This window comes from Lolium rigidum, chromosome 4, assembly GCF_022539505.1.
Source record: "Lolium rigidum isolate FL_2022 chromosome 4, APGP_CSIRO_Lrig_0.1, whole genome shotgun sequence".
Classification (NCBI taxonomy): Eukaryota; Viridiplantae; Streptophyta; class Magnoliopsida; order Poales; family Poaceae; genus Lolium; species Lolium rigidum.
Window position 1 is genome coordinate 68,048,178 of NC_061511.1, and position 72,089 is coordinate 68,120,266.

Sequence of the window (72,089 nt, forward strand, 5' to 3'; positions counted from 1 at the left end):
TCCTAGTATCTTACGCTTCCGCTATGTTGAACTATGAACTTGTGTTTGTTCGTTGATCAATAGATCAACTATTCGTGTAATATGGATCATGTGATTCCAATTTGTAAGACTTATGGTTTGTAATGAATGATGACTGTGATACTTAACTATTATGCCTCGCAACAACAATATTCCTGGGATTGCGATGTATGACATAATAGGCATTCAGACTTAAAAATCCGGGTGTTGACAGCTAAGCACTTCGCGGGCGCGTTTCGCATGGGGGCTGGAAGGAGCCGGCTTCTTCCTCTTAGCAGGGCGTGGGGCCTCGGGAGCTTCCGCCTCCGATGTAGCTTCCGGATCCACGTTGCCAGAAGAAGGAACCCGGAGGAGAGTTCCGAGTTCATTTTCTTCAAGCGCCTCGAGCTAATGCGAAGTTAAACACTTAGACAAAAAAGTTTGCAGAGAAGCAATAGACTAAAAGTCAAGGCGACGTACCGCGGTTCCGGATCCATTCGTATGGATGTCTTTGTTGCATACGTGAACATGGAGTTCACGTGGGATTTTGATGAGGACCCGGATCCTCTTGTCGATGGCGTTGGCGGAGAGATTGTCTTTGGTGGCGCGCATTGGGTCATCGCGCCCTGTGTATTCAAACATCAGGCGGTCCCTGTGTTGGAGCGGCTGGATCCGCTTGGTGAACCAGGAGAGGGTTAAATCCTTCCCCGTCAGCCCCTCCTCCGTGAGCTTGCAGATCCGCCTGACAGCGCGGGTCAGCTGAGGCGAGTCGGAGAAGTGGGGGCACTGTGTCCATGCCGGAGTCTCACTGGCGGGGCTGTTCTTGAATGATGGAAGTGTCCTGTTGCCCGCCGGGTCGGAGACGTCCTTCAGGTAGAAGAAGCCTCCGGACCAGTACCGCGCGGATTCGTGGCGGTCGGTGTGGGGGTAGACGCGGCCGGGGCGGAGCATGAAGGTGATGGATCCGCAAGTCGCCAACTCGGAAGTCTGGCGGATCTTCTCCTTCTTGACAGAGAAATAGTATTGGAAGAGGGGAAGCTCGGGAGTTACCCGGAGGTGGCCCTCGCAGAGAGTGACATGGTTGCTAATCGCCAGGACACTGTTCGGCGATATGTTGTGGGGCTGGAGCCCGTACGCCTTCAGGATTTCCGAGAAGAAATCCGATGACGGAAAAGAGAAGCCTCGCTCCACCAGCGCCTTCGTTACCACCATCTCGCCATCCTGTGGGGCTGGAGCCAGGGAACCCGGAACTGTTCGCCGGCTTCCGGGGAGCGAGAAACCTTCGTCTCCGGGTTCTTCAGCTCCATGTCAGTAGTGGTGCAGGGCCACCATTTCCCTTTGGCTTCAGCGTCTCGCTGACGAGCTTTGGATTTCCTGGCGGCGATTTCTTCCGCCTTTTGTTCCGCCTTTTCCTCCCCGGAGGCTTTCTTCGGGTTAGCAGAAGTTCCTTCGGTGTCCTTGCCGGAGTCCTTGAGGGGATCCAGGTGGACCGGAGCAAAGGGTGGAGGGGCGGAGGAGATGGGAGTTGCCATGATGGGCTCGGAGGCTGGAGGCGGAGTCACAGAAGACATCTGAAGACAAAAGCAGTGGCGGAAAATGTAATTTAGCCGGATCTTCATCGTCAACCTAGCGATCATCCCTACCAACTACGGCAAAGGACGAAGCTCGGAGAACTTACTGTAATGGACTTCGCGGTGGTCGGAGTCGCCGGCGACGAGGTTTTTCGTACGGTGGCTCGCCGGAGTTAAGAACACGAAGAACACTGCGGTGGTGAACTCGCTCCGGTGATGCTCCGGTGACTATTCCGGCGGGTTCCGGCACGGCGGAGGAAGGGCTCGCAAGCGGCGCTACGTGGAGAGGTGAGAAAGGGGGGTGAATGAGAAGTTAGGGTCGACGGCGGATATTTATAGGCTGAGGGACGAGATTCGTGCTCCGCATCCTGTGGTCGGAACGCAAGCGTCGCGCCGTTGGATGCGTGACACGTGTCCCAAACCCTAACAGTAAAAATGGCTAGAGATAAGTTACCGCACAAATCGCGCGAAAATGGCGCCAGAATTGGCGGAACCGTTTGAGTCTGTTAAGATTCCGGGTAAAAGCGTGAAGATAAGTAATTCTCATTCGCAAGCAGGGGAGTAACCCGGAGACATGTTTGAAACTGTCGATGGATGAAGTCCCGCAGGATGGGGGGTTTTCTGACTAAGGTTAGGAAAGAAGAAAATGTGAAGTTGGAGTTCTTCAAATTTCTCCGCGTTACCAACGATGCCGGAAACCTAAGGTGCAAGCATGGCGGAAATTGCAGGCGAAACTCGGAGAACTCTGGGGGCTACTGTTGTGGGTATACTTCATGGGTGTACCATCGACAGTGCCTAGATCCGGCAAGCCCGGGTGGCCCACGAGATGGTGATGAGGCATGTGGCCCATCGGGCGGCCCGGTTGCTCGTTGATCATGAAGGAAGAAGTCCGGTCCGGGATCGGTAGGCCGGATCCGTACCGACATTAGGAGTAACCCGGATCCGCGGAGGCCCATGAGGAACCCGGATCCAGTACGACGTATATGGAAGGCGGATCCGTGACGTGCACGGCAAGATATTGTACCGTAGCTAGGCTATCTGTAATCCGGCTAGGACTCTCCATGTAAACCCTAGATCCGTGCGCCTTTATAAGCCGGATCCCGGGAGCCCTAGAGGCACAACCACAACTCATTGTAACAACGCGAAAGCGCCCGGATAATTCCGGACAAGCAGCAGTAGGCCCTGTCATCGTGCAGGTGTTCCGAAGCTGGGTAAATCGCGTACCACCGTCCCGTGTGCACTCCGCCCTATGGCCCCTACTTCTTCTCCCCCTCGTGAGGATCCCTCCTCCGAGGTACCGTCGAAAGCTTATAGCAAGTTGAACTTAATGACTTGATCTCATGCTACGCTTATTTGGGTGTATGTCCATTATATCATTCAACCAATGACATAATCTTGTTATTAACAACATCCAATGTTCTTGATCACGAAACCATGACCATCTATTCATCAACAAGCTAGTTATACAAGAGGTTTACAAGGGACTCCTTGTTGTTTACATAACACACATGTATCAATGTTTCGGTTAATACAATTATAGCATGGGATGTAAACATTTATCATGAACACAAAGATATAACAATAACTAATTTATTATTGCCTCTTGGGCATATCTCCAACAATGCTAGCCATCACCATGGACGCCACTTGCCGCAGGTCAGCTCTGCCTCTCCAACGAAGGCCGCCGCCCTGGAGTCCAAAGTCCTCGGTGCGACCCAGAGCAATGAGATCCTCGACGTTGCCTTCACCGGCGTCCACACGCAGGAGGGCGACAACCACCTCATGAAAAAACATGAGAACGAGGTGGTGGCGCCGCCGAAACCCTAGTCTGACAGACACGAAGGCCAAAAAGGTTGATTCCTGCATTTGTGTGGCAAGGTGAATGATGCTAACACTATGTCTAGGCTAAGTGAGACATGATTAAAAAGCACAGGGTAAAATGAAAGGAATCTTAAAGTCAAATCAGCATCGTCTCGTTCAAGGACTCAGCAGAGTCCAGAGTCATGACTCACAGTAAATTTTCCAAGCAAAATCTCTAGCAGATACGGCAAACCCCAAACCCCAAATCCGCGTATCCATGGCACCCCAACACGGATTTAGGGTTCGAAAAACACGCATGCAGTTTAGATACGCCATATAAAACCGCAAATTTAAAAAAATGCACGCACGAACGGAAGAATAGTTCGATAGGAGAGTTCATGCTTGAATTGGTCCTAAATTCAAGTACTTACATCAAAAGCAACTACAATTTCTGACGCCACGGTACTACATTGCAGCAAAATCGGCTTCGAGATACTCACCGGAGCCCTGTGCTGTGACGGCGGCGCGTCGGCTTCTCACTCCTCGTCGCTGACGAGGTTGACGAAGACGCGCTCCTGCTCGACGGCGATGTGCCTCCATTCGGCGGCCTTGTCCGCGTCCTGCTGGCTGGAGCGCGTGACGAGGCTGATGACGGTGTTGAGCTCGCGCTCCGCGACGAAGTCGCCCGACGACGAGGCCGACGATGGTGGATCTCCCGCCGTGGCCAATCTGGCCGCCCCCGTGCCCGCTTCGGCCCTTCCCCGCCACCATCTTCGCCGGACGGAGCTCGGGGTGCTCGATCTACGCTGGATCTACGGTGGATTGCTCGCCGCCGGCGGGAGGCGGAGAGGTGGAGGAGCGGATGGGGTTTGGCCCCCATCCGCCTCGCCGACCGTCATATATGTGGGCAAAACGCGGGTTTGGGCTGCATCCTGGATCCGTTTTCTAGGCCAGACTGCTGATGCGGGGTCTGGCACAAAAAATAGACGAAGCCCCATATCGGCCCGAAGTGGCGTTTGCAGGCCGATATGGGGGATCTTCTAGAGATGCTCTTAGAGCATCTCCCATCCGACCCCCATCCGCATAATAACCGTCAATTTCTGGTTCAGAGGGCAAAAAAGGCACCATTCAGATCCCGCATCGGACCCCCACTCCAAAAAAATCTGGGCTGCCCGATTCGCGCCGCGCGACCCCCAAGTTCCCGGGTCGGAGGGGCTGTGCGAGGCCGGCCTCCATCCATTTTCGCCCCTTGGCTCGAAGGAAGTTTCAGCTCTTCCCTTCTCCTCTTCCTCCGCCAACCGCCGCCACCGCGCGCCGCCGCAGATCCCGGCCTCCCCCGCTGTTCCCCTCTGATTCCGACCGGTAGAAGCACGCGTGAGGGCCCACCAGCACGCACGAATCGGGCACCAATCGGCCGGAATCGACGCCGCCGCGCACGCCTCACCGCCGACCGGTAAGCCTTTTCCTAAGCTTGTCCCAGCCGCGGATCTGCCGCCGTAACTCTGATGGTTTGCCGTGGTTGTTGCGCCTTTGCAGATGGATCCGTGCGCGTTGTTTTTGTTGGAGGATTCGTCCTCCTCCGATGACTCGGACTTGGAGGAGTTGCTCGACGACGAGTTGGAGCAGACGGCGGTGATTCTCGCGGCGGCGGCGGACACGGACGTGCGGCCGAAGAAGCGGAAGGGCTCGACCATGGGCCGGCTGTGCATCCCGCGGAACCGCGCCCTCGGCCACACCTTACTCATGCGTGATTATTTCACCGAGGTATCGATATATCCGCCCCATCTTTTTCGCCACCGGTACCGAATGCGGCGATCTTTGTTCAACAAAATCGTCGTAATGTGTGAGGACAACATGCGCTACTTCAAGCGCAAAAGGAATGCCGCCGGGCTCTTGAGATTTAGCGCGCACTAGAAATATCCACCGGCATGCGCACCTTTGCATACGACATTTCGGCGGACTATGCCGACGAGTATCTTCGCATAGGCGAGGATACGATGTTGGAGTTCGTCCGACGTTTTTGCAAGGTTATGATGCGTGTGTATGGGATTATATATCTTCGAGCTTCCAATGACGAAGATACCGCAAGATTAATGGCGGAGAACGAACAACGGGGGTGGCCGGGCATGCTAGAAGCATAGATTGTATGTATTGGACATGAAAAAATTGTCCAAAAGCTTGGCAAGGTTTGTACTGTGGTCGGAGCGGCGACCCAACAATCGTTCTTGAGGCCGTTGCATCGCACGATCTTTGAATTTGGCACAGTTTTTTTTGTTTTTATCAATGTCTTGCATGGATCTCATCTTCTTGTCTGGCTTGCTAAAGGTGATGTCCCGGCTTGCAACTACACCGTCAACGATATTTGTCTTATCAATTTGTGTAATAATTTAAATTGCGCTATTTTGCAAAACCCTTTGCATCCATTTTCCGACCTCCAAAACGTGTTTAGGGTGGTCTGAATAGGCGGATATAGGGTTTACGATTTGGAAAACGCTTGCTATCAGCCGACCGATCCGGCACGAAAGATCGGTCGCGCTTTCGCACCGGAAGCTCCTTCGCCCGCCCGGAAATCTTCTGGCCCACTAGCTGGCCTGGCCCATTAGTCCGTTTTTTTGCTCTTGCCTGTAACTTGCTCCAGGCCTTCTTTGCTATATAATAGCTTAGATACAGGCCTGCAAGGCTCCGCTCCTGCTTATGTTTTGCTAGCTTTTTTCTTTTCTTGGAAACACATGATTTTATTGTGGTAATCACTTGTTACATTTGTTAAAATAGATTATCTTTTTTGTTGTAAATGAACCTAGAGCAAAAAATGTTGTTACAAACACAATTTTTTTGTTTGTTTTTGTTTATGATTTTTATTAACATATTTGATGATTTTTGTTGTAAATCGTATTGCTTATTACTTATTTGTAACATTGCTTTTTTTAATAATTTTGTTGTACTACTCCGTGATTTTTGTAAATATTTATGGAACTTTTTGTTGTGAAGGAACCTAAAGCAAAAATTGTTTAAAAATAATTTTGTTGTAATACTCGGTGGTTTTTATAAATATTTATGGAAAATTTTGTTGTGAAGGAACCTAGCTGTAGCAAAATGTTTTATTTGTGCAAAATATTTGTTGTTTAAACATTTTTTGTAACATTACTTTTCTAAAAAAATAGTGGAGATTTTGTTGTAATAATTTGCAATTTTTGTGGGAATGGATAGCGATTTTTATTGTAAACCAACGTCTAATAAAATATTTGTTGTTTAAACATTTTTTGTAACATTACTTTTTTAAAAAAAATAGTGGAGATTTTGTTGTAATAGTAAATATTTTTTATAGACCGGGTGAGAGATTTTGTTGTAATACTTAGTATAACTTGGATCTGTCCTGGGGTGGCATTTGTGTTGTAAATATAGTGAGGGTCGGGTCCAAAAGGATATACCTTTCACTTTAACTGGGAGAAGAATATGATCGCGTGTTAAGTTTCAGAAAAACAGGGGCAAAATGCAAATATCGCACCGCCGTAAATTTCGGACGTCGGATCGCGATCGAACGACGCGGAGAACGACCGATTTTTTAGGTTTCCATCGAGGAACCGACGCCTAGCCCTTATGATTTGGGGATCCGCTAGAGATGCTCTTATGCCCGTACTGAGCACAAACAAGGAAAGGATCGATTTGAAGGAGATTAATTCTCTGCCTCATCATCTTTTTCTACGATCCGATCGGATGGAGCTCGTGCCACCCTCGAGGCCGTGGGCCGCTCTCTCGCCGGACATGGTCCGTGAAATCTCCAGCCGCTTGCACGACGCCGCCGATTTCGTCCGCCTCCATGCCGTCTGCACACCGTGGCGCGAATCGGCGCCGCCTCCGGCCGCGATCCACCCCAGGTCTCCGCCATGGCCGCCTGCGGTACGCAAGGAACTCCTCTTGCACCTGCCACTCAACATGAGACGCATCTCGTCGCGGACAACATCGCCGTACGATGGCTGCAACGGTGTCCTCCTGCCACGCACATCATCTAGCGGCGACAAGAACTGGGTGGCTAGGGCGGATGGCAAGGCTGCCTGGTTCTTAACGGTGCGTCCCGAGCCAACGATGACCGACCTTATCACGGGAGCCACCACCGTGCTGCCTCGTTTCCGGGAGAACAACGATGGCGGCGAGATCATCAGCCGGCGTATGGAGAAGTCTCGTGGCATCGTCTACAGTGATGGCACCATCTTTGTTTACAGCATTGCGTCAAACGATTTCACGGCAGCGGTCTTGCGTCCCGGTGTTGGGGTGTGGACTATTGCAGAAAAGAGGACCTGTTTTGGCGCAAGCTGCATTCTGAGCGCCGCATATCATGCCGGCAAGATCCTGGTGTGCGTGAACTTGAAGTTTTGGTTTGTGCTTACGCCGGACTTCATATGCAATGGTGCCGCGGGTGGAGGCAGGCTCGAAATGAGGAGTAATTCAAGAGATGCAAAGTGCAGCTACATCTTCGAGTCAGGCAATGAGCTAATGTGGGCGACCGTCATATCCAAACAGAACCTGAACGATCTGACGAGCACACTGTCGGTTACATTGCACGCCCTTGTAGGGGCCAACAGCAGCGGCAAAGTCCGTTGGGTGGCGAGGGATGGCCAGAGCTTGAAGGACCGCGTCCTGTTCCTTGGGTCCCCGGCAAGCTTCACCACCGAAGCCACCACACGGTTGGGTGGATGTGCGTACTTATTCTTCGACAGTCGTGTGTGCAAATACAACCTCATCAACGGCGTGGCCGAGGCCGAACTCACGGCGGGGGTGCGTGTCGGATGGGCTTCAGACAAAGCACACGTGTGGCTCCAGCCCCATCCAATTCCAACAATTGCTCCAATCTCTGAAATTAGAGAAAAACTCAAGAGGCTCTAGGAAACAAATAGTTCAGCATCAATGCGTGCGAAAATTGTACTCCTGCAATTAATCTACAAACCTTGATAAAAAAAAGGTAATTTAGTTACTCGGAATAAGTTTTAAGGAAATGTGTGATGTTAGCTTTGAAGGAATCTGTTCCCATGCAAGGACATTGTATTTTTAAACCAACCATCTTAATCTTTGATTCTTCTGTGAGACCAACATCGCACGCAGATAACGACGGCAAGGTCCTGGTGTGCATGGAATGTGCAATTCTGGTTTTGGGCGGTGAGAGTACATGTGTGGGGAGGGCTTTAGCGGGAGGTGAGCGGATTTCTCCCGCCCTTTTTGCACTGTGGCACCCGAGCTCCCACCATATGTATGGCCGCATGAGCTCGTGCTCGGCGGCTTTCCTCCTTGCATCGCAGCAAGACTGGTACCACGGAAATGGTTGCTTCGTCCATGCTAGCCGGGCTAGTTTGCGTTTCAGACCGGATTCACGCCGAAAGTAATGTGGGTAACCAATCAACCACAATTTTCAATTAGGGTTATGGCTTAGTCTCATGCATGCTACCAAACACCATGCCCTGCGAGCATTTCCAACAGGTTACATATAATTTGAATAAGCAAAATAGTTATGGTTCATGGAGGGAGAAGAAATGGGTATGCCAAATGTTATTTGCTCCAACAGCTTAGCCCTTTTTTGGCTGCCAAAACGCAGCCGGGTCCTCAAAAAGTTATAAACTACAACTGGGTCCATCTTGTTTACCCCAAGGACCTTGGATATAAATTAAGAAAGCAATCAAGTCATCATTTTTGCGAGGATGAACTTCAACGAGTGAGGAAATATATCCTAGAGACATGTTATAACTAATATGTTTCTTGAAAGTGAGATTCAAAAGAAAACTCATAAGCATGTGTAAAGATTTAAACACCAAGATGTTTCTAGTCCCGCCTCTAGGCACGCGGCGATCGGACACAGCTATAGCCTCGAACAAATTTTTAACTAAATTTTCATCAAAGTAAGTTGCGATGCTCGCCGGAAAGGCTGGGCACGTGCCCGGGCTTAGGAACGATTGTGCCCGGCGGTGCCTCTAGGAATACTCATGTGTTGTGTCATGATCATAGCAATTGTTAAAGTAACAAGGATACCACCAACAATGAGAGTACATTGTTAGAATAACAAAGGGTATTGGGCAGGTCCGATATACTACAAGATAGTTGGGGGAGGGGCGCTTAGGGTTATGTTTTGGGCGCCCGAATCCCCTCTTTTGGTGGCCGACGACTGGGGGTCCATCCTCCTATATAAAGAGAGGAAAGGGCTGGCCCCTCCCCATGTTTAGTGCTTAGAGGCTACCCTCTCCCTCTCTTTCTCTCTCGATTTTTTCCACATATGCGTAGTAAAGCTGCACCACTCTCGCATTAGCACAACACCGTGGACGATAGAACACTGACATACTGAATTACCGTATAGATGGATACTAGCAGAGTGATCATACCACTGATCCTTGGAGCAAGAAGGAGATGATCCTCACGATTGAGAGGGATTGATGAGTCCATATTTGAAGCATATTTACCTCTTGTTTTTGCATAAGTAGACATATGATTCTGGTATTTTACGGCGCTCACCTTTTACGCTTGTTTCAGCAGGATCCTAAAGTATCAAGTCTTCTACGAATATATCAGTTGGGATTGTCATGTTATGTAATAACATGATGTTTCTAACCGATAAAAGTCATTTAAATAATTTTCCACTCACCTGGGTGAAGATCGGACGCAAGAGGAAACTCCTGAGAGTTTAACGGCGATCGGTACAGGGCGAAGCCCACACGTACTGGCTGCCCGTACGGCCCGCCAGGAGGACCACCTCGTCAATGATATTCACCTTGCAGAGACGGATCTTAGATCCAACATACGCATACACCACCATCCACGATCATACCATCATCATCAACTGTTGCATCTCCATCAACGCACGCTGGTGACTCCTCTAGTCACGCCAATGCGCGTGCACTCTACCGCCAGCACTCGCGCCAACGCCTCCGCCCCCGGCCCAACAGGGAACTCTCTACTGTCTATGGTCGTAGGCGGCTCCAGTCCTGGTCTTCATCGACAACAACGGCCAACAGTAGGCGGCCGTGGATGAGCGCTAGTAGTAGGTGGCTATGGAGGTGCGCCAGTAGTAGACTAGGGTTTATTTCTATTTTTCGGTACTATGTAAAACAATTTCTATTTCAAAAATGACCAAGAAATTATTTGCATCGGACCACTAGGCTATCCCGAACGCAAATGGTCATTTGTGACATGGTAACCAATTTTGTGTCCATGGTCCGATGCAAACGGACCGAAACGGATGCAACTCACATCCAAAATGCATTGGGCCGCTGGACATGATTTTAGTTGAGGATGCATCGGTTAGGATTTTCTCATTTGGAGATGCCCTAAGGTGTTGGAGCTGTTTTTTCGGGATTCTCAAAAAATTGAGAGCAAATATGGACAAGCGGAAATTCAATTCGGCTCCCGGGTGCATATGCTCCCTCTATCAAAAAATTATATTTCGAAATGTCGAAAAATTTTGACAAAAAATTCTACATGTACATCTCCATAATATATGTATGTTCGTCAAGTTTCGCAAGGAACCAATATGTTTTGTGGTCTGTGTAAAAAAGAGAAAATTTATCTCCTGAAAAGTCTTATTTTCAGCATTGAATTTTGTCTTTTTTACACATGTCACACGACAAGTCGGATTTTTATGAAACAACTTTGTGAGCGCGTAGCACGTGAAGATGTACGTTCGAATTTTCCATTTCAATTTTTTGAAATTTCAAAATATATGTAACATGCATTTCAAAATAAAGGGAGCATATGCTCCCATGTGCCAAAACACCATTCCCACAAGCGAGGATCATCTCAAAAATGGAGTAGACGCTTTTCAGGTCTAGCAGCGAGCTACTTGCGGGTCGGTCTTGGGTTGGGTCGCTGCCTCGGTGGTGCCCGAGCCCAAACAGCGGCGGTCCCTGGAAATCGGATCGGAAAAAAGACCTCCCTCCCCCGCGCCGCCGTCCCTGTAGGTCCCACATGCCAGCCACAGCCCCGAATGAAACTCCGCCTCATTCCCTCCCACGATTCGAAAAAAAACCCTCGCCATCCCGTTCCCCGCTTCTCTCCCCGGAGCCGCGAGCAGCAGGCGGCGGCGGAGGGCGCAAACCGAGCGGCGGGAGGCTGAGGGCGCAAACCGAGCGGCGGGAGGCTGAGGGCGCGGAACAAAGTCCCGATTCCATCAGGTAAACCCTCGCCATTCCTTCGCGCCGCCCCTGTTCGATCCAACCTTTACCCCCAGATCGTTTGATTCAAACCGATGAGCACCGCACACGCGATTGCCAAAACGGAATTACTGGCAGGTCTGGCCGTGGCGCTGCCTGCGGCCAGCCCCAGGAGTTGATTTGGCTCTCCACTTGCTGACGGGTACTGTAATTTTGTTGTTCCAGTTGCTCAAGGATATTGTTGACCCACAAGTCGAACAACCCAGGCGTATTTTGTACCAGGTAAATCCGTGCACAGCTGCACACTCTATTGTTTCCTACTACCAGACCCTCTATGAAGCATCGATGATCCTCTACGCCGTGACACCTGACCGTATCGACCACCCTGCAGCCTAACAGCCTGGAGGATCTGGTATTCAGCTGGGGAGCACCAAGCTTGGTCTGAAAGCACACTTCACTGGTTCTAACCATGGAAGCCAGTTCCGTCGGCGCTGACGTATCTGCCGACCACGTCATCGCCGAGTTGCTCGAGATGGGGTTCGAGTTCGACAAGATCAGCGAGGCGATTGGGGTCGTGGGACCGTGCCGTGCTGATGTGGTGGAGTTCATGCTGAATGGGTCTGGGGGTGAGCAGAGAAAGCCGAGTGGGGGGTCGCAAAGACGCCGTCCTGACAGGAGCGCTAGGCTGGCTAATCCCAGGGGGAAATTTAAGCAGTCCAGTATTACCGATCACATCGCCGCAACCACTGGCAGTAAAACGGTGTCTTGTGGTGGGGAACCCAGTACCTCGTATTCTTGTTTACCAGCCTCCATCGGCCCTGAAGCGACTGCTGCTGTCTGTTCTAAATCAAAGCCTGAACCTCAGTTTTTGCTTGTGAATTCAAGAGGCGAGTTTGACCGGACTGGCAAAATTAGGGCTGTTTTGCAAAAGCATTTTGGCTTCTCCTGCGTCAAGGGTTTCCAAAAGGAAGCCCTGGATGCTTGGTTTGCTCACAAGGATTGTCTTGTTCTAGCGGCAACTGGATCAGGTAGTTTATTATTCCTGATTATATATGCTCTTAATTCTTTGTCTTTTTAGCCATTTCGCACTATATTATGCAACATTTTAGCCATCCCTTAATAAACTGAATGCTGTTCAAATGACCATGTTGCCAGGAAAGTCCCTTTGCTTCCAGATCCCAGCTCTTTTGACTACCAAGATTGTGGTGGTCATCTCACCCTTGATTAGTCTAATGCACGATCAGTGCCTTAAACTTGCAAAACATGGGATTTCAGCATGCTTCCTTGGATCAGGGCAACCAGATAATCGTGTTGAAGGCAAAGCGATGGCTGGCAACTATAAGATTGTTTATGTTTGCCCTGAGACAATTTTAAGGTAATCATTCTTCTTTTCAAATGCTAAAAAACGATTTATGGATTGCCGTGCTTATTTGGCAACTTCTGTGCATGCAGACTGATGGAACCGTTGAAGAAACTTGCAGAAAAGCCAGGGATTGCACTTTTTGCCATAGATGAAGTTCATTGCGTTTCTAAATGGGGTCATGATTTCCGACCTGACTATAGGTCTGCTCTTGTATTCGATATCCTATGTTAAAGGTGCAAGTCAGTACTTAGCACTGTTTTTCATCATTCCTAGTTTAGTCTGCGACTTACATGCCAGTGATATAATTTTCACTCTGGTACTTACAAACATTATTTTCTGATACAGGAGATTGTCTGTGCTTCGAGAAAACTTCTGTTCCAGCAAATTGAAGTTCTTGGAACATGATATTCCTTTGATGGCATTGACTGCTACTGCAACTTTCCATGTACGAGAAGACATCCTCAAGTCCTTGAAAATGTCAGAACATACAGCGGTTGTCTTGACGTCCTTTTTCCGGCCAAACCTTCGATTCACTGTGAGTAAATCTTTCTTTTTTCAAGTTCTGTCCAGAGGATCGTATACTTGGGATCCCTCTACCTTACTAACCACTAAAACACATGCAAGTAAGTCAAATGTTTGTGACGTAGAATTGTGTTGGTATATCTAATAAACAAACGCTGTGGTGTGCAAAGCCATAGATAGACATTTGAATGTACATCTATTAAATGTTTACTAGGATCTGAATACCTTCCTTTCCTTTAGTTGAAACATTCTCTCTTTTGGACTTCAGTATATGCATATGAAACACCATGTTTTAGAGCTATGCAGATGCATTACAGTCTTATGCCACTTCAGGGTAACCCCTCTCCCCTTCTGTTTCTGGTTGCAGGTAAAACACAGTAAAACCTCTGCCTCATCATATGGACAGGACTTTCAAGAACTTATAGGGACTTACAATGCTTCAAGGAATTTCAGGGGGAAAGGCCAGAAAATTCTTCATGAAGTTGAGCCTGAGTCTGAAAGCAGTTCATATGACTCTCTGGATGATAGTGCATCAGACGACGAAGAGGAAGTTCCTGACATTAAAATAAATAAACCTGCCAAGTCTCTGGTAAAAGAAAACACCGAACATGAGCTGGATCAGTATCCAGGAGTAGATGATTTTGATGGTAATGGACAAATCTTCTGTTACTAGTTTTACAACTATTTGCTTTTGGGAGGACGCCGTATGGCTCCAGTTATTATTTTAAAGATTTTTTTTTCAGAACGTGGTCTCTTTCATGAAAAATCCAGTTTTACCCTCGATATGAAATATTGACAGGATGCATGATAACAGTGTTTTGAAGATAGTTATTCGTTTTTGTCTAGCCTAATGTATGCTTCTGACTGACATCCGAGTTTCTCTTACAGTTTCATGTGGGGAGTTCCTCGAAAGCTCGCGACCTGAGATCTTTGCACCTCCTGTGCCATCCCATGAAACTAGTTCAACAGAAAGTTTTGATCAAGGTCCTACAATTGTGTATGTACCCACGAGGAAAGGAACTGTGGAACTAGCTAACTATCTGTGTAAATCAGGCCTCAAAGCTGCAGCGTATAATGCAAAGGTTGGCACCACTTATGGAACATGCTACCTTTTTATAAGAGAATAGATTTAATGTTTACAGACTGCAAACATACTGCTTCTCTTAGTGTATGCAATCATGTGCCTTGTCTGAAGCTATCTGATACTTCTTTCCAGATGCCTAGAGCACATTTGAGGCAGGTGCATGAGCAGTTCCATTGCAATGCCTTAGAGGTAACCATAAGTATGTTCATTTGATATTGTTTTGTTTCGTTTCACATATGATTGGGATATGCTATGGAAGGTTGCTCTTTCCCATTTATGGATGCAATTTCCATGAGCTCAACTACTGATGTGCATATTTATTCTGAGGTAGCATCGTGGATAAGGGACTTAGTATTTCAACTTCTGTACATGTTAAAGTGATAACGGTCCATAATTCTGATTTAGTTCCCATTGTTAAGATCCCGGGACTTGATAAGATGCAAATGTTTGATATTTGATGGTACTTGCTTTCTTTTTGATAATTCTTGTTCAGCACAAATGGGCACTTGATAAATTCCAACAATACTATCTATTGGACACATGCCACGTTATCAACATTCTTTACAGTGTTATGCCAATCCCTTGAGGAAATGGCTTCAACTAAAGTGATAAATCACCTGAATCCTGATATTAGATGGCTCATGCTTCAGTATACTTAATTATTAACTGAAACTTCACCATGTTATCAATTTTTTTTGTATTTATTTAACTATTCATATCAGGGATGAATCTGGTCTCCAAATTTTCCAAGTTTTCCTAATGTTTTGGAATACATCATCAAATTTTGTATGGAATTTTTGAAACACTATCATGCTCTTAACCAAAAGGGGATGCTAGTTCCCTGGACACCAAACGGTTCCCACTAGTCTCTGCCAAACTTTGTTAAACCATTCAGTCCTTTCTCCACTACTTCTGATGATTTAATCCTTTCTATACAGGTTGTTGTGGCTACAATAGCATTTGGCATGGGAATTGACAAGTCGAATGTCAGGAGAATTATTCACTATGGTTTACCACAGGTTAGTTTGTCCTTCAGTACTGGTATATTCCCTTCTGAACACTACTTTCCCGCATGAGTCTTTGTCTCTGTAAAAGAACAGATGATTTGTTGTTCTGGTATACATATAAAAATGACTTAGAAGGCCCATAAGCTTATACATATATGTTGCATGCCAAGCTAGAAAATTACAGCCATAGCAATTAAGGAGTTATTGAATAAGTACAGTGCAGTCTGAAAATTGCGGGGGCTGAGTGTGTTTAACAGTTTTTTTCGAGAAAACGCAATGACATTGCGTTTCATTTCATTGCAAAGAAGAGTTGGTTACAGATGTTAGCCACCTCGGTGGCTTACAGATACGAGAATTCAGTGTACATCCCAGTCTGTGGGTAGGATATCGCGGAGGCCAGCCGCACCGGCTCTCGCCCAAAGCGTTGCTTCTACTCTAAACTGCTCACAGACGCGCTGGACCGTAGGCCTCTCTCCCTCAAAGACGCAAGCGTTTCGGTGCTTCCAAATGAGCCAAGGGATGAGCAGCGTGACAGTGGCAAGACCCTTGCGCATTTGCTTCGGAGTTGCTTGCCTCGCCAAGATCCACCATTCGCTGAGCGAGGGCTCATTGTCAGGTGGCCTGCAGGTGAGCCTAAGCAATGCCAAGGTGTCATGCCAGACATGCCTTGAGAAGGGGCATGCTAGCAGTAGGTGTTGCAACGATTCCGGTTCCTGATCGCATAGGAGACATCTGGGATGGTGTTGTAGGCCGTGTCTCTGCAGCCGCTCCGCTGTCCAACATCGGTCCTTGTGAGCAAGCCAGTGGAAGAACTTTACCCGCGGCGGCGCCCAGGTTCTCCAAATCAGCCTCCATGCACCGCAGCTCTTGGATCCTTGGAACATGCTCAAGTAGCAGGTCTTGGCGGAATATGTTCCGCTAGCACTCCAACGCCATACCATTTGATCTGGCTGGTCGGTGAGTGTGAATTGCTCCACCTTCCTCCAAAGCAGCAGGTACTGGCCGATCTCACGGATGCCGATGACACCATGGATGTCACGAGCCCAGCGGTGCGCGAGTAGTCCGTCGGCGATCGACGTGCCCTTCCGGCGTCTCTTGGGGATGCAGGCATACAGTTCCGGTGCGATTTGACTGACGGAGCGGCCGTCGATCCAGCGGTCCTCCCAGAACCTGCCGGTCTGTCCGTCGCCGGCGATCATGTGGGTGGAGGCGAAGAACAAGCAGCGCTCCTGCTGGGTGAATTGCAAGTCCAGGCCGCTCCAGGCTCTGTCTTGGTCGGTTCTACTTAGCCACAGCCAACGTAGACGCAGCGCTAGCCCAGCCCTCTCCAGATCATGGACGCCGAGGCCTCCAAGTGAGATTGGCCGGCTTACAGTGCGCCAATTGACGTGGCAGTGTCCACCGCTAGCCTCAGCTCTTCCCTCCCAAAGAAATCCACGCTGTATCTTCTCCAGCATCTTGAGGATGCACTTTGGCGGCTGTAGAACCAGGATCTGGTGCAGGGGGATTGCAGCCAGAACGGCTTTGACGAGCGTGAGCCGCCCCGATCTGTCCATGAGCCTGGACTTCCAAGTTGGAAGTTTAGCCGCGGTCTTGGCCACCAGGGGCAGGAACTGGGCCCTGGTAGGACGCCGCAAAGTCAGTGGGATGCCCAGGTAGGTCAAGGGCAAATCCGCTAACTGGCAGGCCAGAGTCGTGGTGATCACCGTGGCCGCATCCTCCTCGCAGTTCAGCAATGTCGCTGCGCTCTTGTCGTAGTTGACTTGTAGGCCGGAGGCTCTGCCAAACAGCCGCAAGATTGACTTGACGGCATTGGCGTCGGCGACGGTGGGGTGGCAGAACATGACCACGTCGTCGGCATAGAGGGATGCCACTGGGATGGTCTTGGTCGGGTGGAGAGCTTGTAGAATTCCGACAGTGGCCGCGTGCGTGACCAGCCTCCCAAGGGCGTCCACAGCCAACACGAAGAGCTGCGGCGACAAGGGGTCCCCTTGCCGCAGCCCTCGGCGGTGCCAGATCGGTGGCCCAGGGCAGCCATTTAGCAGGACACGCGTGCTTGCGGAGGAGAGCAGGATCGCAATCCAGTCCATGAATTTGTCGCCGAAACCATACCGCCGGAGCACCTCGAAGAGGAACGCCCAGGATAGCGTGTCAAAGGCTTTGGCGAGATCGAGCTTCAGCATGACTCTCGGCTCACGTAGCTGATGTAACAGGCGCATGGACTGTCGGACAAGCACGAAATTGTCGTGTAGGCTGCGGCCACCGATGAAAGCGTTCTGGTTCTTGCTCACTAGGCTGTTGAGCTTCGGGGCCAGCCTTAGCGATAGCACCTTCGCGACGACTTTGCCAATCAAGTGCACGAGACTGATGGGACGGTAGTCGCCAAGCGTCTGGGCATCTGGGCGTTTAGGTAGCAGGGTGAGCAGCGCTTGGTTGATCCTATGGAATCCTCGTCCGCGATTAGTTCTCACTGGGTGTTTAACAGTTTACGTTTTATGGCTTGGTTTTGCTGATTAGTTCTCACTGCTGTAAAAGACAGTGTCAGGTTGAATTACTGACCCAATAATACAATATCATGCAGAAACACAACGGTTTAACTAGCGTTTTTCTGGATAGTTCAAGTACATCCAAGTTGGGTTAACCTTTGCTGTGTTTATTCTTTGTGCCTGAGTTCTCTTGGCCCTTATTTATCCAGAGTTTGGAAGCGTATTATCAAGAAGCTGGTCGTGCTGGTAGAGATGGAAAGTTGTCAGATTGCAGTGAGTTATTATACTTCAGATTTTTGTTCTAATGTTGTTTGGCTTGTTTCACTGAAGAAAATGATGAATTGTACTCTAACTAGAGAGTATTTATACGTATCGCACACGCTTACCTGCACCCAGTTCAAAAAATGAGGATGGTGAGTGAACCGGACATGCAATCCACTAATTTGGTTGTTTGACTGGCGGTTCAGCTTGTCCAACTGTTTCAAATCCTGACTTTATATGGGCTATAATCTTTTTTTACAAAATAAGGATGATGAAGTAATAATATATTTTATTTGGAATTTGTCTAATTAATCCAAATGGTTTTGAAATTAATTTTGTGCTTAGTAATGACACATTAGATACTTGTATCCTTATATGGAGGATGGACTATGGACTATGATGCCTACAAAGAAACTGAACTTATCTTTAGAAATGATATTTCTAAGTAACTATTTATACCCGGGAAACCTAACCAAAACATTTAGTAAAACATAGAGCTTGGTTAGGAAAAAGCTTTCATAATACTTGCTGGATGACATTGCTACAAGTCAACACTTTGGTACTGTTTGTTCCTGTTACAGTTCTATGCTTGAATAGTACCTACTACCTAGGCCTTAGTGAACATGATTGACAACACATCTGTATTCTGTAGAGACAATTGGGGCTTAGGTTTACGAAATAAGTAGTACAAGGCTATATTCTGGAGCATGTTTTTTCTGTTGGTTGAATAGTAGGAACTTTATTACTGCAGTAAATTTAGTAAAAATTTATTATTGTCAATAGATTTTAGTGGACCTTCATAACAAAAATGTTTTTTGTTGTATCTTTGTCTGAAACAAAGTACATATTGGACCGCAAAGCCGTTGGCTCAGAAACTACTCTTATCCTTAGTTATGAAGAAAACTACTATTCCTCTCTGCACAATTTCACTTGTTTCTTTACATTGTTTATTGGCAGCTCTATATTGTAATTTTGTGAGAACACCAACACTGCTTCCTAACAAAAGAAGTGATGAACAGACAAGGGCAGCATACAGGATGCTACGGGATTGCTTTCAGTATGTCTCAGAACCATAAATTCAAACCTTGATGGCCCAAAATATATATTGAATAATTATCATGCAATTAAGATTGTTTAATGGCTATGTATATTTTCTATATTGCAGCTATGCTTTGAACACTTCAACATGCAGAGCCAAAATTCTAGTAAAGTACTTTGGGGAGGAACTTGGTCTTGAAGGATGTCAAATGTACTTTTCTACCCTTTGAATGCATATTCTTATATGAAATAAGGGCATGCTTTTTCCAGTTTCGTGTGTATTTACTAGTACTGTTGTACCATGGTACAATTTTCAAAGAATACATATATTGAAGCCATAGGTGTTAGTGTTACAACAAGGGTACTCCGTATCTTTGGAGCTTGCTTTTTTGTATTGTGGAATGAATCAAATTTCCCATTTTAGCTTCATTTAGTCCAGTATTTCTGCGAGTGTCTCTCTGACTCGCTTTTCACCTCAGGTGTGACGTCTGTATCAATGGCCCTCCTCAAATTCATGATTTCAAGGAAGAAGCAGCTGTGTTCATGAATGTGCTCCAATCTCAAACTGTGAGTATCTAACTTTAAGTTCTGTTGACCATATGACTATATCCTATTCTAGTGCTGAACCACTGATAACTGTGATGTCTGTACTAGTTTTAGCTGCTCTCTAATATTTCAGTAGCATATAATAATTATTTTGTTTTGTTTTACCATCTTTAGAAGTTTGTGATCATTTTCCTTGATAGTTCAAACGAGAGATTCTGTTTCAGAAGAAAGGTGTGGTATCACCTCACTGACTAATTCAGTAGCTGAGGAAGTGTCCTAAGTTGATTGCTCTAGTGATACATTTTGTAAATAGGTTATTTCTACATTTACAATAAAAGAAAGCACAAACAAGAACAAATAGTGCATAATTTACCACAGATCTTATAATCACATTGTTCCAAAGTCTGGGTCTTGAATAGAGCAAAGTGCTTTTGACTTACAAATTTACAATGTTAATTTGATGCTAGAGTTATTTTTGTTACTAGTGGTTTGCAAATTAGATGGATGCTGTCAGTTTTCGGTTCCGTTGGATATAAAATTTCCATGAAGGACTTATTTACATATAGTCTATGGCTATCCTGGCTCCTTATCTTTGGATATATAGACACATGTTACAACTTTAAGATGCAAGAATCTCCACAGTTCTGAGTCCTCTTTTCCCCTTACATACTTTATCTACAGTGCCTTTTCCATGGGATGTTCCTGAATAGGCAAATGTTATAGGATAAGGAATTGAGATAGTTTTGGTCTCTTCATTGCAATTTTGGTTTGTATTTGTTTATAGCACTTTGGAACATTTGATATCGTTGGTACTTTGACTAAATCTTGAACACACATCCAGGGACAGGCAACTGAAGGTATGAATTACAACAGTACAGACTGTTACAGATCTGGAAGACGAAATTTTGGGGAGGTACCTGATTTCAGAACGGCAGTCAGTTATATAAGACAGAAGGTTTGTGTTCTATTGCGTATATGTATATATCATTTTTAAATTTCTGGAACTGGGAGCAGCAAATTGAGACTTCTAGTCTTAAGCATCGCTGCAATCGAGACCGGCTTTTGTGAACCTGGGTGTATGTGAACCCACTTTTTCAAAAGTGAGTTTATGATGTCAAAACATGTTTCAAAAATCGAAACACAAAATGATTGCAAAGATGATCTCAAACATGTGCCCTGGACATGAGTTTCGTTCTGAAAAAACATTTTATTTTGCCTCGGCAAAAAAGTGAAATTTTACAGGGCTATATAGCAGTATATATGTGACGTATTTTGTCTTTTTTAGATTCTAAAATAAAAAAGTGGTTTCTCTGCGAAAACTTTCTACGCACACATGGAACATGCATACGTACCCCGATATTTTTATTTCAGAATTTTTTCACATTTTGAAAATGCATTTCCAACCTGGGTTCACGTGCACCCAGGTTCAACTGGGGCTTTTCCCGCTGCAATCCCGCAACATAAGTACTTCAATGACCTTTTCACTTATCACGTTCGTTCCTATTAGTTATAAGTTTCAGTCCTCAAGTCTGTTCGTACGATTTATTTTCAGCTTCCTAGGTTTGCCATGACAGACAAGATATGGTGGCAAGGTCTTGCTCGTATTTTAGAGGACATGGGATACATACAGGAAGCGGCTGAAATTGTAAGTAATTTTTTTCAGTAGTCTGACACAGTAGTAACTTATTATAGAGTATAGCATAGTTGCAGTGCTTACATGATGATGTTGCCTCACTTACTCATTTCTTAAAAGTCAAATTGATGTTACTGCATCTGCCACAGTTTTAGATTTGGCGTATTTGCATGTTGGGCAAACTTATTTTGAAGTAGAAATGAATAACTCATTTAAGTTACTGTCATAGGGCGAAGCTATTATGATTTGGCGTAGAATAGTGAATAGCGAATAGTTCATTGAAGTATTTCCGCCTTTCTGGTGCTATTTGACAGTCATTCCAGAAGCTTGTCCACACACTTTGTTCTATAATTTTCCCCTCAGCCCTTCACTACAAAATTCAGGACCGAATTTGCTGAGCCATAATATATGCATAATTTATTATGGTGTAACACCCAAATTACTTATCGAAAGAGGATATCATCCTGAGCTGTCGTGGCAGTAATACATTGATTTATTTATTTCAGTTTCCTTTGTCACAACTGATTAATGGACCCTCTTGCAGCCTCGTGTCATAATCCAGCATCCAGAGCCCACAAGAGCCGGCTTAAATTTTCTGAGTTCACAGCCAAATGAGGAAGGCTTACACGCATACCCTGATGCCGCTACATTACTGGCGATGACTAACCCAAAGTCCTTATCTTCTTCCGCTCAGTGGGGCAAGGGTTGGGCAGATCCTGAGATACGCCGCCAGCGTCTTGCGGGCAAGACGGGGAGGAGGAAAAGGAAGAGGGGTTCTCAGAAGCAGCCCATGGGTTTCACCACTGCAAAAGAGAGGCTATCAGCGATACTCTCGAAGTCGAAGCGCAGAAGGTAATATGAGGAGTGATGAGCTCATGAGATGACAGAACTCTTATGTGAGATCAAAGGTAAGTAAACACCTGTAGAGTATAGCATAGTTCAATTCTGATCCCATTTTCTCCTGGTAGCCGACAGATAGGCTCAGGTGGATGAAGTTGCTTAATTATTACTAACAGTGTAAAACATTTGGAGATCAGTTGTGTTTGTTGTTTTCTTGGAGAAGATATTGCCTGTTTACCAGTTTGAGTTGCACAAATTTACCGCTTATTAGTCTCAAAGCATTAATTTCTGTATGATTTTTTGTGAATGTTTTGACAAGAGTTTCCTCGACTGTAGTATAATCATGTGACGTGGGTCTAAAGAAGTACAGGTCCAGAAATTATTGCCTACATGCTACAGCCGATTCATCTGAACAGTGAAGACGTCTCGTCACCTGTTCTCACGTCAAATCCATTGGGTTTCGTCAAACTCCGTTCGTCCATTTCGCAGCTATGCTTCCGGTTTGATCGACACGTAGCGGCAAACCGGAACTTCTTCTCCGCCATGGATGGCCTGGATAACTCCAACTGTCAGAAAGAACGTGAGTAGAGGTGACTGCTCGTACAATGCTGTCGTTGTTCCGTTCCCTGAAAAATGTTCCTAGCTGCCTGCAGAGAGTTAACAGTCTACATGTGGCATTAAAGCACTGCCAGATGGGTAATCTGGTTTGCGTCTTGCAAAACCTGCCCGTTCTTTTTTGAATACGCCCCAAAGGATTCGTCCATGGTTATGGTCGATACCAAATCTAGTGTGGAGATGAGATCCCATGCATTTTCTCGTCAATCATTAGGCCAAACATTAGGCCGCAACAGGACAACGATCCTTGAGCCTTGGAGGGCTCGACTCTACATTCAATGGATCAAATGATGGTACTATTCGCATTTCGTACACGCGTGCATGCGTTCACTAGGAATATAAACGTGATTCATAGATTTACCATCATCCAGTGTCATTTTTCTACACGTGATTAGTGTGCTTGCATTTGCTTTTTCCCTTGTAACCACGAGTAAACATTGGACACAAAATTTGGTCCACCGCTGGATGTGGTACAAGCCTCCCACTGTCCCACGATATGATTTGAATTATGAACTTTGTGGCGAGCAACTCAACTAGTCAATTATGTTGTAATTTTGTCAAACTCGACTATTTCACACGGATCAACTTCCTTAGACAAACATGTTAGATCAACCTTCCTAACTCTATCTGAAAAAACATAGAGATCGTGCGCTTTGCCGTGCAGCCTTTTGGTGTTGCTCTTCTTTTTTTCCCCCTTTATATATGCAGAGAATTGTCTTCATTTGGTGATTTGTGAGTTTTTTTTGTTGTAATGGTCGATGGCATTTTTACTTTTATTTTTGCTATAGTGCTATTTTTTTGTTAGATATTGTTATTTAGACGTCAGATAAGTCGGTAGTTTCTAACAATACTTACAAAGAGCAAGGAAGCAAAATACAAATGAGGACCCCACGGCTCCCATGTCACTTACATGTTAGAGAGAGGAGAAATAAAGTTCTCTTTTGCTTTATCAACCTTTCCCTTTGATTTTTCTCAATTCCACTCCCCCCCCCCTTCCTATGTAGGGCAATGTCTTCATTTACTGATTCATGGTTCCTTTTGTTGTACTCTCTACATCCCACGAAAGTTATCTTAGATTTATTAAAATTTAGATGTATCTAGATACTATCAAGTATAGATACATTCAAATTTTAATAAATTCCAGACAAGTTTCATAATACGGAGGGAGTACTTCCGTTCATTCGTTTGTGTTCTTGTTTTTGTTTGACACCATCACTAGGATAGAACTCAATGCGGTTCTTCCCCCCTGTTATGCAGGGCGATGTCTTTCGTACTCCCTCCATTTATAATTAGATTGGGTTCTATGATTACTAAAAATTAGTAAATTGTTAGGACATAATATAACATCAACAATGTAAAATTTATAGTACTAGAATCGCCATAAACTATATTTTCATATTATGTGTTTCAAAAAAATGGTTGTTGATATTTGCTCATATATTTTGGTCAAGCTTGATAAAATTTAACTTTAATTAAACCCGAAACACAGATTGAAAGAGAGTAGTTTCTGACAGAAGAGTAGATAGGAACATTCCTTCGGGGGTTATCACATTGATAGCCCGTTGGAACACGTTGCAACGGACACGGCACGGGCAAGCAAGAACCGAGCCGCCGCACAAGTTACGTCTCTCCAAAGGCCACGCACCGTCAGCATCTCTAATAATCGCATCGCAAAGAGAGAGAAGAAAAAAAAAGCAAGATAAGCAAGGAGAAAAGCTGGACGCGTCGATGATGTTTTCGCGAGGGCAGGCCTGGAAAAGGCGCGTGGCCCACCGCGTCAGTGCCAAAGCCGAGAAAAGCAAAGAGCAAGGCAGGCGGAAGCAGTGGCGGTGACGTCACGGGGGCATTTTGGTAGTTTGGGCCGGCAAATGATTTGGTCAATCGGATCTGGACAGCCGGGCCCGCAGCCCTATCCTCACGGAGCAATGCTACATCTACGGGCTCGTTTCTACAAAATCAAACTTACGGGCTGACGTGGAGAATTATGGAGCGATTACGGTTCCTCAAATCATGGGAGGAGAAAGATTTGCACCACCCACGTTCATCCACCTCATCCCGTAAAACCAGCCCGTAACAAAAATCCCGTAGGTGTAGGATTATTGATCCTCACGCATCATATGCAGCACGCTCTCCTCTTTGCTTTCTTATTTTCTCTGTCTCACCATTTTCTTTTCTGAATGGATGCAAAACTTTTTTTTTTTTGAACAAGGAGAGGCCACGAAGGGCCTGGATACCATTACTTTTCAAAGCGGCGGGTACAAGTTACAGTGGGGACATCAGATAGAGCAGAAATATCAGAAAAAACCCCAACTATTACAAAGTAGACCTCCAGAAGAATTAGAAGAAAGCAATCAGGTCCTCCGCCGTAGCTGTGGTAGAGAGAGCTTCGGTTGCAGCCATCAAGCTCGACGCCGGGGACGTCACCACTTGACTCCGAGTTGACGATAAACACCACAACAAGCTCAGAACAGGGCCTCCTCCTGGAGGTTGAAGAAGCGTCGGAAATCTCATCCGACGACATGGGCCAGCAGTTGGCCATCAGGGTCGGTCGGCAATCAAAGGCCACCGAGAGTGCTCCGCAGATCTTGGTATCACTACTCCATGACAAGTCGATTTCACGGGCGATGATGACTGCTTTCCTTCTCCTCCCAAAGCAACCGCAGCAAGTACAGGAGAACATCAACACCTCACTCGCCATCGAAATTAACTCGCCGACACCAAGAGCTTCCAGCCACCACATCAAGAAAAACCATCTACCATCGAACTCTGGACTCCCGCCACGAGCTAGAGGAGGCGGACGAGGAGAGGATTTGCAGTAGCCGAGGCTCTGAACACAGACCTTATTCAAAGAGATTGCGGTAGATCTTGCCATCACCATCTTCGTCTTCCACCATGGAAGCACCACAGCGAAAAGAAAATCCACCGCACGAAGCAGAGTCTGGCCTGAAAACTCCCGCTTCAAACCTCCGATGCGCACCTTATTTGGAGGGATGCGCGAGCTCCTCATCCTCCCATGCCACACCACCTGCCACCAGCGGCCTGCAGCGAGAAGGAGAAAGCCCACGGCGCAATGGATCTGGCCGCTAAGATCCGTTGACCTACCCTCAAACTCCATATAGGTAGAAACTAGACTAAAACAACACCTAAATCTAGATCCGGCACCATCCCTTCGCCTACTCTGCACGGCAACGCCGGCAGGAGCAGCTCCGGTCCGGCCCGGCGGAGAAGAGGAGGCTACCAGAGGAAGGAGTTTCGAGAGAGACGGGGAGGGGAAAGTGTTGTTGCCTCGATTTGATGCAAAACTAATACTTCCTTTAAACTGCTTTTTGTTCCGCTTTATAAATAAAGTCACATACAACCAAACCAATACAAGATGATGGGAAAATCATTTTACAAAGCAGATAAAATGAATAAACAACAAAGAACGAGAAGAACCAAGCAACCATCGACAGCAGAACGAGATCTAGGGGAAAAGAGCTTCACGACGACGACGACCGAGGGTAACGACGCACCCCAAGCCATTGACAAGAATAATAGTTAATGGTTTTTACACGGAGTCCTAACATGGCGAAGGTACCCACATCGACGCCCCCAAGAGGGTCACGACACATGTATGCACCACCACCGTTGGCGTTGAAACGCAAAGCTTACGTCTGAAAAAACCTTCACACACACCCGCTAACGAACCACCCTTGGTCCCCGAGCCCAAGCCCGGCCTTCGGAACTAACACTTCCTCCTGCTCTAAATCATTATGGCAGATTTAGGTGAAACATACGCTAATATATATCTATAGGTTCATTACACCCGCGACAAATATTTATGGCTAGAGGGAGTATAAAAAAACTCCAATATAAGTACTCCCTCCGACTTCCTTCATAAATTTAGACAAATATAAGACATCTATTTATAGATTTATAGATAGGGGAAGTATTTCAGAAGAAGCTTCAACTCAACTTTTTTTAGAGAATCGTGAGAATCCCATGTGAACAGAAAACTAATGTCAAAAAATATATCTTGTTTCAGTATTTCAGAAGCTTTGGCTAAAAAATTATAGAATCCTGAGTCCGTTTTAAAAGCGAGATTTCCCCCCTCTACGGTCCAATGAAAACTAAGCTGCCCTGCGTGAGATTCATGCGAGGAGCACAAAGTGAAATAATAAAAAGGAATAAGCGATAAGCATCATGAGATGTGATGAGATGATGCATGCATTGCACGGCCATCCGCCGCAGGAGATGATACGAGGTGATGCAGCGTACCCTAGCCGAGCCGAGCCAGGCCTGCTGTTGGCTGCTGTGCTGGCTCCCTGTAGCGCCTTTTGCCGGCCAAGGAAAACTGCGAAGAGGGGAGGGACCTCCCCATGAAAAGAGTAGATTGCAGCACTGCAGCAGCAGGAGGATGACAACTAAGTTCAAACGTTCATCATCATCTGTGTTGAGGATCTATGGTGGCTTAGGGATTAGGGTTAGGGAATGCGTGCAAATGATACAAACTTTTTTTGGGAGCATAATGGAGTTTTATGGAGTGATTTAGCCACAGGCTAGCAGTTGAACTAGATGATCATGATGGAAACTATGGTGAGCATATTCGCAAAAGCATATTGTGATGGAATTTGCATCTTCATCCAATTTTAGCAACGCGAGGCTAGACAGCCACATAGCAAAAACACACACACTTTTCTTGAATCACTAGCGAAGTTTTAGAACCTGCTATATTTTTACCATTTTGGTGTCCCAATACAACATGCACAACGGCTTATGTTGTGATCCGATTGATATAAAGACAGATAGCTTCTGCGGAGTAATGCATGTTCTGTGTATATCAAGAAGCTTAAAATTAATAAAAAATGCAATTGATTCAAACTTTTTATTGGAAGCATAATGGAGTCTTATGGGGTATCTATCAACAATGCTACACGTACGGAATGATCTTACGGAATTTCTTACGGATGCGGTCATGGCATCCCTCAATTGGCCCAAACAGAAGCAGTTGGTCCGCACGTTCAGCACACGACCAAGCAAAATCAGCCACGTATGTCCGTAAGCAAGTTTCCGTAACAACTTGTCCGTAGACATAACATTATTGGGGTATCTATACACGAACTATATGGTGCCATTTCGTTGATGCTTATTATATTAACCCTTTCAGTTAATAATCATTTGAATCACCAGGTGAGATGAGGTTTGACGAAGAGTTCAACTAGATGATAATGAATACTATCGCAAGCATATTTGCGAAAGCACATTCTCATGGAACATGCATGGAAAGTCCTATTGGCGCCGAGTGATCAGCCTAGAATTTAAACTTTATTCTACATGATTTTGTCAAGATGGGCTCCATAATGTGGTTGTATCTCCGTTTTATTTTAGCCACACGTGGCTAGTGACATACGCTGTTTCATATTACTCTGCATATAAAACCAAACTTTGCCAAGCTTAACCAATTATATGTAAAAGATATTACAATCTAGAAAATGAAAATAAAATCATTAGTACCATAATGCAATGTTCTGTCATATCATTAATCTAATTATATATATATATATATATATATATATATATATTGATATTTCAATCATGAATAGTAATTAAGTCGAAAATTGCAAAACTTGACTTTGAATAAACCTTAGATGCGCAGTTATCTCGAATCATTAGCTAAGTTTCGGAACCTGTTATGTGGTTCACCATTTTGGTGTCCCAACATAACATACACAATGGCTTGCTATGTGCTACACCAGGCCCCACAGCATGATCCTGAGATCAAACAAGATGTGGGTTGGGTGTTTCAGCAAAGTGTTAATTAGGACATGTGACTGATATGTACTTTTTTGTGGAACTTAGCCAAAGCTACATCTTCCAAGTTTCGCAAGTTGTGAAGAAAGTACATTCATTTAGAGAATAGATGGAGACGTGCCCATGTGAATTTTGGTAGAGAAGTACTGCATAAATTCAGGGAATATACATGTGATTTTTCTACTGCAGTAGTTGGAAACAACAAGGTGAAATGTACCAATGCCTACAGTATCATCAGACCTAAAAACGGATCTGCAAAACCATTGGGCTCACTGTAAAAATCCCAATCTGTCGTGACCTAAAAACGATAGCTACTTCACCACTACCAGCAGTAGTTAGTCCTAATCACAGTGAACTAGCTGAGCCAATCAGGTCTCTGTATCACCTGGGCCGGGTTTGATTCGATTTGATTTGGATCGGGTTTAATGCCACCATCACTCACGCGGCTCGAAGCCACTTAATTAAGCGGTGACAGCGGCTGGGGACTCGTGCTGCGTGCGTGCCGCGGTACTTAGTTTTCACGGCTTCCCAAGTGTTTCTGGGTAAACAAGTGCTTTGTTTTGGCAGGGACGGCAGTAAGATAATGTTACCGCTGTCATTGGGGCCAGGGACCCAGGGTAGGTTAGGAGATAAGAACAACGGGGCATGCTTGCTTATCGGTGGATGACAGGTGTTAGGGCCTAGCAAACCCTAGTGTGAGCACATAGGTAATTGGAGTCTAACTCGCACTAATCACACTTAATTGAAAATGACATGTGGTTTGCTACAAATAGAGTGGTCATTGAGAGTTTTCTACATTTAGCAGTTATAAATTTAGCTGTTGATTTTCCACTAATTATGGATTCAGCACGTAATTACCATCACCAATGCTACTGAAGATTACTGACAAAGCCTCTCCTATTTTTACCGCCAAGAGATGCTTGCGGCGAGATTGGGTTTCAAGTTTTCATCAACAGTAAAAAGCGCCCTGGGAATAAACTTCTCGAGATTGGGATTTGAGAGCATGAGGGACGGGAGCAGCCAGGTCAAAAAAGGAGAAAGTAAAATTTGCTCGTGATATCTTTCCGGTTAGTTTTTTTTTTGCTTCTTATCTTTGGGCTGTTCTGTAAAACGGGCAGTAGAAAGTCGTGAGCCCATGCGGCCGTCACATGCGCCCACTCTGCGTGGGCACCACACCGAATGGCAGAGGGATCTTCTACGCGCAGTGGCGCCCCAAGCTCCGGCTGAGAAAGCGTAGGCAAATGATTGCTATGATGTTGATGTGTTGCTTGTATAATAACTCATTGAGATTGTTTGAATTATTGTCAATTATGGAAAAATGAATTAGTGGTAAAGGATGATAATGAAAACAATAGTGTGAACAATGGTCCACTCCACGAACTTCTAGATCTAAGAACAGTGTTTACAAGAACAACAATTGTTGGCCTAAAGAAATGAACATTTTTTGAAAGTTTTACTGCTTAAAAAAATATTGTACCCAAAAAAAATTGTGAACATTAAATCATGAAATAATGCCATGCTTGAAATAGATACTAATAAGAGCTACTCCCTCCGTTCTTTTTTTAATTGACTCGGATTTAGTACAAACTTGGACAAGATAATTAAAAAGGAACGGAGGGAGTAGTACACATTCTGGACAAGGTAAATTAAACTAAGATCGTAGAAAATATCATCTCGCAACAATTTGGACAAGATACGTACCATATTATTTTGTTTGCCATTGCCCTATCTTTCCCCTTGCGCACAAGCTTGCTATCCTCACAAGAACCTCAAACTTTATCTTTACATATTTCATCTAGGTCACAACAAGAACATATTACACTTGTCATTGTCAATGTTATAAAACAAGGATGGGAATGCCATAGGTTCCAGCGGCGGGGCGTGAGCGTTAAAGTAGACAGGGCCAAATTAACCAGCCAAAGAAATAGCACGGGCCAATATAACAACATGTAACACATATCTTAATATTTGATGGACTTGAGATACTATTTAGAAGAGAAATTGTGATGGGAAGACTGGGCTGGAGCCCGGGATGGTCTCCAAGACGCGCCGCCCCTGATAGGTTCATCAAAAAATGTTAGAATGAGGATGTGCACACACAACCATCATATGCAACATAATTTGACAATGTATATGCCCTTTTAAGAAACCAGTTGCACTTGATTTATCTTATGGCATCTTTGTAATGTATACATTATAGAGTGAATTTTATTCTTACCCTAGTTAGGTATTTCGTGACACCAAATATCCCATCTATAAAAATCACATATATTACTCTTTTAAGAGCTTGGGATCCTCTTTTCTGGTGCATGTCTGTTGCCCAAGGTGTGAAGTGATTATTGAGACTCGCAAATGTTAGGAGGAAGAGCAACGGAAAATATGGTGAACATTATGCTATATACAATCTATGATCTTTAAATATTTTGTCGCGCCACATCGGCATGATATGCCTATCTTATCTGACAAAACACGCGTAACCCTAAAATAGAGGAAAAACAGTGCTTAAGATTGTCTAAATGGGTTATTTCGGTATAATTTCTACTAAATGAGGGTAATAAGTGTCACAAATGCATAATTATAATGTTAAGTGAAATTCGCGAAACTCAAAACTGATCACGGGTACATATGCAGTTGTAATGTACAAAACATATTTCAAAAAGTTAAAGCAATTTAGGGAAAAAAATTAGCATGTAAAGGGACATGTTCTATGTGTGCGCGTAAAGTTTCACATAAAACCGAAATTTGATAAAAAAAATATTTTGAGAAATAGACCATTTTAGCATCAGAAAAATTATATTTTTTACACATAGCACAAAACATGTCGATTTTTGCTAAAACAACTTTGTGAGCATGTAACAAGATATGCACCAGACATTGTTTTTATATTTTCTTAACATTTTTAAATATGTTTAAAATATATTTGAAATACAGGGTGCATATGCACTCGGGTGCAGAGACACCCTGTCCGTGAAATTCACTCTAAATTGTATCATGCATGTACAATGTATAAATAGTAAAGAATGTAATGAGAGAAATCAGCAAAACGAGTTCCACTTAGAATCTTTTTGCTCGAGTTTGACGAGTTCGAGCTAGGTTGTTCATGTTGCTCTAGCCACATCCAAATCCACTGCAAAGTATCTCCACAGACAATCCCACGTCCATGTCCCAAATCCCCAAATGCCCTAGCTGAATGAGGAGCCACCCTCCTACCACCGGTCGCATCACTGTTCATCCCCTCTCCTCGCTCGGCTCCTAGCCCAGCATACAAAAACAAGAGGATAACATGGAAAACTATGTTTTTCTCTCCCTCTAAAGAAAAACTAGCAATGGATGGCGCGGCGGCACGCCGCGCCTATGCTGTGAAATGCCATAGGTACATCATCTAGTTTATTGTAAGCACTGCAAGAACAAAAACAAAGCTAAAGTGTTATGTAGGAAGGAAAGCACGCTAACATACACAGGTATGCTATGTTACCATGAAAAAGTATATGAACAGTACACTTGGATTCAGTAAAACCATACACTGAAAAGAAAATAGTTGCTAAAGGAAGTCACAATGAGAAAAATGGTAGTACATGAAGTTAGGAAATATTATGGTGACTATAGTATGATCGGTTGATGAATTTTGTGCACTATCCAGTAAATAAATATTAAACCATGCCTTGTACGGCGTACCATGAATCATAATGGACTGGCACAAAAAAGCAACATATTCTGCCGTAGGTCAGGAGAATTTTCATGATATGATAAAACTCATGCTTGCATGTACTCATGTCAGCTCCCGGCTAAACTCCATGTCAGCTCCCAGTTGAACTGTATGCAAGGGAAATCACAGGAAAGATGTCAGAAAATTGCAACAGTAAGACAGTGGCTTTTGGTGTGTACTGCAAGGCAAGTTATTTTCTTACTAATAGCCTCTTTCACTCTTTGCCTCATTGGTTCTAAATTAGGTTAGCCTATTCTGAGTTTTTTTGCATCTTCACCTTCCTTTGATTCTCTGAAACCACGACTCCAGGACACATAAATAAAAACGACTTTCATTATTAGCCTCTGAAAGACCAATGGCCACACATAATACTGGGATTTGCCAAGAGCCTTTGGACACCGTAGAGTTGTACTACATTCATGAAGCGTGAGGCCTGTACAATTCAGCTGTTGTATTGAGAACCAACCTGAGGTTGGGTGGTTAGGAGGGTGGTTGTACCCCCAGCCCACCAGAGTTCAAACCCCAGGTTTGACATCTGTGTGTCTCATAAAGGCGGAATATTCTTTCAGTGGGAGGCGACGTTCCCGTCGACAGCGAGGCGCCTGTGGTGACTTCGTCAATTTCAAGATCCAATCCGCCGGCTCGGTCTTCCGAAGGTGCTCATAGGGGTAGGGTGTGCGTGTGTGCGTTCATAGGGGTGAGTGTATGCGCGTGTATGTGAGCGCCTGCGTTTGTACTGTGTTTCTCAAAAAAAAAAAAAAATTCAGCTGTTGTATTATTAGACATGCATGGTACATACCTCAAACAATGAATGAACTTGGCCAATCAAATATTTGTTCACAAGTAATGAATACGTCAAGGAACTTGCAAAATTCATGACTTCACGTATTCTGAAAAAACCAAAGTAGAAGTGACCCTTATAATATTGGAGACATGAATTAATGTAATTAAATCAAAAAGAGTTTACATGTAGTAATACAATAAAAAAAGTAAGTCCAAGAAAGACAAATATTAGAGCTAAGTTTATTATATAATAACTCTGCAAGCAAGGTTTCCATCATCTGTTGACATTACAGTTTGACTAATCAAATAATAAAGGATAAGCAGTGAGAGGATGGCACTTCATGGTTCAGATATTATTAAAATTGTTGAATGCAATTCCGGCTTATTACAATGAAAAAGTGAAGCCCATCACCAGGGCTACTCAGGTGTCTCTGAAGATTAAAACTCATGTTCTCACCTTCTCATGCACTCTGATCCAAGTATTCAAGATAAGGGAATCGGGCTTAGCTTGAAAATCAAAGTAGAAGGGACCATTATAATATTGGAGACAGGAATTAATGTAATTAAATCAAAAAGAGTTTACATGTAATAGTACAATAAAAAAGTAAGTCCAAGAAAGACAAATATTAGAGGTAAGTTTATTATATAATAACTTTGCAAGCAAGGTTTCCATCATCTGTTGACATTACAGTTTGACAAATCAAATAATGAAGGATAAGCAGTGAGAGGATGGCACTTCATGGTTCAGATATTATAAAAATTGTTGAATGCAATTCCGGCTTATTACAATGAAAAAGTGAAGCCCTCTGATGTGGTCAACACACATTTCTGAAATTTTCTGGGAACCTTGCTTGCAAACCATGTGAAAATGAAGCCAAAAGGTTGTGGGAACTGCATGGTTCAGGAAAAACACAAAGTTAGTTAGAAAAAATGGCTATTGATCAGAAAGATGATCTCGAACTATCGTTCATTATCTGGCAACTACGCGAGTGCAATATTGGTTATTGCCTAGCGTATTTGAATTAGAAAATGTACTAACCTGGAACACACTGACCTCAAAGCCAGTCAGCTGAGGGGCGGAGCCAGAAACGGCCCAAGACTGGTGCTAAAACTGGCTTAGTGATGGTAGTTACCTACGATTTTCATATTTATACCCTTAAAATTTGATCCAATCTCATTGTAGAGGAGCTGCTTGACCGGTGCTAGAGCACCGGTAGCACCATGCCTGGATCCGCCCCTGAGTCAGCTCATCAATAAAAAAAACTAAATGTAAACAACCAATATCAATGTTAGAGATCAATTATCGTAAAAGGAGTTCACTGACATAACGAAATAGGAAGTTCAGTAGCAAAAGAACCTTTGTTGCAACCCGTTTAAATTCAACCTAAGAACTACAAAAGCTGTAAAAAGAAGAAATGTGGACACAGTTCTAGAGCAACGACAGTTGCTGGAACATCTATAAACCTGTGTCATGGTTGATATATGGTTGAAAGTATTGGTGTATTTGTATGTATAAGCATGCACATACTATTTAGCATAGCTCCAAATTTTCATTTCCAAGAAAATTTATAACACACACCATTTCACCCAGTCTGGGCTAGGTTTTTAAGCAAGTTTTAGACTAACAATCAGTACAAATTGGCAATCAAGAAAAATAAAAGCTTCAACATGCAGCCAAGCATGCACCTGCATATTGAAGGCCCAAATCCCTGGAGACGAATCATTCAAATCCCTGGAGACTACCTAGCCCGGAGACAGGTCTGGGTGCTAAAGAATTAGCAGGTTCTATGGAGCTGAACTGTTACTACATATTTAGAATTGCTCCTTCAATTTACCCTGGGCCTAGAATCCCTGGAGATGAATCAAACCAGAAACTGACACCTGAACTCCATCCTAGAAATCATTCAAATCGGTAAGAGAAGAAATTTCCGTTAAATAAAGAAAGGACTCACCTAGGCACCTGAACTCCAATCCCAGAAATCTGCGAGCTCCTAGACCAAGGCCCGCGCCGGCTCTACGCCCTGGATGCCGTCCTGGACCATTTCCCTACCCCTGCCGCCCCAACCAAGTCGTACCGCTCCACCGCCTGTTGCGTCGACGCCGTCATCACCGATGGGAAGAATTGCTAGGTGGCGACAGCCGCTCGCGCTGCAGGGAAGCGGCCGGAGAATATGCTTCCCTCCGCCTCCGCCGCACGACGGTGAGCGTGATGCCGCCGGCGCCGTAGGGAAGGTGCCCCGAGGTCCCATCCTCTGCGCGGCCATCCGCCTCGGGACGGAGAGGATTGCGGCGAGTTTCTCCACCTCGCCCCCGAGCCCAAAGCACCGGTGCCTTCGCCGCCAGCACCACCGCCCTCGTCGGCAGCACCGCCACCCCTGCCTCGTAGCATCACCAGCGACCAAGGAAGCACCATGGCGGCTTGCAGCGACGGCAAACCTCGCAGCAGTACCACCCCTGTTAGCAGCAATGTCGCCGACGTTCGCAGCACTACCAGCGTTGGTCGTAGCACCGCCGCCGTTGGTCGTAGCTCTCGCCATTTATGCCGGAAGAAATGGTCAGTGGAGGCCGCATGTCGCAACGGCGTCGGCCGTACGTAGCAACGGCGACGGCCGCATGTAGCAACGGCGGCGGCCTGCTGTTGCAACGGCGGCAGCCAGCAGTAGCAACGGTGGCGGCCTGCTATAGCAACGGCTTTGGGCTGTCGGCCGCATGTAGAAATGGTGGCGGCCGGCAGTAGCAACGATGGTGGCCTGCTGTAGCAACGGCGTTGGACCGTCGGCCGCATGTAGCAACAGCGTCGGCCACATGTAGCAACGGCGGCGACCTGCTGTAGCAACGTCGCCGGCCACAAGTAGCAACGGCGGCGGCATGCTGAGCAACGGCGTCGGGCCGTCAGCCGCAAGTAGCAATGGCGGCGGCCGGCAGTAGCAATAGCGTCGGGCCGTCGGCCGAATGTAGCAACGGCGGTGGCGTGCAGTACCAATGACGATGGACCTTGCAGCTCCAGTACCAACGACGATGGACCTTGCAGCTCCAGCGTCGCCCTGTGCAGCAATCCCGTGCCGGCCTTGGAGCACCCGCGGGCGGCGAGCGCGGCCGTGACGACCTCGCGCGCTAGGGAGGGGGCGAGCTCGTCGTGGTGACCGTATCCTCTTGCTTGAGGGAGGGGCTTCTTCATCGGAGAGAGGCCGACCAGATAGCACTCCCCCCAAATCCGCCCGCGGCGCCGGCGTCGAGAGGATCCATGGAGCAGGGGCAGCGCGAGCTGGGCGATTGTTGGGCGCGAGACTAACGCCAGCGGAGCTTGGGTGCGAAAAAACGACGGGCTCGCTTGGGTCGAGAAAAACGACGAAGTAGCAGGAGCAGGTTCCATGGTGGTCTCTCGATGGAGAAGAAAGAGGAAAAGCAGATACAGAAAATGTGCGGCAGAGAGGGAATGCAGGAAGAGATAAGGTGGAGCACTCGCTTTTGTTGCCACATCCAAGAACACGTGTTGTGCAACCAAACCTGAAAATTCGTAGACTGCACCAGAAGTGCACACACGGAAGAAATACTGCAGGACCAAACTATCAAGTAGTACATGTGTCAGCACCACATTAATCCCAAAAAAAATTCAAAAATCTGAGAAAAAAGGAAGCTGTTAAGGTTTAGTATAGTAGTTATACTCCCTCTCTCGAATTATGAACGAAAATTTGAAAAATAATTCCTCCCTCCCTCGAATTCCCTCTTTTATGTGTAAAGGAAATAAAATAAAATAAAAGATAAAATCTTTCTCTGTATGCTACTTTTTCTTTATTTTATTCGATTTTATTTAGAGAGAGAGAGGACTGAGTAGAGAGAAGAAGACCAGAGCCAGAGCAGAGGTAGAATAAGAGAGAGTCCTCCCAGATGCTGTCCTCTCCCCACCGCCGCCTCCCCACGCGCTCCACCGGCCCGTACCAGCCGCCCGGCAGCTAGGCCGCGCGCGACGCCCCGATGGGCCGCGCCGGCGGCCCCGCCGCGCCCCCGTGGCACTCGCTCCCGGACGAGGTCTGGGAGCACGCCTTCTCCTTCCTCCCCGCCGACGCCGACCGCGGCGCCGCCGCCTGCGCCTGCCACGGCTGGCTCCGCGCCGAGCGCCGCTCCCGCCGCCGCCTCGTCGTGCCCAACTGCTACGCCACCGACCCGCGCGACGCCGTCGACAGGTTCCCCTCCGTCCGCGCCGCCGAGGTCAAGGGCAAGCCGCACTTCGCCGACTTCGGCCTCCTGCCGCCCTCATGGGGCGCCTATGCCGCGCCCTGGGTCGCCGCCGCCGCCGACGGCTGGCCGCTGCTCGAGGAGCTTAGCTTCAAGCGCATGTTCGTCACCGACGAGTGCCTTGAGATGATCGCGTCATCCTTCAGGAACTTCAAGGTCCTGCGGCTAAACTCGTGCGAGGGATTCACCACCGCCGGCCTCGCCGCCATTACCGAAGGCTGCAGGTGAGCCGCCGCGTTTCCGGTTCGAGATTTGAGCTTGTTTGGTCTTCGTCTTTAGCTTAACCATGGGAGATTTCTTGGTGTCCTTGTGTTTCTTTACTCTGTGTTTTGGTGATCTGAAGTAGGTGTTGCTTAAGCTTAAATGATTGTCAGAGTTTTCCCCAAAATGAGCTACTCCGTAGTATTTTCAACGACTTTGAGCTAAGTAACTTCGCTCATTTGCGTGCTTCATTTGGTAGTTATTTGAAATACTAGATGTCATTTTCAGTTCAGATTTGATCTATTCTGGAGTTGGTGAAAGCATTGAACATCTGCTGCGACCTGGAGTTGCTTCTTCTTTTTCCTATGCTGAAGTGTGTGCTCTCGTGATTAGCTAGGGAGGGATGTCACGTCCTGTCCAAAGTTTTGAGCTGTGATTTGCAAATTAGCTTCATCTTGTTCTTGCGAAGCTTTGCCTCATTTTCTTTGTGGTTGATTGGATTGCGGGGGCATAATCTCTCCTGGACGGATCTGTAGGATCTTTTTTCTTTGCGGGGAGACTGGATCTGTGCGATTGACAGAAGATATATATCTATTTGCTTAGCAATGATGGATGCATCCCCTTTTCTCTTTTTGCCAAAAGGGTGGAATTATTTCAAGTTTAATTAGACCAATGAGATGTACCTTCGCTTAAAAGAATTGTATTTGCCCACATCATGACTTCATGAGGCAACGGATCTCACTTGAATTATTCTCATTTCGTTTTCACTTAGTCAAGCGTGTTTTTGGACTTCCCCTCCTGATTTGAGCTTCTAGGTTCTCAAGAAGCAGGATCCTCTGACTTAGCCCTCATAGATTCCCATTCTTTCCCCCTTTTGGGGGCTCTCAACATTTCTGTAACTATTGTATCTTTCTTCTAGTGGGAACATGTGACATTTGCTCCACTGCTCGTAGTGTTTTTGCATATAAAGGACCAGTGAGACGGTACATTTGCTCTGGTAGTGTGATTAGTTGAACTTGCTGGAATCTCTGAGAAAAGAATTTGGAATATATCAGATTCCTACCTCTTTATCGAAAAAAAATCAGATTGCTACCTCTTCAAAGGCAACTTTAAGGATTTGATACTTAGGTATTTCGATAGTGATCCATTTATTTAGTACTTTAATGTGACTAACCAGTATCATATCGATCATTTTGAGCGATAGGAGATTGTTAAGCTGCGAAGAAAGGCTAGTGAGATTTGATCAATCTTTGATGCTGTGATATTCTGTGCAAACATAGAAGAGTGACATAACTGAATGTGCATTGGTTTCATTGTTTAATGTCATCTATGCAGATGTGGCGATAGACCATTAGATTGATCCTCGGTGATACAAATTGTTGTAGCTGTTACTCTTTATGGTTGTGAATAGGAGTACGGATACACCCTTACTATAGGGAAACAAGCGGTACATTTACTTGTGTCATTATGTTGATTCTTGCACCTAGCTATGAGTAGTCCTCGAATTTTTTTCTCATGTTCGCCATTAAATATTTTAATTAAATAGATGGAAGCGTATCATATTTTATCATGTGGGTTGAGATGACTTGGTAAAATGTTGTTTTGGTTCTGTATTGTAAGAATTTTGGAAAATATTGGATGTGTATTGGAAGAATTTTAGATGTGTTTTTTCTCATGTTTGCCATTAAATATTTTAATTAAATAGATGGAAGCGTATCATATTTTATCATGTGGGTTGAGATGACTTGGTAAAATGTTGTTTTGGTTCTGTATTGGAAGAATTTTTTTTTTTTTTTTTTTGAAAATGTGTTGTGTATTAATCAAATAACAAAGTTTTGGTTACAATCGTTCAAGGCCGCTTTCGACACGCAGGTCGGCACCGCACCTTGTAAAACCCCATCACACAACACACTACGGCTAAATTGACATAAACCATGCGCTACAGTATTGCAAGATCTGCTAACTTTGGATAGGATAACTTGTCGATCCGTAGGTTTCATCCTTTTGAAGTCCTTTGCAATGAAACATAGCTCAGACCTGATCCTGCTGTCATCCTCGAATGCCTCAATAACAGCAGCACAATCAGTTTCTATAATGAGGTTCAGAGCGCTATTAGCAGCACCCAGTTTTAAACCTTCTAGGCATGCAATCGCTTCTCCCATTTCAGCACTTTGGCAATTTTGTATGACTCCCCAAGCGGACAGAATAGTATCTCCGAGATGATTTCGAATGATCGACCCCCAGCTACCCTTCTTGTCGTCCACCAAGAAACTGGCATCAACATTACACTTTATCCACCCATTAGGAGGCTTCTCCCAGGTTTTAGCTTCCTGCTTCTCCATGTTTGGAGAAATCACTTTCAGGCTTGGTGGCTTATCTATTTTGCTTTTACCCTTTCTATCCACCACTATATCCCTCTTCTTCAAATTCTGCAAAGTAGCTAAATAGTTCTGTAAGAAACTAATCGAATTTTTAATAGAGACCTTACCATCACTGAAGATTATATTATTTCTATGATGCCAAGCCCTCCACCAAATAAACATGAGTTTGTCCCTCATGTCTTTATTCAGTTTGTCAAGAAGTATCAGAACCCAATCATCTCCTGTACACCGAAGGTCATTCTCACAAGGTAACTTCCAGCTCTTGGCCAGACCTTGTCTAATTGCCATTGCGTGGGTGCACTTCATAGTTGCATGGTACCCTGTTTCCTCTTCCATACCGCATATGGTACAAATAGGGAGCACATTTGGGATTCTTTTACTTCTATTAACTTGCACTGCTAAACTGTTTGTTGCAAGCTTCCAGGTGAAGATCTTCACCTTTGGGGGAACATTTGCCTTCCAAATAGTATTCCAAAGTCCCCTATCTCCACTATTGTTTCCACTAGAATTTGGAGGATTATTTAACTTGAGATCAAGTGCCAGATTGTACGCACTCTTCACAGTAAACATTCCATGTTTTTCAGCAGTCCATGCAATGAAATCCTCCTCATCATTCCTTGGCAAACGGATTTTCAAAATTTCTTCAGCATCATGGTCCATAAAGATATCCCTGATCAAATTCTCTTTCCATGTTCTGTTCTCATGGTTGATTAGTTTGTCCACTTTTCTGAGTCTAGAGTTTGATAAATTTGCAGTAATTTTCATATCTCCCCTTGGAATCCAATTATCTCTCCAAATTCTTACTTTCTTGTATTGGAAGAATTTTGGATGTGTAGACTCAACATTTTCTTTATTTTCAATGCTGAAGTCCTAATTATCTAGCTTGGGTAGAAGTTATTAACCTTATTGAACCTAAGTTGGGCAGTTTATATTATTTTGCTTGAAAAATTTATGTCATGGTTTCAAGGTAGTTGGGTGTGCTGAGTAGGACCCAGCTCTAGATCTAATTTATATCAGAATCTTGCTAGCTCTAAACTGATCATATCCCGAGGCTGCAAATAATTGAGATCTTAGCAAGTGTCCTTGTCGGCCAAGAAAAGAACGATGGCTATCATTGTTTTGCATCTAAAGTATGTTCTTGGAGTGCCGCCTGATATTATGGTGACCATATGTGTTATACCTCTATATGCTACTGAAATTGATGCGTCTTGCTGAAGATTGCATTTTGTGACCAGTGCAAAGTATTGAGCTTGTTTTTGTCGTTATCTTTTGCACTGTTCATCTTGCTGCTGCTCTGATTTGCTTGAAGTTGTTCTAGTGTGCTTATGAGTTATGAAAGAACACTACAATAGTGGACATAGGTGCTGTAATTGCAGAGCAAACCCTTTATGCTGTAGACTGATTTTTGGTAATGCTGCTTTACACTGGTCGTTCCTGCAAAGCACTTCAATTTGTAAACGGTATAACAGGTTCCAGACGGTACACTAGATAATTGGAAATGTTAACTTCAAATTTATCAAACATAAATTACTTGGCACATGAAACTAATGTAACTGGATTGAAAACATGAATAAATATTAGTTAAACCCTGAATGAAGAAATAAATTAGTTAATGATATGTCTATTTGCTGTCTCCATTTGCATGATCATGATTTTGGTAATGCCATGCCAATTGCCAAGTGAACCTGCAGTTGTTTATTTTCTCATAAATCTCCTTGCTCTTTCCGTCGAATACCCATATGGACTTTGTTTCTCAAGTGATGGCAGTGTTGGGAGTGGACTAATGGGCTGTCTTATTCGGGCTCTCTAACTTCTGTGTACTCTCCATGCTGCAGAAATTTAAAAGAACTTGACCTGCAAGAGAACTACATCGATGATTGTTCAAGTCATTGGCTCAGCAACTTTCCAGAATGTTATACTTCTCTGGAAGCTCTGAATTTTTCATGCTTACATGGGGAGGTCAATTTCACTGTACTTGAGAGGCTAGTAAGCAGATGCCGCAACCTCAAGACTCTGAAGCTCAACAATGCAATCCCTCTTGACAATGTTGCTAGCCTGCTTCGTAAGGCTCCGCAAATAATAGAACTCGGAACTGGCAAATTCTCTGCTGACTATCATCCAGATCTTTTTGCAAAGGTTGAAGCAGCATTTGCAGGTTGTACAAGCCTTAGAAGGCTTTCTGGGACTTGGGATGCTGTTCCAGATTACCTGCCAGCATTCTATTGTGTATGTGAAGGCCTCACATCTCTTAATCTGAGTTATGCCACCGTGCAAGGCCCTGAGCTCATCAAATTCATTAGCAGATGCAAGAATCTGCTGCAGTTATGGGTATGCAACTCTTCCTCTTCAGTAGATATCAACTTGAATTCTAATCTTAAACTCACCGGTTAAATGTCTTGTTATGTCATGCTCTTTGTGCATTTTCTCTTTTAAAGTTTTAGCTTTGATTTTCAGGTGATGGACCTCATTGAGGACCATGGTCTATCTGTTGTGGCATCAAGTTGCAGTAAACTGCAAGAGTTGCGGGTCTTTCCTTCCGATCCTTTTGGTCATAACGGCGGGCAAGTTTTCTTGACAGAAAGAGGTCTTGTTGATGTTTCTGCCAGTTGTCCCAAATTGGAGTCAGTTCTTTACTTCTGCAGCCGGATGACGAATGAGGCTCTTGTTATGATTGCAAAGAACCGTCCAAACTTCACTTGCTTCCGCTTAGCCCTCCTTGAGCCCCGTTCTCCGGATTACATCACACGGCAGCCTCTTGATGCTGGTTTCAGTGCCATTGTTGAATCATGCAAGGGGCTTAGGCGCCTCTCTATGTCTGGTCTTCTCACAGATCTTGTATTCAAATCAATCGGTGCACATGCTGATCGTCTTGAGATGCTATCACTTGCATTTGCTGGAGACAGCGATCTAGGCCTGAATGACATCCTCTCTGGCTGCAAGAGCCTGAAGAAGCTAGAGATCAGGGACTGCCCGTTTGGGGATAAAGCGTTGCTGGCAAATGCTGCCAAGCTGGAGACAATGCGATCCCTTTGGATGAACTCGTGCTTGTTGACCGTGGGCGGGTGCCGACTGCTTGCACTCAAGATGCCTCACCTTACTGTGGAGATAATAAACGATCCTGGAGAGACATGTCCAGTGGAGTCACTCCCGTTTGATAGCCCTGTCGAGAAATTGTATGTCTACCGGACACTTGCAGGTCCAAGATCTGACACACCAGACTGTGTCCAGATTGTTTAGGGGAGACAAATGGAACGGGGGGTACACTGGGTATTCATTTTCAATCTTGTTGTGTACCTTCAGCACCTTTCTAGCATAACATAGATCTTTATTTTTTCCATCAACTAGAAAGACTGTTGCTTGGATAAAGCTATTGTGAAATCTCGACTCGGCAAAGAGTAGGATGAGAGACTGAGGCCTTTTCAGGTGTTAATAACTGTAGGAGGCTGGGTGGATTACAGAAACTACTAGATAGCGTCATGAGAAAACCTTGGTTTGTTTTCTTTAGCGTGTTTTAGTTCTTTGATGTATAAAGATTATGGCACTATTTCAATCTTGTAATGTATTGTTGGACAAACTGTCCTGGAGCTGAGTTTGTCACCACTATCTTTTTTGGCCTTCCCTTTCTGATTATGGGTTGTTCTGGATGCTAAATAATTGAAGCACATATTTGCCCCTTACTCTGCGTCATCCGGTCAGTCTCTTTGATTCATGTAAACTGTAATTGAAGCACATATTTGGCCCTTGATTGCTACATCTGGGTGTTCTTTATTGCCAGTGTGCCATATGGAATGTAGCAACATATGGATGGACCAATAATGTCAGGAAGGGGAAACTTTGCGATGATGCTTTTAACTTTTGATTGTTTAGGAACTCAATAGATGCTAAATAAACTGGTGTTGATCTACATATAGGGTGGATGACTCATTTGCTCTGATCTTAAGAAATTGCATGGGTGTTCATCCCAACTTTTTTTTGCAATTACATGGAAGCTGAGTTAGTCGCCCCTACTTCTTTGGCATTCCCTTTCTGCTTATGGCATGTATGATGTGCTAATAGGTCATCTGGTGTTCCTTTTAGTTCATGGAAACCAACTGACTGCTCCTCCGCTTTATCTTGATGATATGCCAGTGATCTACTTCTACATGGTATGTTCATGAACTGAAGCTGTCAGCATGGAAGCTTGATTGCCACATCTGAGTGTTCTGGGTCAACTGATGAACCCGTATGTGAGAAAGAGAAACTTACAAGACTTTGATTGCCTAGCATGTGTAACTGGGATGCCTGATCATTTGATCCGATCTTCAGAATTTTTTTTTTTGACGTTTGATCTTCAGAAATTACATGGAGTCTCATTCATGTAGTTCTTTGAGATAAACATTTGCAGATCCACTAACTGAGAGCAAAAAGATGAATTGAAGTTGAGAAATTCCAGCAAGAACATCAAATAATCCTACATTAACTGATAAACAATACCCCAATGGTGTACTTGCTACAAGCCTAGAACAGAATGTTGCCTACCAGCTACTACCCAAGTCTCACGACATAAATGCAACTCTGCTGAAGAATCCAAGTACTGAAACTCTGGTATACACAGATGGTCACTGCTTCCTCACTAATGATGCCTTCTGATTCCTCTGGACAAGTACTCGCATTTTGACTGCAGTAATGAATTGCAATCAAGTTGCATAGGTGGTGTGATATTTTGTGTGTCCGAGATCAAGTCCTATTTGAGCACGACTGTTGAACCACTACATGTAGGAGTTAACAGACAAGGAGATATGTTTTGGTTGAGAGTGAGAGGGTCGCGCAGCGTCTCAGGCCAGCCTCTTTCTCTTTAACCTGAAGTGCTCTAAGAGCATTTATAGTCGGCGCCCCTCAAATCGTCCTTCAAAGTGATTTGAGGTGCGCCAAATATTTGACCACCCTAGCCACACGGGTTCAAAGACCGTTTCGGTCTAACGTGATTCAGTAGAGTGTTCGGTGTTTCGAGCCCATCCCTATTATACATGGGTCTTTGTAAGGACGACAAACGCAACTAAAAGCGATGTAGGTACCCACCTGCTAGCAACCAAAGTCGATGTTGTTGCCTCCCGTCTTTCATTTGTGATGTGTGTTGTTGTTGCCTCCCGTCTTTCATTTGTGATGTGTGTTTCCTCCCGCCCCTCCCACCCAGGGCCGTCTCCAGGATTCCTGTGCGAAATGTAAAGTAATATACTCCGTATGAAGATTCAAACAATTAGATCATATTTTCATTAATTATATAGCACCAAAATGTATATTACCTATAATATGCAAAACAATAATCTTAAAATAATCACATTTTTTCTTACAAAAGTTTGTACCAGACTAGGACGGTCCTCCAGCTTGCAGCCTAGCACCACCCTTGGAATCTCCAGCGGGGCGACCTATACGGTCCTGCCACTGCGAACTAATCCAACGTGGATAGGTGGATAGGTGGATCGGCCGCGCACAGTACAGCGGCACGAACCAAACAAACTAAGCTGTACAACGTCTACTTCACTGACGAGGCAACACAAGCCAACAATCTTCAAAGGCGCTATCGGATGAGCAAGAACGTGTTCATGGAAATTTTTCTTGGCGTGAGAGTGTGGGCCGACTACTTTAAGTTAAAGCACGACGCCGTTGGCATGGCTAATTTCTCGTCGATTCAGAAGTGCACCGTTGCCATGATTCATATGGAGTCCCTTGTCGACTCACATGACGACTACCTTCATACGAGTGAGTCCACTGCCATCAAATGCATGTAAAAAAATAGATTATGCAGAACCGTTGTGGGAAAGTTTGGCAAAGAATATTTTAGAGGGCCAAATGAAGCAGGGGATGCTAAGATCATGCCACCAAATGCAACGAGGGGATTTTGTGGAATGCTTGGAAGCATTGTTTGCATGCACTGGTCATGAAAGACCTATTCGTTTGCTTACCAGTGTGGTACAAGAAAACAGTCTCCGAGGACTGCTTCGTCCTGCTCCTCTCACACCACCCCCCCCCCCCGCGGGCGAGCAGGGGCGAACCTAGCCGCCACTCCTCTCCGCCCACTCCTCCTCTCCGCCGCCACCAGGCGTTGCCTGTGTGCTACCGGCGGCCGGCCTTTCCCCGAAAGCGTGGAGCCGTGGCGCGGCACACGGCAGCCCGTGGCGGTGTTCCCTCTGCTTGATGGCGGTCCAATGCGGCGGCGTGAGACCCGTGTGTCGGGTGGAAGGAGGCGCAACGACACTGTCTTTGGCGGCGGAGCGACGAGGTCGGGAGGGGTCGTGTCGACATTTGTTTTCTTTTTTTCTTTCTTTCTGTGCAGTTTTTTTGGGCTTGGTTGTGTTGCGGCCTCAGTATGCTTGTCTTGTGTGGTTGCTATATTAATATAGCGGGATGAAAAGCTCTTTCGAGAAGTACATAATGTTACGTGTTATGGTAGAAGATTATTGAGATATCTTACGCATCGGGCAGCTACAATCTGGAAACAAAATGCATGTTATCTAACTTGATCTAAGAGCATTAATAACTTGTGGTGAACAGAAAAAAAAAGAGTGATAAGAAATAAACACAAAAAAGAGGTAGAAGATTATTGAGATATCTTACCGCATCGGGCAGCTACAATCTGGAAACAAAATGCAATTTATCTAACTTGATCTAAGAGCATTAATAACTTGTGGTGAACAGAAATAAAAATTAGATAAGAAATAAACACAAAAAAGAGTTGGTATATGGGGGTTAGAGCATGTCTAGTAGAACCCTTAAAACTGTAAAAGTTTTCTAGGATTTACAGGCCGAGATTTGCAAGTTTTGGACACATTTACAGGTTGAAAAACAGGGGCAAAGAATAGAACCCCTAAACCCAACCCGTGTAACAGAATATTCCGTTTTAGGGGTTTGAGGGTTTAGGGGTTCTATTCTTTGCCTCAACCCCAACCTCTAAACCTGTCACATATTCATCACAATATGACACAAAAACACAATGAATCATCAAACATACTACAAAAGTAATAATCATGGATGCATGGTTTAGTAGTTTTTACATCACATAATCATCATCTTGCCCATCTCAGGGGCACCATCACCAAAAAATTACACGTCGGTGCCATATGCTAGGCCACTCCACCACCATCAAACCCCACCATCATGCGAGTTGTCGACACCGCCATCGCTCATGGTAGTGTCAACTACAAAGGTAGAGGAGGACCCTCGGAACATCCTCTTCCTCTCGGCGATGTCCTCCTTGTACTCCTTCCACCATTGCAATTGCTCTTCATCCATGTCTTTCTTGCACATCATCATGTGCTCCTTCTCTTCCACCATGAGTTCTTTCCATACCTTTGCTTCTTTCACCTTGAGCATCCTCTCCTCCAAGTCGGCCTTGCGGGCTGCCTCCTCACGCTTTGCTTCAATGTGTGCAAGCTTGACCACCTTCTTTTGCTCGGTGATGAGAAGCTTTGCCTCCAACGCCTTGGTTGCCAAAGCCTCTCTTGCCTTCATCATATGATCCATCTTCTCCCTTAGGCTAGCCGCCTCTCCTTCCATCTTCACCCTAAGCTTGGCCTTCTTGGTTCCCTCGGGCTTGTTCAAGTTCCTCTCCTCAACATCCGGGTCATCCATGTCAAGCATTGCGGACTTCTTCGGTGCGGTTTCATCATCTCTCAACTTCCACTTGTCATATGTTTGAAGAATTGACCAAACATGCTTGAATGGGAATTCTTTGCCCTTGGAGCCGCCATCTCCTTGTACCTCAAGCCGGCAATCTTCTCCTACAAACCAAGCAACACACACAACACACATGAGAGAAACCATACAACACACATGAGAGAAACCATACGATGTGAGGTTTGCAAACTTACATAGTCACTCTCCACGGTGCCACTCGGCGGCGCATCCATCACTTGGTCCATGGCGGCACTCCAACGCGCACATGCCGGCTTCATCAAGTCCCACCGGCCTTGAAGTGACCGGAATGAGCGAGAGGCGAACCCACTCCTCTTCGGCTTCATCTTAAGGTAGGCGTCCTCGATGCGCTGCCAATACCGTTTACCGGTTTGGTCGGTACCGGTGCCCGCATCCAACCCCACCGACGCCCAAGCTCGAACCAAGAGTATATCTTCCGCGTCGGTGTAGTTCGACGAGCGGACGGGGGGCGAGCAACGGCGGTGAACGCCTCCTCTTGTATCTCCGTGATGTCTTCATCATCATCATCCTCCTCCTCCTCATCTCCTCCCTCCGCATCCTCTCCTCCCTCCAAATCATCATCCCTATAGGGATCAAGCGGTGGAGCGTTGATGTCCACCTCCACCTCATTGAGCATGTCCATGAAGGACACGGCGGCCGGGGCGGGCGGCACGGCGGCGGCCGGGGTGGCCATTTTGTCGAACACCTCCGGGCGGCCGGGGCGGCGCGCACGGCGGCGGCCACCGGCTGCTTCGCCGGGCCCTCCTCTTGGCCACCGCGCCTTCCTCGGCGCGGCGAGGAAGCCGCCTTGGCCTTGGCGAGCACGAGGACCACCGGAGGGCACCTTCGCCCGTGCCCGGGAGGCGCGGTGGCGCGGCCGTGCGTGGGCGGGAGCGACGGCCGGCGCGGGGCGACGGCCGGCACGAGGTGATGCTCCGCACGCCGCCGCTCGCGCCGACGTGGGTCGCAGCCGACCACGGCGGCGACGTGCGGGTGGGCGGCCGGCGCGGGGCGGGGCCGGAGCGACGGGCGGCGGGCGGCGGCGGCGGCCGGGGCCGTCGGCGGCGCGGCCACCGGCGGCACGGGCGGGGCGGGGAGGCGTCCGCATGGCGGCGGCGGCCGGCGCGCGGGGGCGGGGCGGGGCGACGGCGGCGGCGGCGGGTGGGTGGGATTGGGAAATTTCCTCCCGCCCGAAACGAAATGGAAATGCGCTTAGAGGGTCAACCCTCTCCAACCCGGCTTTGTACAGAGCCAAGAATAGATTCCCGTGTCGGACTCCGGGAATTTTTTTACGCTTTACGCTTTAGGGCTCTAGTCTTTGCGATTTTTTCGTCAAAAACTGTAAAAAAGCGGTTATTTTTACAGATTTAGGGGTTTAGGGGCTCCTCTTCGGCTTCATCTTAAGGTAGGCGTCCTCGATGCGCTGCCAATACCGTTTACCGGTTTGGTCGGTACCGGTGCCCGCATCCAACCCCACCGACGCCCAAGCTCGAACCAAGAGTATATCTTCCGCGTCTGTGTAGTTCGACGAGCTGGACGGGTGGGCGAGCAACGGCGGTGAACGCCTCCTCTTGTATCTCTGTGATGTCTTCATCATCATCATCCTCCTCCTCCTCATCTCCTCCCTCCGCATCCTCTCCTCCCTCCAAATCATCATCCCTATAGGGATCAAGCGGTGGAGCGTTGATGTCCACCTCCGCCTCATTGAGCATGTCCATGAAGGACACGGCGGCCGGGGCGGGAGCACGGCGGCGGCCGGGGTGGCCATTTCGTCGAACACCTCCGGGGCGGCCGGCACGGCGGCGGCCGGGGTGGCCATTTCGTCGAACACCTCCGGGGCGGTCGGGGCGGGCGGCACGGCGGCGGCCACCGGCTCGCTCGCCGGGCCCTCCTCTTGGCCACGGCCTTCCTCGGCGCCGGAGGAAGCCGCCTTGGCCTTGGCGACGACGAGGACCACCGGAGGGCACCTTCGCCCGTGCCCGGGAGGCGTGGTGGCGCGGCCGGCGCGGGGCGACGGCCGGCACGAGGTGATGCCCCGCACGCCGCCGCTCGCGCCGACGTGGGTCGCAGCCGACCACGGCGGCGACGTGCGGGTGGGCGGCCGGCGCGGGGGCGGGGGCGGGCGGCGGGCCGGGGCCGCCGGCGCGCGCGGCCACGGCGGCACGGGGGAGGCGTCCAGCGGCGGCGGCGGCCGGTGCGCGGGGCGGGGCGACGGCGGGTGGGATTGGGAAATTTCCTCCCGGCCGAAACAAAATGGAAATGCGGCTTAGAGGGTCAACCCCTCTCCAACCCGGTTTTGTACAGGCCAAGAATAGATTCCCAGGTCGGACCTGGGAAATTTTTTACAGTTTTACAGTTTTAGGGGCTCTAGTCTTTGCGATTTTTTCATCAAAAACTGTAAAAAAACGGTTATTTTTACAGATTTAGGGGTTTTACTAGACATGCTCTTAGCAAGCGAGCCCGTGCACCACGAAGTAGGTTAAGGAAAGACTCTCCGTGGAAACCCAAGTCCAACATTGGGGCTGTGTCTGTTCCCGGCAGACCGCATACGCCCGATGGCCTTTGGACCAACGTATTGGGCCCTGGATGGATGGCAGTCCACCACGTTTGGTGAATGGTTACGTTCTCCTGCTCCATTTTATGGAAGGGGAAGTGAACACCGCGATCGGGCACAGGATTGCTGTGCCAGATCAAATGTGCGAGCCGACGAGGCTCAAGCACCACCTTCTGCCACGTGCGCTTCTAGCCCACAACCCCAATATACCAACTCTAGCCCTCTCTAGCTGGAGTGACAAGCGCGCGCTACCACGCTTGGCTGCTGCGCGGAAGGGGAGCTCGGTATATATCTAGGTCGTGGAGACACTCAGGTAGCGAGGTGGGACTATTATTCGAGTTCAGTTGTACAGGGGAGAGCGTGCAGGTCGAACTGGGCCGAACCCAGCTCCAGAACACGTAGTCCACTCTCTCCACTGACTCGTTGAACAGCGCCGTGGCCCATGCTTCACTTCTCTCCGACCACAGCCCAATCAAGTCAAGTTTACCAAACCAAAACAGCCAAGATTCCCAAGAAAAGCAAATCCAAGAACAGCTGACTCTCAAGTCTCAACGGCTTGGAGTTCCTATCCTTTCCAGCTCTATTTCTTGCGGGGGTGAACTAATTTTTTTTAATTCTATCGCGGCGTGCCAGCAAACTCCTTGCAAAGGCTAAATGTTCATTTGCACCGTTGTATGCAAATATTTTCCATTATTTGTGGTACCCTTGATTTATTTCAGTCTAAGGCCTCGTAGGGCACAATGCAAGCGGACATCTGGCATAAGGGCATCTCCAACACGGCGACTCAGTAGGACAAAAATGCGGCCCAACGCGGTGACGCACTGCAAATCGGATGGTCACGGCGTCCGGAACGATGCAAACCCGGTTCAAATCTGGGCTAGGTTTGCGTGGCCGCGGATGGCACGCGCCGTCCGGTCGCGTTCGGCCGCTTGGCTGCTCGTCTCCTTTGGGCTCACCTGTCGGTGACCGGGGAGGCTTATTAAATGTGGACTGGAGGACGTCGCCGATGCCGACGCCCACAACGCCCACATGGACTAGGCGGCGCACCGGCGGTCACCGCGTCGTCGACCAAACCCTAACATAGGGTTTTTTAGTTTAAATTTTAAAGCTCATATAGAGGCCTTCTTTTGTTAGTTATTTGCCCAAAATAGGGCTATGGATAAATTTGCCCAAAATAGGGCATATAAGGCATATGCTTAATCAAATTTCATTTAAATTTGCATTTTAAATTTCGTTTTTCTATTTCTTCGAATATGCGCTGCGTCCGCGCGTTGAACGCAGCGTACGACCCAAACGGACACGCGGACACGGGCCGCTATCCGGGTGTCCGCTCGGCCACCCAAACGACCCAAAACGGACGGCCCAGCGCGTCCATTTGGGTCGTTCGGTTGGAGATGCCCTAAGCCCGTGAAAGCAAAAACTAGTATCTCTATCTTTACTATTTTAAAAAATGAAATTCCTTTTTTTCCTTCATCGTAGGTTTGTCAAACATATTTTTAATAAGACCATTTTACCCTCCACCGTTCTATTTAGTAGATTGACAACTTAGATACAGGAGCAAGGGATCACCTTCGTTCAAAGACATGTGAGGAAAAGTTGTGAAGGTTGAAAAACCAACCGGCATAAAGAATTACAAGAGGGAGGATTTTTCCTTAAATTAACCCATTAGTTAAATCCTACTATATAATTTTTCTTAGCTCTAGATTTCGCCTAACCTCATTTTTTCGTCTTCCGCCACTGACTCATGGTATGGATTCCACTTCAAATCTTTCTTTTGTGATCTTCCTGATTATGTCGTGGTTCACACAGCGAATAAACTAGGAGTTTATTTTGGAAAAAACATCTTCTATGATAGCTTTTTCAACTAAAGGCATCTTCAACAGGGCGACGCATTTTGGATGCTTCAATTGTCCGCGGGCGTCCGTTTGCGTCGCCTGACGGACACGAAAATGACCGCGAGGAGCAAAAAGTTCGTTTGCGTCGGGGGCACCCCCAGCGGTCCGACGCATTTTGGACATGCAACTGTTTTGTTTTCCTGCTCCTTCTTTTCATTTTTGTTGAAGGACTCCCCAATTTGTATGAATGAGCAAGTTTAAACGCGAAAACAAGTAGTACTGAATGATGTCCTAATGCTACCATAAACAGTTCACCGGATAGATTACTCGAATCGAAGAAGTTCAAACATATTTAACATACAAACAAGAACAAATTTAAAAATAAATAAACTATAAACTAATTCTTGGTCTTCTTGTTAGAAGGCTCTGCCTCGTCGTCCTCACTCCTGTGTCTCTTGCTTGTCACCTTCTCGTCGGAAGAAGAATTGGCGGATGACGCGTTTGTGGAGGAGTTGGAGTCGGATGAAGTTTCGTCTTCGTTCTCATCGTCGGTGAACGGATGACGAAGACGCGCCGCCTGCGCATGCGCCCTTTCATGGGCCCTGGCCTCCTTCCTTGTCGCCGCCTTATCGTTCGCCGCCTCCTGCGCCTCTAGCCGGGCGAACCTGGCGTCAGAGTCCTCCTCCTCCTCCTCGCCTCCGTCTTCCTCCTGGTCGTCGCTGGCACCGGCGCCTCTGTCCTCCTCCTCACTCGGCGTGGAGGCAGGGTCGCTGGGCGTGGAGCCCGGATCGCTGGCGTCGCAGGGGTTTCTCACGAATGCAGCCATCCCAGCGACTTGCCCTCGCTCTCCGAGTCTGATGGTTGCGCGTATAACGAAGAGGGCTGCGGTTACTCTTCCGCGGTGGTTAGCGGGTTGATCGGCGCGGTTTCCACTCCGGCGGTTGACTTTGCCGCTCTTGCTGTGCTTTAATTCGAGACCGATCGAATCAGGGTCGCTACCAAGCGGGCCCGTGGCGGAAGCGAGCGAAAGCTAGGCTTGACCGCGCAGCATCTGTGGAGACGCAAACGTGCCGCATATTTGTGCCGCGTTTGCGTCGCGTCGGACTGTCAACACCCGGATTTTTAAGTCCGGATGCCTATTATGTCATACATCGCAATCCCAGAAATATTGTTGTTGCGAGGCATAATAGTTAAGTATCACAGTCATCATTCATTACATACCATAGTCGTCTTACAAATAGAGATCACATGATCCAATATTACACAAATAGTTGATCTATTGATCAACGGACACAAAGTTCATAATAGCGGAAGCGTAAGATAGAAGGGACTCTCTAGTCCACAGGCCAACGTCTGACGTCAGAAGATTCCCTAGATGTCGTAGACATCTTGGTTGCCGTCATCTTGATAGTTCTGCTCCTCTTCATAGTCTGGCCATTTGAATAGCCAGGGACACAGCCGTGAGTACTTTAAAGTACTCGCAAACTAATACTAATATAAGTGCTAACAATGCTAGTAAGGGGTGCTAAGCTCTAGTTTATTTGCATAAAGCCAATTTTAGTTCACAAGTAATTGAAGAAAGACTTATTCATGTGCTAGACTAACTCAAGTGGGAACATTAGTGTCATTCCCACAACATTGTTGTGATTCAAAGTCAAGTCACCAATTCACCATTCATTTCACCAACATTTTCAAGAATTTGACATCGGAAACTGTATGGCCTTTCCAACCGTCCGTATCCGTGGACACGGCTATTCGAATAGATTTACACTCTGCAGAGGTTGCACACTTGTGCCACGATATTTGATTTCATCCGTCGGGATTACCCCGAATCATCGTAACACAGTACGCGGATCATCAACCATAACCTTTCACTTACAAATCCTAGTATGAGCACCTCTCCCCATGAGCTTGGCCTCCCAGTGAAGACCAACTGTCAACCTGGGAACTGCACAGGGCTTGTGTGGTGACCCGGCATACCACTGCATGGTGTAGTATGCAAGTCTGATATAACACCAATGAAACACCGTTCCACTAGTATTATATCGCTCAGAGTGGTACAACAGAAACATATGCGGGTCCAAGGCATGTCTATAGAATTACAAACACGTACTCTTTACAAAAGATCCACACAGCCTCCTACTTTACAATGAGGTAAAACTGCAAATAAACTCCAGAGGAACGACTCGTGGTCTAATCCTATTACGAACTCTATTTGTAGAGTATTTAACTAGCTATAGAGGCTAAGAATAGATTATAGCTAAGTAGGAGCTAAGTTTAGGAAACTAGTTCCCTTCTATGACTAAACTAGGTTTTCTCCTTGATGTATGTGGTATCTACTCCTCCGACGAGGTCCTATCTCTTGAAGTAGTTGTTGACTCCTCGGCCTTCGAGTTGCACTGTAGATCCTCCTTCGATGCCTTCATATCTAAGCAGGGGATTTAAGAGTGGAATGAGTACGAGCGTACTCAACAAGTTCATTATAGGAAAGAGGTGTTTAATGCACTAGCTACGACATTAGACCAGAAAGTCTAATACCAATGTAAGTTTTCATAATCATTTCTTCAAAAGGTTGCTTTTATTCAGAAGAACTATGTCCGTCAGCCTTCACCGGTTTACTAGAACTTCATGGAGTTCCTTTCCGGCAGCGTGTCGCAGCTCCATATCCCGGAACAGAGGAGTGACAGGTCACGGTTCATTACACTCGCAGAGGTGTGTTGCTTTACCCATAAGAGATCTTAACCTTGGTGCCAACCGGCAATTTCCCGTCCACACTTCCTTTGGTGTGAGGCCCGGTATAAGGTCTAGCCAATCATGTTCCTCCGCTACCTCGAACACCCACCCTTTGTTGCATGCCCCGACCCTGGGTCCTCGCCGGTCCCATTATTCCCACTCACGGGTGGACCCCGACCACGACGACAGTTTGGGATCGAATCAAACTCCTTCGCCGGTAGTTGCAACCCATCATAGACCGCAATACCGTGGGGACTTAAGGCTTCCCCAGCCAACCGCTTGCACTTCTAGCGACAAGTGTATACGGACTATGCCGTGGGGACTTAAGGCCTCCCCAGCCAACCGCTTGCCCTGACAGATACAAGTGTATACGGTAAAGCGCATCCGTTGATGAACGAGAGGTGGAAACACTTTTGACTACTCCGTCCCACTCGGATCTTATGGTTAACACGGGTATTACGGCACAAGAATCATCGGCGACATTTGTTGTTTAATCCTAGATGGATATAAACCCGTGCAATGGAACCTCCACCATATCAACACAATCCATGGTTCCATTGCCCACCACATAGTCATATTCATAGTTATGAAAATAGTGGTTTTGGTTTTTATGCAATAGTGATATACATAGTACTTTGCAAGTAATTTGGTAAAAATACTCAAATGACATGAGCAAGCGATGAACTTGCCTTTCTTGACTGCAAGATTATGCAGACAAGGTCTTCGATACGCATTAACTCCAAATTCTGAAATAGCATCATCGTCCGGTAAGGACGATGTTTAAAAGATTGGCAAGGATGCAATAATGCATAAGTATGAGATGCAATCACTCTAAGCGTGATCTAACCCCGATGATTTAGGATTAGTGAGTGGTAATGATTAGTTCAGGTTGTGTTGCACTTTTAGAGTGATCCACAAACAAGGTTCTTATTCAGGTAGTATTACTTAGTATCATGGACAGGTAGATAATAAAACATAGTAATCAATTGAGCACACAAAGAATGATATTAGGCATAATGTTAACATGTAAAGAATAGTTGTCGAGCTTTAGTACTATATGGCATGGTTAATGATTAATTATTATATACTTCAAAAGAATAACTTTTGAAGAACATGTTCTTTAATGAAGAACAATTATGATGATTAGGTTTGTGGAGTTCTATGGTTTTCTATGGTTCTAATTGGTTTCCGGAGTAAGTAATAGATGGATTACAACAATGTTGGATTCATCAATACCTAGAGCTGGTAAGGCTGAGTTAAGTCTAGGTATCCTAAGCAAGTATTTATACATGGTTGCTATCAAGGTTGATTTATCTGGTTGGTGATTGTTAGCTAGTGTTTGTAGGTTCTTATAATCAGGGTTGATGATGATTCTTTATTTACTTCAAAAGAATAACTTTTGAAGAACATACCTCTTAAGTAGTAAGAAGTATTTCAATTAGAGTTGAGGTGGTCTAGGTTTTATCTGTTGGTTCTATTAAGTAAGGAATAATTGGCTCCTGAGTAGGATGGTTGATAAGTATCCAACACTAGTGGGGTTTAGTGGAGTAGGGGGTGTAATTTAAAATGGTAGGTATAGTTGCTATTAGGGTTCATCACAATGGTGTGATGCTAAATAGGGATAAATAAGGATGATGGCTTTGGTAATAGGATCTAGGGTCTTGCACTTGGTTAACCCTACTGGATTATTTAGGTTTGATGATGATGAACACATGGGATACTACATTGCTAGTGATAGGGTTCTACATTTTATGTGGACATAGGTATGTCTTTAGTTGTTACTATGGAACTATGAATGAAAGAAGATACCATGATCACATACTCTAACCTAGGGTTTAGGTTAGAAGTAATTTAGGTTTCATATTGATTATTGGAGCTAGGGTTTGGTGCATAATTGAATTAGGGTTTTAGGGTTCCATATGAAATTATGAAACCATAATGTTATTTAAAATGGAACTAGGTTTCATAATTACTATTTAGTTCTTAGGTTAAGAACTTCATTATCAGGTTGAAATTATTAATAACTTTGAAATAAAAATAATATTGGATTTGATATATTATTAATTTTAATGAATTAATAATTAAGATAATTATTAATTAGGTTGAAATCCTTCTAATAAGGATTTAACAAAATACTAATTAAAGAAAATAAGTTATAATGTTTTATTCAACTTCTTACTGGTTTTTATTTATTTTAGAAACTTTTCTTAATTATTGAAGTTTAATTGAATTTAGAATTAATAAATAAGGTTTAAATAACAAGTATTAAATAATTGAATTTTTATTAAAAATATAAATTTCATTTTATATTTTTATTGGATAGATTTTTATTTTATAAGAATTTTGATATCTCATTTGTATTTTTCTGAGCTTTTATGAATTTTCTACAATAATTTGAAGTTGCAGGTATTAATGCATTTTTGAAATAAAAACGAAAGGATTCGCTAAACGCACCCACGTTATCGCTACACGGGGTCACCGACGAGTGGGCCTATGGTCCACGTCAGCTGCCACGCGGACGAAGACTGGTCAAAAATTGACCGGTGTTTGACCTCGCCGACGGCTAAATGCCGGCGAGACAGTATGTGGTGGCGCCGCCGATTTTTGGCTCCCCTGGACGCGCGGCTAGCACCAATCGACTCCCCTCGACGTGGTGAGTGTGATGGTGGTGGTGGTTTTTCCCAATGGTCACCGGAGCATCGCTGGAGTTCACCACCTGCGGCGGCGGCTCCGGCCATCGAGGGATTATGGGCTACAGGGGCCTAACGGATGCGAAATGAAGCTCTAACCCATCACAGACTCACCAGGAATGCGACGGTATAGTCGGCGAAGCTCGGGAAGTCCGGCTTGCCGGAATTTGGTGTTGCCGGTGTCGGAGAAGACGATGGCTTCGGCGTCGATCTCGGGCACCTCAGCTCAATTCCTTCCGTGGGCTGAGCTTGTCGAGGACGGCCGTCACGCTGGTGGACTTAGCTCTGCTCGGGGAGGCCTAGTTCGCTGGCGGTAAGAGAGACTGGCGGAGCCAGGGTTTCCGCATGGATGCAATTGGAGAGGAAGGAGGGGAAACGGTGCTCATTCGTCGACCAGGGTTATTTATAGGGCTCAGTGGCGTGCCTCGTCACACCGTCGGGCGAGGAGAAGGCGCTAGCTCGAAGGGGAAGACGAGCATGACGTCGCCGTGGCCTCCAGCACTCGGAGAGGATGAGGATGACCTCGTCTCTGATTTTTTTGTACGAAGAGGTACGGTGGGTTGGTCTGGGCCGTGTTGGGCTCCTGCTGATGGGCTCTCGCTAGGCTACTTTGCTTGGACTCTCGGTGGGCTGCGACGGCGGTGAGTCCAGGTGAGGCTCTCTCCTTTTTCCCTTTTATTTATTTCATGTTATATATATTTTCTATTTTGTATTCTCGCTTTTAAACCAAATTTTAATTTCAGGTGTCTCAATTATGTTAATTCAATGAGGATGTAATGCAATGACTATTTCACCACTATTTCATTTGAAATAATTATTTGGTATTAGATTATATTGCATATCGGTGTCTTATTCAAAATAGCAATTAGACATGAATTGATATTTTCACTTTATTTTCCTTTTTGTAATGAATTCCATTCAATTTAGAAATCTAAAAGTTACTACTTTCTTCTCAAAGTATTTCGAAGTTTTGGTTATGTCTTGTTTTCTATTTAGGAAATTAATCACTTGCATATGATTTTATGTGAGCACATATTTATTAAGGTTTTTATCATTTCTAGTACCACCCCCTTGTTAAATTTAATACTATCACTACATTAGAAAGTATCTCAGTAGGGATTGTTTCCATCATGGTTTATCTTGGTTACAAAGATAAATGGTTGATCACTACACATATGGTTTACTTATAGGATTTAGCATTAGGTGGCTCTTATGTTTTATAATAGAAACATTGTATTTAATTAATGAACCATTAGGGTTCTAATGATATTTACCTAATGGCAATTGGTTTGAATCTCAATTTATGGCCTAGGTTCATATTATGATCACCATAGTGATGCATAAACTAGGGTTGAGATAAAATTCTAGGTTGTAGAGATGATATGACACCATATTGCATGTGCTAGGGTTTATCTCCCCTAACCATGATAAGATGGTTACTTGCTTAATATTTCATGTGCTTCTCTAATTACTAAGGATTTGAGAATTGGTTTTATCTTCTACCAATTAACTTCTATTATTATCCCCAATTTATCATTAAAGTATCTACATTGGTAATAATTATTTTTATAGTTAACTTTGGTCAAATGGATTGATGATTTCTCACCATATCAAGTATGGAGTTTTACTCTAAAGCTTTCTTAGATGAAGAATAAGTGGAATGTAGGTGTGGTAGAATTCTACTTGTGATCACCAAGTGGTTCACAAGTTAGGGTTTAGGATATAAGTCTAGGTTTGTTTACTAGTTACCTCCCTATGATTTCATGTGGGGAATAATATCTAATAATCATATTAGGTTTTAACTTATCCTCACATACCTCAAGAGCATGATCATGGATTAGGCATGATCAACTTGTTCTTAATATCTCTACCTCAAGTTCTTAGGGTTTATGATCATCACTCAATTTATAATGATCAAGGTTTGGCTTCCTAAGGGATCTCTTATTAAATGGGTTTCTCACTTCCATGATCAAGCATTGTCTTGATGAACTAAGGTGTAGCACTTCTATTTTATTTTCTAGGATGAGCTATTATGGTGGCCTCTATAATTGATATCCCAGGAGATTGCCCGAGATAATTCTTAGGGTTCTTTCCAGGGAATGATGATATAATCATCTGAGTATATGGATATTTCTCTTTCCCAAGTCCAAGTGTTGCCTCATTAATTTGAGTGTAACACCATAACTTGAGTTCTCTCATATAGGAATAGTTATTCTAGGGTTTATGGTGTACTCCTAATATTTTAGTGCAATGGTTGTCCTTTATTCTTAAATAGGTAAAGCTAAGATTGGTATGATTGGTCACTCTCTTATTTGGGAAGGACTTTAATACTAACCTAAGGTTAGGCTTCCTAGAGGTTGATGTGATCATCAATGTCTATGTTAAATATAAATGATTTATCTCTCTAGGAATTGTCTTGGATAATATCCTAGGGTTTCTCTTAGAGATGATGATTTGAATACTTGGATGTATATCCAAGGTTTAACTCAAGGTTTGTTATTGCTTCTCTAATAATTATAACAGAACTCTCACCTCTCTAGGTTTGATGTGTAATAACTTGGAATGGAGAAGAATATCTATTTCTGAAGGGGATCTTCTTGTTATAACTCCAATGTTGAAGTGGAGTGAATACCCTGAGGTTTCATGGTAGGATTAAGGATTAGTTTAAGACATGGAAAAGATAAGTGAAGAATGGTTTCTCCATTTTATTGTTACTTGGTTTGCAGTTGAATTGGTGTTCATATGCTATGGCAAGGATTACCTTATTATGATCTGTTATAAGATCAAGCAATTGATCATTGATTAAAGTGTTGTTGTGTTGATTATTAGTTCCATTTGATCTAACCCCTTAGATCAAATCATCTCTACCCAAAACAAGGTTTTAACAAAGTCACATTGAGGTTTATAGCGCTTGACTTGATGAGCTACTTCAATTCCACCAAGGTCAAGTGAAACTTCGATTCATCGTGACTGTTTTACTTTAAAGCGCGAAAATTCCCAGATTTTCTATGCATGAATGCAATGCACACATCTGTTTCCTCTATTTTTGTAACCCCATTACCTGGGATATTACAGTCTCTACCCCTTAAACTAAACTTCGTCCTCGAAGTTTGATATCTCTCACGTTTCGGAGTGTGGATCTGACTTGTGCAGACTATATCTTTTCTTAAACTCCTTGGTGATCTCACTGGATATAATTGAATATATCCCTTGTCCAGATTCTTCCTGGAATCCATTAGGGTTTGTCTCTGAACCATGGTTCTTACTTTGATTCATTGCTTTCTTCCAACTCTATAAGCTTGTTTCCTCTCTCATTGAATATTCAATTATTGGGACTTCTTCTTGTCCTGACAGTCTTAATTGAGGACTAATTGGATAACATTCTCCTATTTGATAAAATAGGTCTTTGTTTTCCCTTACTACCAAAACTGCAATAATGGTACTTAGTAAGGTACTTAGCATAGAATGGTCGTGATGGTTTATTTTCCTAAGAATGGATTAGATTCATGTAATCCATCCAATCATGGTTTATAGTTGATACCTATAACTATTTTGTGTTCTTTAGGTTCCATGAAAGGAATCATTCTATTAGTCTTTGGTATTGGTATGTTCAATCTTCTTCAGTCTTTGGCCCTTTTGAACTGTATTTGGTCTATGGTATTTCCTTCATCCAACTTCATTAACTTTAGATTACTTGAGCTATCGAACTGATGAGTGAATATTACTCACTTTCTCAAGTTATAGTCTACTTCTTACTTCCTCGAGGTATAAATCTCGGCTTCTGGTCTGACATCCTTCTGAAAGTAATGTTCAACAATCTTATGAAAATAAGATCGAACTTCCTCTCAGTTCAGACCTTCTGCTTCGATCTAGCTTAGAGTATTGAGTACTTGTATATCCAACTCAATCTTTACTCTACCCCTTAGAATTTTCTTATGGTCTTCAACTCCTTTTCTTCCAACTATTGGATTGATGGTTAGAATATTAGTCTAGGTGTAGCTTATGGTTTATATTCTTCTAAGGTCTCGTGAAGAATCCTTGTGGTGTATCCACTCAATTGTGGACATCCAATGTGAATCCTTCGACTAAATGATTATAGATCATAGTTATTTGGCTGACAAACTTTTATTTGTTCACAACTTCTTGGTACAAATGATCCAATGGTGGACTACTTGATACCAATTGTGGCTATTTATTATTTAAAAATGGATTCTATTATAGGTTCTGATTAACTGAACGAGACATCTTCTACACTATCTCGCAGTATTGATCCTAAACCAATTGTGGTCTTTTGATATCAACTATGGTCTTCTTATATCTGCTATGGTTTCATATATCATCTTCCTTTATTCAGGGTTTATTTTGCAAGTAAACCACTAGTTAACACTATGAATTTAGTATCCTAAGTGATTTCCCATGCATTCCCTCTTCTGTGTTGACTATGGATCTGCTTCAGCTTCACCATAATCACAAGATTTCTCACCTACATGCTTCTTCCGTACTAAAGTACTCCTCTATTGAGGTAAGCATGAGCAACTGATTGTACTTCCTTCCGAGTATTGTGGTTACTTCCCACAAATTTACTTCATTTCTCCGATGAACCTTCATCTTGTCTTCGGAATCTTCCAGAATTCGTCGCTTCCTCACACGAATACTATTACCCTCTAGATCTATGGCATCAAGTTAGAACTTGATATTGCAACATGCATTTGCATATCAAAATCGAACTTCATGTATGGATCTAGTCAATCAATGAAAATCCAATAAAATCCAAGAAGATTCAGCTTTGTGTATATAATACACACCATCATAAGCCTGAATATACTAGTTGAGTAAGACATCTCGAAACATCAGGCTGAGATGTGTAGTATATAACACCACATAAGATAGGTTTATGTCGTGATACTTAGCACGAATATGTGGGATTCTACTATTTGTCTCAACATTTACCTTAATTGCACATTTGCAATGAGATAAACTTGAAACAAATGGGTCTAGGATATTTAGGTTTAACCTAGTTTTGTTTGGAAGTACTAACAAAGTATTTTACCATATATAAGTGCTATTGAGGACTATTTTGTATGATACCACTAGTTCTAATATGGTTACTCTGAATACATATTTATTAGGATATATTTCCTATACTTTCAAGTGTTTCTACTATACACATGTGGTCGTGATGTGCTTGGCACACTTCCCATATTTTTGGAATACAATTATTACACTATTGTTTTGCACTAGGCTTCTTATTGTACTCCTCTTAATTAATTATGAGGTTCTAGTCCATCACATAATGATTCTCAGGTGAATCATATATGATTTCTGCCTCTACCATGTATGTAGGCATATTTTATTCCTATCTCTCTTCCTTATTTCCCATGATTGACTCATCATGGTCTATACTACTCATTTCACTTGTTTGTATCACTTACTATCAGTTGTTTCACAAGTTTAGATAAATTTTACTTACCCTATTACTTGTCTGGGTCTACATCTTCTATTAGGATATCTTAATTATCTTCATCACTTGATATTACTTCTAGTGCGAGTTCGAGTAATTCTTATTTAACCCTAACATGGGTTGGTACACATCTTCCAATAGGATATCTTCCTTATGGTTGTATCCTCTCTTTGGACTACCATGTATTGTATACCAACTGTGATCTACTCATCTATTGTTTTAAGGACTTATTGATGTGCTACATGTTTTGGATTAGCTAACTAACTTCACTTAGGAAGAATAGGTAGGAAATGTTGACTCAAGTGTGTCAGGATTATTCTCAAGTGAATATCCATCTCAAGTCATAAGAAGTGTTTGGTTTTAACTAAGACAACTTCCTATAGACACTACCAATCCTATAGGTCTCATTTAAAGGGTTTTAATCCTAGGGTCAAAGCATTTGCTCTGATACCAACTGTGGTGACCCGGCATACCACTGCATGGTGTAGTATGCAAGTCTGATATAACACCAATGAAACACCGTTCCACTAGTATTATATCGCTCGCAGTGGTACAACAGAAACATATGCGGGTCCAAGGCATGTCTATAGAATTACAACACAGACTCTTTACAAAAGATCCACACAGCCTCCTACTTTACAATGAGGTAAAACTGCAAATAAACTCCAGAGGAACGACTCGTGGTCTAATCCTATTACGAACTCTATTTGTAGAGTATTTAACTAGCTATAGAGGCTAAGAATAGATTCTAGCTAAGTAGGAGCTAAGTTTAGGAAACTAGTTCCCTTCTATGACTAAACTAGGTTTTCTCCTTGATGTATGTGGTATCTACTCCTCTGACAGGGTCCTATCTCTTGAAGTAGTTGTTGACTCCTCGGCCTTCGAGTTGCACTGTAGATCCTCCTTCGATGCCTTCATATCTAAGCAGGGGATTTAAGAGTGGAATGAGTACGAGCGTACTCAACAAGTTCATTATAGGAAAGAGGTGTTTAATGCACTAGCTACGGCATTAGACCAGAAAGTCTAATACCAATGTAAGTTTTCATAATCATTTCTTCAAAAGGTTGCTTTTATTCAGAAGAACTATGTCCGTCAGCCTTCACCGGTTTACTAGAACTTCATGGAGTTCCTTTCCAGCAGCGTTCGCGAGCTCCATATCCCGGAACAGGGAGTGACAGTCACGGTTCATTACACTCTGCAGAGGTGTGTTGCTTTACCCATAAGAGATCTTAACCTTGGTGCCAACCGGGCAATTTCCCCGTCCACACTTCCTTTGGTGTGAGGCCCGGTATAAGGTCTAGCCAATCATGTTCCTCCGCTACCTCGAACACCCACCCTTTGTTGCATGCCCCGACCCTGGGTCCTCGCCGGTCCCATTATTCCCACTCACGGGTGGACCCCGACCACGACGACGGTTTGGGATCGAACCAAACTCCTTCGCCGGTAGCCGCAACCCATCATAGACCGCAATACCGTGGGGACTTAAGGCTTCCCCAGCCAACCGCTTGCACTTCTAGCGACAAGTGTATACGGACTATGCCGTGGGGACTTAAGGCCTCCCCGGCCAACCGCTTGCCCCGACGGATACAAGTGTATACGGTAAAGCGCATCCGTTGATGAACGAGAGGTGGAAACACTTTTGACTACTCCGTCCCACTCCGGATCTTATGGTTAACACGGGTATTACGGCACAAGAATCACTCGGCGACATTTGTTGTTTAATCCTAGATGGATATAAACCCGTGCAATGGAACCTCCACCATATCAACACAATCCATGGTTCCATTGCCCACCACATAGTCATATTCATAGTTATGAAAATAGTGGTTTTGGTTTTTATGCAATAGTGATATACATAGTACTTTGCAAGTAATTTGGTAAAAATACTCAAATGACATGAGCAAGCGATGAACTTGCCTTTCTTGATCTGCAAGATTATGCGGACAAGGTCTTCGATACGCATTAACTCCAAATTCTGAAATAGCATCATCGTCCGGTAAGGACGATGTTTAAAAGATTGGCAAGGATGCAATAATGCATAAGTATGAGATGCAATCGCTCTAAGCGTGATCTAACCCCGATGATTTAGGATTAGTGAGTGGTAATGATTAGTTCAGGGTGTGTTGCACTTTTAGAGTGATCCACAAACAAGGTTCTTATTCAGGTAGTATTACTTAGTATCATGGACAGGTAGATAATAAAACATAGTAATCAATTGAGCACACAAAGAATGATATTAGGCATAATGTTAACATGTAAAGAATAGTTGTCAGTTTTAGTACTATATGGCATGGTTAATGATTAATTATTATATACTTCAAAAGAATAACTTTTGAAGAACATGTTCTTTAATGAAGAACAATTATGATGATTAGGTTTGTGGAGTTCTATGGTTTTCTATGGTTCTAATTGGTTTCTGGAGTAAGTAATAGATGGATTACAACAATGTTGGATTCATCAATACCTAGAGCTGGTAAGGCTGAGTTAAGTCTAGGTATCCTAAGCAAGTATTTATACATGGTTGCTATCAAGGTTGATTTATCTGGTTGGTGATTGTTAGCTAGTGTTTGTAGGTTCTTATAATCAGGGTTGATGATGATTCTTTATTTACTTCAAAAGAATAACTTTTGAAGAACATACCTCTTAAGTAGTAAGAAATATTTCAATTAGAGTTGAGGTGGTCTAGGTTTTACTGTTGGTTCTATTAAGTAAGGAATAATTGGCTCCTGAGTAGGATGGTTGATAAGTATCCAACACTAGTGGGGTTTAGTGGAGTAGGGGGTGTAATTTAAAATGGTAGGTATAGTTGCTATTAGGGTTCATCACAATGGTGTGATGCTAAATAGGGATAAATAAGGATGATGGCTTTGGTAATAGGATCTAGGGTCTTGCACTTGGTTAACCCTACTCGGATTATTTAGGTTTGATGATGATGAACACATGGGATACTACATTGCTAGTGATAGGGTTCTACATTTTATGTGGACATAGGTATGTCTTTAGTTGTTACTATGGAGCTATGAATGAAAGAAGATACCATGATCACATACTCTAACCTAGGGTTTAGGTTAGAAGTAATTTAGGTTTCATATTGATTATTGGAGCTAGGGTTTGGTGCATAATTGAATTAGGGTTTTAGGGTTCCATATGAAATTATGAAACCATAATGTTATTTAAAATGGAACTAGGTTTCATAATTACTATTTAGTTCTTAGGTTAAGAACTTCATTATCAAGTTGAAATTATTAATAACTTTGAAATAAAAATAATATTGGATTTGATATATTATTAATTTTAATGAATTAATAATTAAGATAATTATTAATTAGGTTGAAATCCTTCTAATAAGGATTTAACAAAATACTAATTAAAGAAAATAAGTTATAATGTTTTATTCAACTTCTTACTGGTTTTTATTTATTTTAGAAACTTTTCTTAATTATTGAAGTTTAATTGAATTTAGAATTAATAAATAAGGTTTAAATAACAAGTATTAAATAATTGAATTTTTATTAAAAATATAAATTTCATTTTATATTTTTATTGGATAGATTTTTATTTTATAAGAATTTTGATATCTCATTTGTATTTTTCTGAGCTTTTATGAATTTTCTACAATAATTTGAAGTTGCAGGTATTAATGCATTTTTGAAATAAAAACGAAAGGATCTGCTAAACGCACCCACGTTACTGCTACACAGGGTCACTGACAGGTGGGCCTATGGTCCACGTCAGCTGCCACGCGGACGAAGACTGGTCAAAAATTGACCGGTGTTTGACCTCACCGACGGCTAAACGCCGGCGAGACAGTATGTGGTGGCGCCGCCGATTTTTGGCTCCCCTGGACGCGCGGCTAGCACCAATCGACTCCCCTCGACGTGGTGAGTGCGATGGTGGTGGTGGTTTTTCCCAATGGTCATCGGAGCATCGCCGGAGTTCACCACCTGCGGCGGCGGCTCCGGCCATCGAGGGATTATGGGCTACAGGGGCCTAACGGATGCGAAATGAAGCTCTAACCCATCACAGACTCACCAGGAATGCGACGGTATGGTCGGCGAAGCTCGGGGAAGTCTGGCTTGCCGGAATTTGGTGTTGCCGGTGTCGGAGAAGACGATGGCTTCGGCGTCGATCTCGGGCACCTCAGCTCAATTCCTTCCGTGGGCTGAGCTTGTCGAGGACGGCCGTCACGCTGGTGGACTTAGCTCTGCTCGGGGAGGCCTAGTTCGCTGGCGGTAAGAGAGACTGGCGGAGCCAGGGTTTCCGCATGGATGCAATTGGAGAGGAAGGAGGGGAAACGGTGCTCATTCGTCGACCAGGGTTATTTATAGGGCTCAGTGGCGTGCCTCGTCACACCGTCGGGCGAGGAGAAGGCGCCAGCTCGAAGGGGAAGACGAGCACGACGTCGCCGTGGCCTCCAGCACTCGGAGAGGATGAGGATGACCTCGTCTCTGATTTTTTTTGTACGAAGAGGTACGGTGGGTTGGTCTGGGCCGTGTTGGGCTCCTGCTGATGGGCTCCTGCTAGGCTACTTTGCTGGACTCCTGGTGGGCTGCGACGGCAGGTGAGTCCAGGTGAGGCTCTCTCCTTTTTCCCTTTTATTTATTTCATGTTATATATATTTTCTATTTTGTATTCTGCTTTTAAACCAAATTTTAATTTCAGGTGTCTCAATTATGTTAATTCAATGAGGATGTAATGCAATGACTATTTCACCACTATTTCATTTGAAATAATTATTTGGTATTAGATTATATTGCATATCGGTGTCTTATTCAAAATAGCAATTAGACATGAATTGATATTTTCACTTTATTTTCCTTTTTGTAATGAATTCCATTCAATTTAGAAATCTAAAAGTTACTACTTTCTTCTCAAAGTATTTCAGAAGTTTTGGTTATGTCTTGTTTTCTATTTAGGAAATTAATCACTTGCATATGATTTTATGTGAGCACATATTTATTAAGGTTTTTATCATTTCTAGTACCACCCCCTTGTTAAATTTAATACTATCACTACATTAGAAAGTATCTCAGTAGGGATTGTTTCCATCATGGTTTATCTTGGTTACAAAGATAAATGGTTGATCACTACACATATGGTTTACTTATAGGATTTAGCATTAGGTGGCTCTTATGTTTTATAATAGAAACATTGTATTTAATTAATGAACCATTAGGGTTCTAATGATATTTACCTAATGGCAATTGGTTTGAATCTCAATTTATGGCCTAGGTTCATATTATGATCACCATAGTGATGCATAAACTAGGGTTGAGATAAAATTCTAGGTTGTAGAGATGATATGACACCATATTGCATGTGCTAGGGTTTATCTCCCCTAACCATGATAAGATGGTTACTTGCTTAATATTTCATGTGCTTCTCTAATTACTAAGGATTTGAGAATTGGTTTTATCTTCTACCAATTAACTTCTATTATTATCCCCAATTTATCATTAAAGTATCTACATTGGTAATAATTATTTTTATAGTTAACTTTGGTCAAATGGATTGATGATTTCTCACCATATCAAGTATGGAGTTTTACTCTAAAGCTTTCTTAGATGAAGAATAAGTGGAATGTAGGTGTGGTAGAATTCTACTTGTGATCACCAAGTGGTTCACAAGTTAGGGTTTAGGATATAAGTCTAGGTTTGTTTACTAGTTACCTCCCTATGATTTCATGTGGGGAATAATATCTAATAATCATATTAGGTTTTAACTTATCCTCACATACCTCAAGAGCATGATCATGGATTAGGCATGATCAACTTGTTCTTAATATCTCTACCTCAAGTTCTTAGGGTTTATGATCATCACTCAATTTATAATGATCAAGGTTTGGCTTCCTAAGGGATCTCTTATTAAATGGGTTTCTCACTTCCATGATCAAGCATTGTCTTGATGAACTAAGGTGTAGCACTTCTATTTTATTTTCTAGGATGAGCTATTATGGTGGCCTCTATAATTGATATCCCAGGAGATTGCCTGAGATAATTCTTAGGGTTCTTTCCAGGGAATGATGATATAATCATCTGAGTATATGGATATTTCTCTTTCCCAAGTCCAAGTGTTGCCTCATTAATTTGAGTGTAACACCATAACTTGAGTTCTCTCATATAGGAATAGTTATTCTAGGGTTTATGGTGTACTCCTAATATTTTAGTGCAATGGTTGTCCTTTATTCTTAAATAGGTAAAGCTAAGATTGGTATGATTGGTCACTCTCTTATTTGGGAAGGACTTTAATACTAACCTAAGGTTAGGCTTCCTAGAGGTTGATGTGATCATCAATGTCTATGTTAAATATAAATGATTTATCTCTCTAGGAATTGTCTTGGATAATATCCTAGGGTTTCTCTTAGAGATGATGATTTGAATACTTGGATGTATATCCAAGGTTTAACTCAAGGTTTGTTATTGCTTCTCTAATAATTATAACAAAACTCTCACCTCTCTAGGTTTGATGTGTAATAACTTGGAATGGAGAAGAATATCTATTTCTGAAGGGGATCTTCTTGTTATAACTCCAATGTTGAAGTGGAGTGAATACCCTGAGGTTTCATGGTAGGATTAAGGATTAGTTTAAGACATGGAAAAGATAAGTGAAGAATGGTTTCTCCATTTTATTGTTACTTGGTTTGCAGTTGAATTGGTGTTCATATGCTATGGCAAGGATTACCTTATTATGATCTCGTTATAAGATCAAGCAATTGATCATTGATTAAAGTGTTGTTGTGTTGATTATTAGTTCCATTTGATCTAACCCCTTAGATCAAATCATTTCTACCCAAAACAAGGTTTTAACAAAGTCACATTGAGGTTTATAGCGCTTGACTTGATGAGCTACTTCAATTCCACCAAGGTCAAGTGAAACTTCGGCTATCGTGACTGTTTTACTTTAAAGCGCGAAAATTCCCCAGATTTTCTATGCATGAATGCAATGCACACATCTGTTTCCTCTATTTTTGTAACCCCATTACCTGGGATATTACAGCTTGGCCGTACAATTCACCTCAATTCACATCATTTCTCAACAACGGAGGCAGCCTCGGCATAACCCCTATGATGTGTGTTCAGAGGGAACCCATACTAAGATGCATAAATTTCCAGTTAAGCCCTACCCATAATCAGGTATTGTGGGGGTACTCAATATTGGAAAGGTATCGCATTCAAACCATTATCATTTTTATCAAAAATCACCATCTTCTCTTGGTCACATTCATCTTCAAAATTCATTCAATAGAATGACTCATCATTCCAAGGTTTCAAATTCATTTCGAAGTCACATGTTCCCATCTAGAGTAGTCAAGTTTTAGTATTTAGCACTAGCACTAATCATGAGGGGTGCTAATCTTGCTTGGCTAGCTTGAGACTAAATTAACTACTCTAGTAAACTTCTTTCACTTTGCCAAAGTTAACTATAAAAGTAACTCTTGGAAATCAACACGTAAAACTTGTATGGTAAAAACTTGGGATAGGCTTATGGTAAGAAAAGATAAGACTAATGGTGCCTTGCCCCAAAGGGCTTTGCACTTTGCAAGAATATTAGGTTGCAACATCATAACTTGCAATAGTCTAGCTTGCCTTGGTGGTTGAGGTGGTCAAAGTGCTCTTCTTCTTCTGGGTAGAATCCTTCCTCTTCCTGGTATTCTCCGGTACTAGCGTCTATACACGAATACGAGGATACAATCACCAAGCAATACTTAAGTAACATTAATTAGTCTTAATGGCTCACTCCAAATGATCTAGCATCATCACTTAGCATTGCTACCCAAATTTAATCTAGGGTTTTCTTGCTTAGTGTTAGAGAACTAATTTCCTCTCATTACATATGTGAAAAGACAGTTTCCATTTAGTTCTTGAGGAATAATTTCCTCTCATTAAATCTTCTTAAGATTTAACTTCCTCAAACAATTATACATGGAATAATGTTTACCTAAGTCAACCATTCATCATCATCATTTTAGGAATAGATTTAAATGAGGTAGAATACCTCACACCATTTAATAATGCCTATTATGATTTAAAATCACCAAGCATTTCATGTGAGAGTATTTGACCAGGGGTCAATACTTCATATGAAAGTATTTTGGACAAGATTTAAATGAAGTGAAACACTTCATATAATTTGCATATTAGTTTTGGACAATATCAACTAATTAAAATAGCCATATAGTCCTTTATTTAATTTGGGCCATGATCACTCAAGGTAACCATACCATATTTTTGCATAAACAATTAGTGTAAGTGAAATGTGAATTATACCAATTGGATTTACTTCAAAATTCAATTTGGTTGATTTTTAAGATTTATTTGAAGTCACAAAAGTCCCTGCCTTGTTATTTTTGTCACATTAATTCTACACAAGGATTCAAGGTGGGACTAGTGGGGTTGGATAGATCTTTTCTCTAGCTTTCCAACAACATAAAATTCATCAAATTTGGTTGGGTAGATTTGAAACTATTTAATTTCTAAGACAGGACCAGTATTTAAATTTTTACCAAATTGTTTAACCACATTTGAACAGATGGGCTTAGGCGGGAAAATTAACAGGCCAAAACGGGGAAGAGAGAGGTGGGCCGGCCCAGTATCGCTTCACACGCCACGGTCCGCCTGACAGAGGGGCCCGCACGTCACCCAGTCAGTCTTACCGAAGCGGTATGTTTGATGGTGGCCGTGCGATTAGATGCAGATCCGACGGCTGGCAGTCGTCGTCGTCGACGAGAGGGAGGCTCTGGCGCTGCGGAGGTAGGGGGTCGGCGGCGCTCCTGGACTCCGGTGAGGGGTGGCGACGGTGCGAGGCGAGGTTGTCGTCGACGGCAAGTCGATTGGTACTGGTGGCGTCTCCGATGGTGCCCGAATTCGTCGGCGGCGATCTCAGCACCTCTGCGGGCTTCCGGCGAGCAATTGGCGGTCTAGCGGCGGCGATGTGCAGTGGAGAGGGGCGGAGGAGGTTCAGAAACAGGAGAGGAGCGAGTTTGCTGTGGAGGTGAAGGCGCGGGGGCGGCTCCTTTTATAGTATGCGAGGTGGCCGTGAGGGGTGTGGCAAGGGCGACAGCAGAGCGGCGGCTCCGGCGAAGGAATGGGGTCAGCGAGGTAGGCGGCGTCTAGGCGGTGCTAGAGAGCTAGATGGCGAGGTGGGGGACGGTCCTGGCAA

At 44.4% G+C, this 72,089-nt stretch overlaps 2 protein-coding genes across 2 annotated transcripts; both read left to right on the plus strand.

The window, feature by feature from the left end:
* The first annotated feature begins 11,901 nt into the window (after nucleotides 1-11,901).
* LOC124646553 (ATP-dependent DNA helicase Q-like SIM) lies at nucleotides 11,902-22,514 on the plus strand. Its single transcript, XM_047186657.1, has 15 exons — nucleotides 11,902-12,522; nucleotides 12,650-12,869; nucleotides 12,947-13,057; nucleotides 13,203-13,392; nucleotides 13,747-14,026; nucleotides 14,268-14,461; nucleotides 14,596-14,652; nucleotides 15,402-15,482; nucleotides 18,166-18,229; nucleotides 19,175-19,274; nucleotides 19,383-19,466; nucleotides 19,735-19,822; nucleotides 20,643-20,756; nucleotides 21,354-21,446; nucleotides 21,979-22,514. Exons 1-15 carry the CDS (start codon nucleotides 11,964-11,966, stop codon nucleotides 22,288-22,290), a joined length of 2,547 nt encoding a protein of 848 aa, XP_047042613.1. The 5' UTR covers nucleotides 11,902-11,963; the 3' UTR covers nucleotides 22,291-22,514.
* A 14,629-nt stretch (nucleotides 22,515-37,143) lies between these two features.
* On the plus strand, nucleotides 37,144-43,353 carry LOC124647203 (transport inhibitor response 1-like protein Os05g0150500). Its single transcript, XM_047187175.1, has 3 exons — nucleotides 37,144-37,628; nucleotides 41,822-42,314; nucleotides 42,441-43,353. Exons 1-3 carry the CDS (start codon nucleotides 37,144-37,146, stop codon nucleotides 43,221-43,223), a joined length of 1,761 nt encoding a protein of 586 aa, XP_047043131.1. The 3' UTR covers nucleotides 43,224-43,353.
* The last annotated feature ends 28,736 nt before the right edge of the window (nucleotides 43,354-72,089 follow it).

Bases quoted from the DNA above. Each gene is read 5' to 3' on its own strand.
- LOC124647203 (XM_047187175.1), top strand. From the start codon at position 37,144: ATGGGCCGCGCCGGCGGCCCCGCCGCGCCCCCGTGGCACTCGCTCCCG. The intron at 37,629-41,821 runs GTGAGCCGCCGC...TCCATGCTGCAG, and splicing joins GCCATTACCGAAGGCTGCAG to AAATTTAAAAGAACTTGACC. The intron at 42,315-42,440 runs GTATGCAACTCT...TTTGATTTTCAG, and splicing joins AGAATCTGCTGCAGTTATGG to GTGATGGACCTCATTGAGGA.
- LOC124646553 (XM_047186657.1), top strand. From the start codon at position 11,964: ATGGAAGCCAGTTCCGTCGGCGCTGACGTATCTGCCGACCACGTCATC. The intron at 14,027-14,267 runs GTAATGGACAAA...TTTCTCTTACAG, and splicing joins AGGAGTAGATGATTTTGATG to TTTCATGTGGGGAGTTCCTC. The intron at 19,275-19,382 runs GTATGTCTCAGA...TCTATATTGCAG, and splicing joins ATGCTACGGGATTGCTTTCA to CTATGCTTTGAACACTTCAA.